Source organism: Notamacropus eugenii, chromosome 3 (genome assembly GCF_028372415.1).
Source record: "Notamacropus eugenii isolate mMacEug1 chromosome 3, mMacEug1.pri_v2, whole genome shotgun sequence".
Classification (NCBI taxonomy): Eukaryota; Metazoa; Chordata; class Mammalia; order Diprotodontia; family Macropodidae; genus Notamacropus; species Notamacropus eugenii.
The window spans coordinates 365865819-365937907 of NC_092874.1; positions in this window are offsets into that span (position 1 = coordinate 365865819).

Below are 72089 nucleotides of genomic sequence, written 5' to 3' on the forward strand. Positions count from 1 at the left end.
AAAAATAATACGAATTAATATAATTAAAAGCACTTGAGAAGAACTCACCACCTCTACAGATGGCATTTTCTACTTTTCGACATCGCTATCAGATAGTTGGTTGTTGTTTTGTTTTTTTTGTTTTTTCTGTTTCACACCCACATCATGCCTGAATTTACTTCTGAAGGTAATCTCCTTGAAGGAAGTGATTGTTTTTGTTTCCATTTTTATTTCTGTCTTTGTATTCTCAGCACATATTTCAGTGTCTAGAACATATTAGGGTCTTAATAAATGGTTGTTGAGTATTGAGGAAAGGAATGAATGAAGAAGAAAAGAAAATTTCTATGTGTCTAAAATCAGTCAAAGTTAACACCCTTGAGAGTAAACTTGGGATTGTAGTTTGTTCTATTAACTAAGCTGAGTCAAGAACGATCTAATTTGTAGCTTTTAGTCATTAAATCAATCAATCTATTAGAAATCTGCTAAAAATACACCGATAGGTAACAAACATGAGTCAAAGGGTGCATATCCTTGGTTTAGTTTTATCTTTCCACTAAGCTTCTTCCAAATATTTTATGTTCTCCCATATTGATACTCTCAGTTATTTATTTCTCTGTCAAATTCCAGTTACTCTCATAATAACATATTTGTCCCAAAGTGCATATGACTCCAGATCTCATATATTTTTATTGCTTTTCTTTGTTTTGGATATATGTACCATAATAACTTCCTTCTTGAAGTTTATTTCCTTCCACATGCCTGCCCAAAAATTTAAGAATTAGTTTTCTTGCAACTGAAAGTGCTGCATGTGCTCTTTATTTTATTATGCACCATTCCATAATATTCCTTTTTAATGCTTCTCATATATACCTCTTTGTCATTTTCATTCTCTCCATCTACTATGTTCCTCCTCCCAGGAGTCTCCAAGTACTTTATCTTCATTCTCTCTGCTGCTTATTTTTTTTTATTCAAGGACATTTATTTCTTGCCTGTTAGAGTCTATTCATCCTCAAGCAATTTCTAATTCTTTACAAATCTCAAATCCATGCTGTCAGTGCCTCAAGCTAAGTTTTCAGGTTTATGTTTCACTATGTCTAAACCTAAATGAAGCACAACCAGGATAATGAACATTGGCCACATTTCAAGGCTCAGTTCTGTAACATAGCATAGGAAATGCACCTCTGTAGGAGGAACAACTATTTCACATGCTGACAGGAGTCAATGGATACCTTTGCTAATACAATCTAAAATGAATGGTGATAGTGTTGTTGGTATGAAAGCATCTCATAAAAAAGATCAGGTTGAACTACTTTCAGATACTGCCTGTTCTCCAGGGAATGATGCTGATTATGAAGGACTCACATAAACCAATTTTAAAGCCTAACTTTAGATAAGCAAACAGACCAAGAATCCTCCAAAGAGGAAAAGAGCAGCAACAGAGCTAGCAATTACATAGCTTGCTATATGTTTGCTGTACTTATATTTCTTTGTTTTAGAAATTATACTTAAGAAACCAAGCACAAAAGACATATACAAACATATTTACGGTATTGATCAAATAGGCAATTTGTACTTTTTCAATTAATATTGTAATATCACTCTCCTTGTGATATCCTTACCAGCATAAACACAATGGCAAAGTTTCTGCATTGTGAACTACATCTACATTCAGCCTATAGGTAATAATATTAGGAATATCACTGGCAAAATTTAATGTCAATGGAGAAATTTTAAAGAAATTTTATCTTCAAGCAAATATCAATCATAGTGCTCTCTGCACAACTATGTTTTAATTAATATTTGTTAATTAAATCAATGGATGATGCCCACTTTTAGAAGCATTATATGATATGTAGCTAGGTTATGATTAATGGAAGATTAAAAATGCAAAATTTGATTTATTGCAAATTATAAAATGATAAATTGATGCATTTCAAATGAACCAAAATGCAATTAATGAGACATGCAAGCTAACTGAGGGTTTAAATATGACACCATCTTGTCAGTTTTTACTTACCTATCTTGCTGAGAATCAGTAGCAGTATTTGAAAAAAAGATCCCTTAACAAAATGGACAAAAAACTTTGGACTAAGGACAAAAAGTATTTAGATCTATAGTGCCATTTCATGAAAGATTGTTTAAAAGATCAAATTTAGTTATGATGTAAAGGTCATCATCAATGGAAATGAGAACGGAATCATTTAAGAAGTCAGAGAAGTGTGGCATTCCAGTAAAACCCAAGAGGATAAATCTCCAGTGGAGACAAGGTTATAAGAAGAGACTTCATTTTCAGTTACCTCCTCTCTTTAGCTAAATTCAGAAGATGTTTAACCCCATTTTCTGATCAGTGTCCTACAACATTCTTGGATGAGCTGATGGCATTTTATTCAGTAGAGCCAAGGACAGACTGGATATAGATTCATGGCTCCATGATGAATATATAATAAGAAAAGAGGAATTAAAAAATAACCAGAACTTAAAACTAAGAAAGAAATTAAATTTAAAGAAAGTGAATACTTTTTAAAGAAAATGTTACATATATATGTAATATGCATATATACATATATATATATATATGACACCTAAAATAACAAAACAAAACTGAATAGAAATCTTAAGCAGCTCAGTCTTCAAAAGACAAAAGCAGGCAATCCATGTAGAAGCTACTAATGTGGAGAAAAATATGGTGTAACTGAATTTGTATCTGAATACTAACATAGCTATATAATTATAAACATCCCTAATAAAATTATTATCAGTAATTCAAAAAGAAAATGTTCTGGTTTTTCTGTTTGACAGATATTTTTCAATCACCAAAAGTGAAACGGGAAAAGGGGAGTGAATGGGAACCATGGATACTTTTCAGTAAATAATACTAAATTTAATATAATTTAATATAAATGTTAAATAAAACTCTAGCAAAATGTTTGTGCATGTGTTCATCCTTCCTTGCCAAAGAAGACCATGCCATCAGAGAAATGGTGACATGACTTGCACTTGACTTTGTTGTGAGTGAGGGAGGGCTGTACAAGGTCACCAGCTTTAATTCTCCTCCACAGTCATCTGAGTCTAGTGACCAGATATATATCAAGATGATTGGAGATGACTCAGGATGCACTGGGACACCTTGGGCCTTTTAGGTCAAGGTCTATGCAGGTACTTAGGGTGAGGTAACCCTCATTCATTGAATAGGCCGTTTAAGAAGTAGCCAGGGCATGGCCCCTTTTAATGAGGTCAAGAAAAAGAAAAACATCAGGCTGGGAGGGAAACAGCAACAGTTACTACTGATAATCACTCTAAAGCCAGGAGGGTCCAGAAAAGCCCTTAGACAAGGGCCCATAGGCGATCCAGCTTCAGTGTGTGGTAGGTTTAAAGTTTTAGGACAGGAAAAGACAGGACAGGGCAGGAAGGGAAGGGAAGGGAAGGGAAGGGAAGGGAAGGGAAGGGAAGGGAAGGGAAGGGAAGGGAAGGGAAGGAAACTAGCCAGTAAAACTCAAGTAAACTGGGCATCTTTTGGCCATCCAAATTTGCCTTTCTTTGGAGAGGAGAAGGAAGGAGAAGGGGGGGCAGATGGGAGAGGAAGAGCTGAGTTACTCAGCTAGCTATGTCCCCATTCAGCCAGCTGTATCTACTCACAGGATTGTGTTTGTCCTTCATTGACACAGAAGACCATGCCATCTCAGAAATGATGACATGACTTGTACTTGTACCAAATATGAAAATACGTATAGGTGTACATAATTATATGATATGATACATATATATGTACTACTATGAAGCATTTAAATAGATAAATAAACACATTTGGGGTATGTATCTATGTAACTAAATAGATATCAATATCTTTATAAAAGAGTGCATATAAACAAAAATCTGTCTATATATAAAACTTCAAGAAGAAGAAATAGGAAAGGTAGAGTTGGTTCAAGGTTCATTTACAATTAAAGAGATAACATCATTGCTCAATAGTTAAGATTCAATTAATAAATTAATTAAACATTTAAAAAGCAAACAAAAAAACCAACTAAGAGTGGTTATATCGATAAAGAAAAAAATTGATGAGATATATCATTTATCTATGCTAAAATTCTCCAAATTTACCATTTTAATATGAAAAATACTTTATTATGGAAAAGAAACATTTTAGTATAACAAAAGGAAATATCTATAGTCAAATGACAGCAATATTTTGTATTGCTATTAGGAATTTCCCCACTTAATACAAGTACTAAGCAATAACTTCTCTTTTCCTACCCAATTATTTGATGAAGAGACATATGGTTTAAAAATTCTACTAATAATTATATTTCAACTTTATTAAAACAAATGCATAAATATTGATTAATTCTATTTTCATATAGTATGATGGTATAAGAAACAAAGAGAAAAAATAAACTAATAAAATAAATCTATAGATAATCAGTCTGCCCATAAAACAACAATAAAAACTAGGAGGATGTAAAAGACAGAAATCTTATCTGAAATAACTGTTAAAGAAAGATATACAGTACCTGGGAATCAATCCACACACTCAAGGTTCTCATTACGGAATTTTTTAAAAATTCAATTTATGTAATTGAAGATCTGGATTACGCAAGGTTATATCATGGAAATGCAATAAAAATGTTGATATTATGTGAATTAATTCATGGATTAAATGCTAGACCTATGAAACTATCTAAAGAATGTTTTTGAACTAAAAGAAGTAATGTCAAAATTCAATTTTAAGAAACAAGTTTTAGAATTTTAAGGCAAGTATTTCTAGCCAGAGGAATTAAGAAAGAATAACATTTCCAAACATTAAATAATATTGCAAAGCCCAAAGAGATTTGGTTTTGTATTTTTTTTTAAATAGAAAAGTATAATAGTAAATTAGTCTAAATAAGCAAAAATTAAAAATAAATTAATTTATTATCCCAGAATTCTACAAAATCAACAATATTAACAGTTTCCATAAGGCCTATAGCTGATGAGAAATGACAAGAGGGTTGGGTTTAGATTAGAATTTTGTAGCATGCATCACAATGAATTCCAAATAGATATACTGGCTAAATTTCAAAAGTCACAACATTAGAAAATTGGAGGTTTCATGACAACTATATGCTAGAGGATTGTTCTTAAACAATTAAGGGATAGAAGGTAAAAAATAAAAGATTATTGTGTACATTTGACTAAAGTGTTTTGTACAAGTAGATGTTTTAGGAAGACATGAACAATTTAAAAATATAGTAATCTATTAAAAAAAACAGTATTAAAGCATGCCACAAATCGCTACTAAGAAAATATTTTCCAGTAAAAACAATTATTAAGTTTTATCCTACACCCTGAAAACTGGCAAAGGTAAAAGAGAGAAACCTTGAAATTTGTGAAGAGCTATGACTAGACAGTCACATTGATACTATCAGCAGAACCATGAATTGAGTGACTCTAATAAAAGATGTACCCCGATAGAAAAAGTCTATATTCCAGGGAACTCAGTGGAATAAAGATCTGATAAATACTTAAAGCCTTTTTGTATAGGTTAAAAAAACAGAAATACACTAGACTCTCATAGATTAGTGAATATTTTAACAAATTATGATAGGTAAATGTAATACTTTTACATTTAACAGATAAAAAAATTAAAATAAATGAAATGTTATCTAATTTTACCATAAGAAATGCCAAATATGAGGAATTCAGTGAAACCTCAGAAGAAGCCATGAACTGGTTTTACTATATAAGTAGAATAAGAAAACAATATAGACATTTATAACACTGTAAAATAAAATAAAATGAAACTAACTTCTCTGAAGTTATAATGACTCATCTTAAATGTAGATACGTTTCAGGCTTCTAAATAATGTTCAGAACATATTGTCTCTATGCAATTGGTCTTGAATACAAGGCTATTAAGCATAAAATGAAATTCATCAATCATTTTCATTGCCATATTTCCCGTTGAACAAACTATCACATAATGAACAGAGATCATATAACATTTGAGAGTTTTGCTAGAGGATAAATGGGCAAAAATAAAAACTTGTTCCTCCAGAATAAACACCTAAAATTATTTCTTTAGGAACACCCATGTATATTTGTCCCATGAACTTCAAAATTACGTTTCAGAGAAGTGACATACATTTAATTTTGTCAAACTTGCTTTTAGAATGTGGCTATTAAATGTAGGTAAGCTTGGAGACTGAATTGAACATATTCAATAACTGCAGTGTAAAATTGTTCTACGTTGTGAAATTTATGAAAAATGTCTTCAGTACGATATAATTTGCGATAATTTTAAACCTGCAGTTTTTATTACAGTGAAAATACACTTTTAAGGACATTTGGTATTTCCATGTTTCTTGTATTTTCATTCAACTTTTTGGGAACTTTTCCTCAATTTGCAGTAGATTTCCATGACATTGAAACCTATTTCCCTCACTTCTTTTGTCTGAGGTGCTTATATAACCATGTGTATATATATATATATATATATATATATATATATATATATATATATATATATATATATATATATATATATATATATAAAAGAATAGTCAACATTACAATTTTATTCCATATATAATTACACTAAATGTATTACAATAAACTCTTATTCAATACTTAAAGCACAAAAGTGCTAATTACTTTCAGGATCAGGTCCAAATTCCACTTTTAGTGCTGGAATGTTTCCTTTGGGGGGAGTACTAACTTCTAAATTGCCTAAAATAGCTTTATATATTGTTTTTTAGCAACAGAGGCTGTATGCCAGTATCTACATTTCAATTTTCCACATTCTAATGCCCAGGAATTTTAAATGCCAAATCCATCCTATCCTCTTCCCATCTTGGAGAACATTTTCCTCTACCAACTGCAGTGGAGTCTTCCAGTAGTAGCTTCTTGACTGACTGTCAGTGGGATATAGTAAATTCCTAAAACACTTCTTATGTAATCTTTCCCATCTTGTGACATAGATGGGAAAACTTGGGCTGTCATTCATTTCTGTTCCTTGTTATACTTCTCATCCTACAATTTATGACATCACAATGAAATTTCTCCTAGACATATACAATCTCTTCATTATGACATGATGTGGAAATTTTCCCCACATATATCTCTCAGTGATGTCAACACCACCCTAACGTCATTGCCTTCTGGAGTGGGTTGGATAATGAAATTATACATCTGAGAATTAGACAATGTTTCTCCTCAAAAATACATAAAGACAAATTTGCTCTAACTTTTGTATGACTTTAAAAATCTTTTGCCTTTTGGATTTTGTAAATTTGATCTTATTTGGGGGTTATGGATTCATTGATCCATTTGTTTCTTTGAGACTAGTTCTCTCCATGTTGGACAATCTGGAAATGCAGAAGCCATTCAAGAGAAAGATTCCACCATAAATTGGTTTCCAATCATTCAATTCTTACTTGAGTTGGTGAACCCCCCCTTTAGAAAACCTCATACTTGCCCCCATCCCTAAGACTTCCCATATTAGTTCTATATAGTGTAGACAACTTATCAATTTCGTCCTACTGCAACTCAGAACTCCTCAAGTCCAACAATCCACAAGCCTCAGCCACCTTTGCCACATGGATTAAAGGAATAAACTATCATACCTGAATCCGTTATTGTTATTATTGTGTGATGTGCAAATTACTCTTCAAGATTATATATTAACGATGACAACAATAATCAAAAACTAGAAAAAATCATGGTCCAAATCAAATAGTAAAAAAAGAATGTACCTTTTATGATAATCACCTCTTTTAGAAGCTTAATTGAATGTTGTGTAGGAAATGTCCCTCACAAAATGGATCATGTGCAGGGTCATGATTCCTGGTTTAGGAAAACCAATGAGAGTTAGAGGGCCCAACTTCATATGTGACATATGTGACATCAATAAAGAACTTTCATCATGAGATGAAGGGTTGCCATATTAACTGCTAAGATAATTGTTAAGATAAGATAATTGTTCCAAACATTCTATAAATTATTTTCTCAGCTCTGATTACTTCACTCTGCATTAATTCATATAGATCTTTCATATTTCCTTGAATTCATAACTTTTGCCATTTTTATAACACAATAATATTAAATCACTTTTATGTACCACAATTTGTTTAGCTATTACACCTTCTATAGGCACCTACTCTTTTTACAAAATTTTTGTTCTTGTTTTTTGCTATAAATAGCTTGATCTATATGGGAACTTTCTTCTTATTGATGGATTCCTTGAAGTATGGTTGAAAAATATAGAAGAAAACTTGAAATGACTATCGGAAAAACAACTGACTTGAGAAATATATCAAGGAGAGATAATTTAAGAGTCATTAGACTAAAGGGCAGTGTCAGAATGACAGATTTAGAGACAACCACCAAGCAGAATTTTCTCAATAATTCCCTCTCTCCAAGAAACTTTAAAATAATACCTAAAAATCAAATTTTGCAGTGACAGAGCCAATCAAAGGGAGAAGTGAGACATTTTTCTAGCCTAAAAAAACTTAAGAGGTTGACAGAAGTTTATGACATAGGCTGGAGGGCTATTACAACATTTGCTACAGAAGTAGTAGCAATAAGTTCAGAACTTCTCAATCTAGAGATGGTAAGGGAGTCAGACAACTGTTCAAACAACTGGTCAGAAAGAGATTACAGCGGAAACTTTGCTGCCACTGGGTGTGGCTGGCACAGACTGACAATTGTATTTCCCATAAGCAGACATGGTTTGGAGTTCCATGATTGGAGAGGAGTACTACCACTTATAGCTTACAGGGGAACTTTTCAGTTAAAGACAGTGACCACACCTCTCCATGAATCATACATTCTTGGAAACACTGAAAACTTTCAGATCCCCAGAAGTAACTCTGAAAACAGCAGTACAAAAAAGCCTAAAGTTTGGGACAGTGCCTTTCCCCCCACCCCAAAATGAGCAGAACCCAAATTTATATAAAGTTCAAATTCAAGAACCAGACTGGGAAAATGAGTAAAAAGTATCTGACCATGAAAAACTACTACTGTGGCAGGGAAGACAAAGATATAACCTCAGAAAAAAGAACAATGTGAAGTTAGTTTTAAAAAGCCTCTTAAAAATGTTAATCAAGCCCAAATCTAACAAGGATTCCTAGGTGAGTTAAATAAAAAGATGAATGGTAGAGGAAAAATTGAGAAGACTTTAAAGATTCCAGATGAAAGAACAGAACAGAGTAGAAAAATTGACATTCAAATAAAAGAAAATCATGGAAAGGTAAACATGATTTAGAAATCATAAGGGATTAAGATTGTATTATTTTCACTTTTCTGTATGGGAAGATGATACTTTGACCATTAAGAATTTTAACATCATTAGGGCTGTTAGAGGGAATTTAATTAGAGGAAGGAGATGAGTTTGAGTCCAACATGTTGTATTGTGTATTATCTTCTTCAAAAGAAGAAAAGAAAGTTGAGAAACAGGGATGTACTAGGAGAGGGGCAAAGGGAAAGGAAGAATGGGGAAAATTAATTCACATAAATCAAGAACACAAAGAAGAATGTATACAATTAAGGAACTACAATGGGGAAAGGAAGCAGGCAACATTTGAATCTCATTCTCATCTGAAGTAGTTCAAGGAGGGAAAAATATACATGCACGCAGTTGGTTACAGAAATTTATCCTTACTCAACAGGAAGGCAGAAGGTAAAAGGTCTTTTAAAAAAAAAGGAGGAGAAGGGAAAGTAGATAGTGGTAAGAATAAAACAGACTCTTGAGGAGAAAACAGTATAAAATAGAAGATAATAGCAAAATGGAATAGAAATAAGAATCCAATACTGTGTTTTTATAAGAAACACACTTGAAACAGAAATTTTCTCAAAGAATTAAAATAAAGAACAGAAGCACAATCTATTATAATTTAAGTGTGGTAAGAAAGCAGTTGTGACAATCATGATATCAGACAAAGCAAAAGAGGTCTAATTAAAAGAGATCAATAGGAAAACTGTAGTTTATGAAAAAAAGTTATCCTAAACAGTGAATTAATATCAGTACAAACCATATATGCACTAGCTAGCATAAGATCCAAGTTTTTGAAGGAAAAGTTAAATGAAGTACAAGGAGACGCAAAACTATAATAGTGTGGGGCATTAATTTTCTCCCTCTCAAACCTAGATAAATCTAACCATAAAATAAATAGGAAAGAAGTTCAGGAGATGAATAGAATTTTAGAAAGGTTAGATATGATTGGCCTCCAGGGAATATTGACTACCATTAAAAAGGGCTATATTTTTTTTTTTCTCAGCTCAATAGGGCACCATCACAAAAACTGACCATGTATTAGAAAAGAAAAACCTCACAAATAAATGCAAGAAAGCAGAAATACTAAATACATTTTTTTTGACCTAACACAATAAAATTGTATTCAATACAGGGTTTTAGAAGCATAAATTAAAAATTAATTAGAAATTAAATGATCTAATGCTTGAGAACGAGTAGGTCAAAGAACAAACTATAGAATCAATCATTTCATTAAAGGTAATGACAAAGCATCACACCACAGTTTGTGGGATCCAGCCAACACCGTACTTGAAGGGGAATTTTACATCTCTAAAAGCTTATATAAAAAAAGAAAGAAAGAGCAAAACACTAAATTGGACATGCCATTAAGAAAAACTAAAATAAAATATAAAATACCCAATAAAACTCCAAAATAGAAATCCCAATAATCAAAGGGCAGATTAATGAAAAGTAAAATTGAAAGTAAATTGAAATTAATTTGAAAGTAAATTGAAAGTAAAAAAATTGAAAGTAAAAAAAAATTAATTTAATAAAACTAGGAGATTCTTTTATTTTAAAAAATAATCTAATGGTTGATTTGATTTTGAAAAGAAACTAAATTCCTAGTACTAAAATGTATGAATTCATAAATAATAATAATTAGATCAAAGCAATTATTAGGAGTTATTTTACCTAACTATATGTCAATAAAACTGATCATCAAAATGAAGTGGATGTTTTCAAAAATAAAGATTACACAGATAATCAGAAAAGGAAATAGAATATTTGGGTAACCTTATCATAGAAAATAGAAATTGAAAATGCCATAAATGAGCTCCTTAATGAAAAAAAAAAGGAGAGGAATATACGAACTTACAAGTGATTTTGGCCAAATATTCAAAGAACAACTCATTCTAATAGTAGGTAGACTTTTAAAAACAAAGGAATAAAGTAAGAGTCCTACTAAATTTATTATATCACACAATCTGTCAACTTTGTGGAACTCTGTCTCACTTAAATCCAATTCACCCACTCATCAAGACATCATTCTGTGATGTCACTGGTCTTCTTTAAAATGAAAGACAAAATCTGTTAGTTCTATAACCTAGAGATAAAAGGAAAAGAACTCATAAGTCAATAAACAATGTGCAGCAGCTCTTTTTGTGGTTGCAAGGAACTGAAAATTTAGTAGATGCATATCAATTGGGAAATGGCTGAACATGTTAGACTATATAAATATATTGGAATACTATTGTAATTTAATAAATGATGAAGTTAATGGTTTCAGTAAAACCTCAGAAGACTTGTACGAAATTAATACAAAGTGAATTGAGGAGGACCAGGGAAGAGTTTTCAAAGTGAGAAGAATAAAAAAGATAATCAACTGTGAAAGACTTGATAACTCTGATTAACACAATGATCCACCATAATGGCTCAGATCCACTAAAAAGCATATTAAAGGGGTGGAGTCAAGATTGAGGAATAAAGGCAGGGATTCCCCTGAGCTCTTCCCCAAACCTCTCCAAATACAAAAATGACTAAACAAATCCTAGAGCAACAGGACCAACAAAAAGTGGAGTGAAACAAACTGCCAGGCCAAGACAACTTGAAAAGATGTCAGAAAAGGTCTGTTGAACAAGAGTAAGAGAGAAGCACAGTCCAGAGCTGGCCATGCCTGAACAAACCAGGGCCAAACAAACCTGGTGCAGGCCTTGGGAATAACTGAATCACTGGACACGCAACAGAGCCCAACCCTGCCTTGGCCACACAACACCTAAAGGAGAAGACCCGAGCAGGCTTCAAGGACAGAATCTCCAGCAGCAGCGCATATCCCTCAACCCACAGGCACCAAAGGTCAGTGAGAGGATCTTTTCGCCTGGCAGAGAGGAGAGCAGGGTATACCCATAACTCGGGTCTCCTCAGGAGGCAGCAGTAGAGGCAGCAGTGGATGGGGCTCCCAAAGGAGGCAGTAGCCCGCATCCATTGTTGAAGATCTCACAGCAAATGCTCTGAGGGAACTAAGCCCCGTGTGGCAGCCCTGTCCCCATCTGAGCAGCTGATCTTAATCTCACACTGAATAGCGACCCTGCCCCTGCATAAAACCCCTGAGGCTTGGGAGCAGCTCATCTGAATCTCAGTCCCCAATGCTGGCTTGGCAGAACAGGAAGCGAGGTGGGTGTGGAGAGGAAACTCAGAAGTCAAGTAACTGACTGGGAAAATGCCCAAAAAAGGGAAAAAGTGAGAAATGGAATGGGGCAGGCTATAACTCATAAAAGAGATAAGAAAAATCTTATCCAATGAAAGAGAAAAGGGAGAAGGGGAGAGGGAAAAATGAAGCTATTCTCTCCACATGTGACTGAAGGAGGGATATAAAAATTTATGTCACATCTCAGGAAAGTAGGAGAGGAGGTGACACGTGGGGTGAGGGGAATGTTAGAAGGGAGGGCAAATGGGAGAAGGGAGTCACTAGAAATAAACAATTTTGAGAAAGGACAAGGTCAATCATAGGGAAAAAAATAAGGGGGGATAGAGCAGGACAGAGGGTAATATAATTAGTATTATACAACATGATTATTATGGAAGTCTTTTTGCAAAAGAACACATATTCAGTCTATATTGAATTGCTTCCCTTCTCAGTGGGGCTGAGAAGGGAGAAGGTGAGGTTTAGAAGTTGGAATTCAAAGTATTAGAAATGAATGTTGAGAATTTTTATTGCATATAATCGGGAAATAAGAAAGGGAATGGGGGATAGAAACTTATCTTGCCCTACAAGAAAAATGAGAAGATGGAGATAGGGAAGGGAGGGTACATTGAGGTAAGGAGTAATCAGAATGCAAGGTATTAGGAAACGGGCGGAAGGGAGTGATGGGGAGAAAAATTGGACTTGTTACAAAGTGAGGTAAAAGCAATTGGTATTAAAACAATAGACTGAATTAATTACTGAGAATAGATCAATGACATCTTTAGTTTGGGGAAAAGAATTTCAGTTTAAATTTCCTACAGGAAGGTAACCTGAGATAAAATCTGGCATTGATGGAAAAGTTGAGGTTTTAATGGTAAATTTGATTTTATGATTGCTATTTTATCAGGAAATAGAACATGTATAGAAGGCATGTAAGCCACTTAAGACTTGTCTCAAAAGATGTTCCTCAGCCAAAGTGAAATTATAATCATATTTGAAACCTGGTTATTGGAACTTGCCATTTTTAGATGCAATGGGACTATTAAGTGACTGTTCTTCTGAGTCTAACTCCAGGTATGGGTAGCAAGAAAGGTGATCTGGGCCTCCAATCTATGATGCCAGTAAGCTGGTGAGATGCTGGTATGAACTGCAAAAGGTGATCTCATGGGAAGGGTGGGAGAGCAGCTCTTCAGCCTGCACTGAGGCAGGATTCTCCTGCCTCAATTTCCCCATTGTCACTTGGAACACTTTAAGTCTGAATGCAAGTGGACAATCTAATCCTGCCTGGAATTGATATGAAGTTGGGGAGATATTGCATCCCTGCAATGTCCCTACTCTTGGTGGCAGTTTCCTATAGTCAAAAGGTTTGTAAGCTTAATACCAGACGTATTCAATTATAAATTATTGGTAGGGGAACATCTGAGGTTAAGTCTAAAACTAAGTTATTAGGCATAGGACTTTAGATGAACAAGAATAAGTTAGGGTCCTTTAATTCTTAGTAATACTGTGGAGATAATTAGGTCAAGAGCTTGTGAAGTTAGCAACATAAATATTATTTGTGTCTCAGTTGGTCAATGTTTAAAAAAAATTCTTTTGTGGTCCATATTGTAAATGCTTTAAAAAGAAGTATCACCTGACCAAAAGTTTGAATTGTCTTATCTGTTATAAATTGTGTTAAAAATGAAAAAATAAAAATTTAAAAAAAAAGAAAATTTTGCTCATTATATATATATATTGGTCTTAGGCCATGGAAGAGCTCAAAAATAATTTTGACAATCAAGTAAGAGAAGTAGGGGAGAAAATATTGCAAGCAGCCAGAAACAATTCAAGTATTGTGGAGCCATAATCAAGAAAATACAAAATTTATCAACTTCTACATTAAAGGATTGGAGAACTTATAATACGATATGCTAGAGAACAAAGACGATAGGATTACAACCAAGAATCACCTACCCAGAAAAACTGAGTATAATCCATGAGGAGGAAAAAAAGAATATTCAATGAAATAGAGGAATTCCAGCATTCTTGAGAAAAGACCAGAGCTGAAGAGACCATTTGACTTTCACAAGACTCAAAGAAACATTAGAATTTAAACAGAGAAATCATAAGGAACTTATTAAAGTTAAACTGTCTACATTCCTACATGGGAAGATGATATTTGTAACTCATAAGACCATTTTCATTATTAAGGTAGCTAAAAGGAATATATGTAGACATTGAGTTGAATATGAAGGGATGATAGCTAAAAAATAAAAATAAGGGGTTAGAGAGGAATGTACCAGGAATAAGAGGATGGAAGAGGTAGAATGGGGTAAATTATCTCACATAAAAGAGGCAAGAAAAAATTTTTACATTGAGGGAAGAGAAGGGAGGTGAGCCGGAGTGAGTGAACCTTACTTTTATCAGAATTGACTCAAAGAGGGAACAACTTACAGACACAATTGGGTATAGTAGTATATCCTACCCTACAGGAAAGTAAGAAGGAAGTGGATAATAGATGGGGGGGGGGGTGATAGAAAGGAGGGCAGATTGTGGGAAGGGGTAGTCAGAAGTAAAATGCTTTTGAGAAAGGACAGGGTAAAAGGAAAAAGAGAATAGAATAAACAGGGGGAAAATAGTATGGAGGGAAATACAGTTAGCAATAGTAAACTGGAAAAATGCTAATTTCTTTAGTAGAGGCTTTATTTCTCAAACACATAGAAAACTAAATCAAATTTATAAAAATGAGAAATATTTTCTAATTGATAAATAATCTAAGATACTATTGGTTTTCAGATGAAGTAATCAAAGCTATCTATAGCCATACAAAAAATACTCTAATTCCCTATGGATTAGAGAAATGAAAATTAATACAATTCTGAGGCACTACCCATATCAATTATATTGGCTAATAGAGAAGCAAAATTAAATGACAAATCTTGGAGCGGATGTAGGGAAAATGAGACATTGCTGAATTGTAGATGGAGTTGTGAACTGATTCAACCACTCTGTAGAGCAATTTGGAACTATGAACAAAGTCCTATAAAACCATGCATACTCTTAGAGCTAGCAAACCACTACTAGGTCTGTCTCCCAAAAGAAATTGTCAAAAAAAAAAAAAAGAAAAGGACCTGTAATGACAAAAAATATATATATTTAAAGCAAAGAATTAGAAATTGAGGGAATGTCCACCACATGGGAAATAACTGAACAAATTGTCATAAATACGATTATGGTGGAATACTAGTGTACTACAGGAAATGATGAGCAGGATACTCTCAGAAAAACCTGGAAAGACTCAAATGAGATGATGCAAAGTGAAATGTACTGTGTACAAATTAACATCAACATTTTAGGATTATCAGTTGTGAATGACAACTATTCTCAGAAATAAAATGATCCAAGATAACTTTTTGAAGGACTTAATGATGAAAAAAATGCTCTCCATCACCAGACAAAGAAATGAAGGTGTCTGAATATAGACTGAAGCAGACAGTTTTTACTCTATTTTTCTTGAGGTTCTTTTTGTTGAGTCTATGTTTTCTTTCACAACAAGATTATTATGGCTATGTTTTCCATGATTACACATGCATGACTAGATATGGATTTAGACGTATATATGTGTCTATATCTATATAAAATTTCTTGCATTCTCAGTGGGGGTGCTGGGGAGGAAGGAAGGGAGAGGATTTGGACCTCAAAGTTTTGAAAAACATAAATATTAAAAATTGTATTTACATGTTACCGGGGAAAACAAAATACTAAATAAATAAAAAGTCCAAAAAAAGTATATTCAAAACAGTGATTTGACTAGGGTGGCATAGCTACTAAGTGTGTGAGACTGGATTTAGATTCATGTCTTTTTGGTCCCAGGCACAATGATCTACATGTTTTGTCTCCTAGCTGCACCAAGCCTTAAAAGAAACCCTGAAGAAGAGAACTATAACAACTCCAGATATTTTAGCCATTTCATCTTAACAGTAAAACCAAGCAAATGAAAAGTGACTATTGTTCATATTATGGTATTCAGTTAAATGAACAGCCCACAGAATTTGTCTACCAAAATGGACAAGAAACTGGACTCAAAATGAAGGAGGCTGAGAAAAATTGCCCATAAGAAATTGCAAAGATCATTTACTGACCTCAATACTTTACCTGAAATGAAGGCTAATTATTTTAGTACCAGTATTTGATCAGTACTAAATATCTGCATTTCTTGAAAACTACAGCCCCCAAAGAATAAAAATTGAGTATCATTCAGAGGCAACTGAGTAGGACGAGCAGCAACTTTGAGTATATTTACTTTGATGTTAATACGTTTTACCTTGTTTACTATTTCTGTCTCCTACTGATGAAGCTGTAATTACTATAGATTAGACGTTTTTCTTAAGAGATTAGTTGAAAGAATTTTGATAAAAAAACAGGGACTCTGTCATTTCAAAGATTGCTATGAGTCAGATCTGATTCTGGCAAGTCCAATGGTTCAAGCAATAGACCATTTAACATGCATCAAAATGATTTACTCAAGAACAGCATGGAAAGGATATTCACCCATGATAGAGCATTCATTCAGTTGAGTACAGTGAGCTGCCTTTGCATTTGCTATGATAGCACTTTCTGGCAGTGCATATTAAGACTGATGTGCCTTTAACTGCTCCTTTACAGTGCCATTGTCTTAGGTAACCACAACTGATTAAGCCTCAAGGATGGTTTCATGGTATTTAAGGAGAAATTTAACAGTCCACATGGAAAAGATCTTTGAATCTATTTTTCCTACCACATCAGTTACATAATCTGTATATATCAAGATAAAATTGATACTGATTAATTGTAAAGTATTTCTGTTAATTTCTGAAGTTAATGTCAAATAACTAAATTAATGTTATTTCTTCTAGAAACATAGTTCTATATGTAAAACACAAATGCTTCTTAAACTAGGCTTCTAAACTAATTACAATTAAACTAGTGTTTTACTCCCTTATTTCATCCTAAGGTAGAAATACATTTTTAAAAACTGATAAATTGATTTTGAAACATCCAAAACAGAACTTATCCCTTCCCCATAAAACTTAACTTTTCAAGACTTTCAAGAATTCACTATTTCTGTCAAACATAACATCCCAACTCTTCACTTTTCTCAAGAGTGTAACCTCAATGATATGTCTGATTCCTTGCTCTCCCTCACCCCTCCTAATTTCTCAGTTGCTTAATATTGCAGGTTATATTTATTTCCTGATTGTCTCTTACATTTGATGCTCTCTTTCTTCTCATAGAATTTCTAACCAACTCTCACTTAGATTATTAAAACAGCCTAAAATTGGTTTCCTTGTCTCCACTTCAATTTTTTTTCCTCTGCATGGCATTTTCATTCATGGCATGATTTTTCTTGAGTAGAGATGGAAACACAACATTCTCCCACTCAGTAAACTTCAGTGATTTCCTGTTGCTAAAATAGACAAAATATAACTCATCTCCTCTCTTCAGTTTTTTAAAATTATTTTGTTTTCAGTTTTCTACAATCATTTCCATATATCTTAGATTTTTCAACTGCCTCCTCCTCCTTTCCCCACACTTCCCAATCTCTCCCTGAGATGGCATGCAATCTTATATAGGTTCTACACATACATTGTTATTAAATACATTTTCACTTTAGTCATGTTGCATACAAGAATTAAAATGAATGGGAGAAACCTTAAAACAAACAAAACATAACACAACACAAGGGAAAATAGTCTGCTTCATTCTGCAATCCAGTTCATTCGTTATTTTTCTGGATGTGGAAGGCATTTTGCCTTCAGTTCATTGGGAATTTTTTATATCTTTGCATTGCTATGAAGGACTAAGTCTACCAGAAAAATTCCTCACACCCTGTGGTGGTTGTTGTGTACCAAATTCTTCTGGTTCTGCTTCTTTTACTCAGCATCAGTTCATAAAAGGACTTCCAGGCCTCTCTGAAGTCTTACTGTTCATCATTTCTTATAGCATAATAGTGTTCCATTACATTCATATAAAACAACATGTTCAGCCATTGCACAATTAATGGGCATCCCCAAGATTTCCAGTTCTTGGCCACTACAAAGAGAGCTGCTATGAATATTTTTATACATATGGGACCTGTTCCCATTTTTATGATCTCTTGGAGATACAGTCCTAGAAGTGATATTGTTTGGTCTTAGGGTACCAACATTTTTGTAGCTCTTTGGGCATATTTCCAAATTACTCTCCAGAATGGTTGTATCAGCTCACAGCTCCACCAACAATGAATTCATGTTCCAATTCTGCCACATCTTCTCCAACATTTATCATCCTTTTGTTTTGTCATGCTAGCCAATCTGATAGGTGTGATATGGTACCTCAGAGTTGTTCTGATTTGCATCTCTCTAAATCAATACTGATTTAGAGCATTTTTTCATATGACTATAGATAGCTTTGATTTGTTCCTCTGAAAACTGCCTGTTCATATCCTTTACCTGTTTATCAATTGAGGAATGGCTTGTATTCTTGTATATCTGATTCAGTTCTCTACATAATTTAGAAATGAGGCCCTTATCACAGACACTAGTTGGAAAAATTCTTTCCCAATTTTCTGCTTCCCTCCTAATCTTGGTTGCATTAGGTTTGTTTGTGCAAAACCTTTTCAATTTAATGTAATCAAAATTATTCCATTTTGCATTTCATAATATTCTCTATCTCTTGTTTGGTCAAAAAATTTTCCATTCTCCATAAATCTGACAGATACACCATTCCTTACTCCCCTAATTTGTTTATAGTGTCAGTCTTTATACCTAGATTATATATCTATTTGCACTTTATTCTTGTGTGCAATGTCAGACATTGATGTATGCCCAGTTTCTGCCACATTTTTATCCAGCAATTTTTGTCAGACAGTCAGTTCTTATCCCAGAAGTTGGGGTTCTTGGGTTTATCAAACAGTAGATTGCTATATTCGTTGACTACTGTGACTTGAGTACCTGTCCTGTTACACTGGTCTTTCCCTCTGTTTCTTAGTCAGTACCAAGTGGTTTTGATGATTGCTGCCTTATAATACAGTTTGAGATCTGGTACAGCTAGGCCACCTTCCCTAGCATTTCTTTTCATTAACTGTCTTGATATTCTGGACGTTTTGTTTTTCCAAATGGATTTTGATATTATTTTTTTCTAGCTCTAGAAAATAATTATCTGATAGTTTGGTTGGTATGGCACTGAATAAGTAAATAAATTTAGGTAGAAATGTCATTTTTATTATATTTGCTCAGTCAACCCAAGAGCAACTGCTGTTTTTTTCACCTACTTAGATCTGACTTTTTTTATGCGAAAAATATTTTGTAATTGTGTTCATATAGTCCCTGGGTTTGTTTCAGCAGATAAAGTCCCAGATATTTTATAGTGTCTACCCTAGCTTTAAATCAGATTTCTCTTTTTTTACTCCCCTTTTTCCTTACTGCTTCTTCCCTCCCTTTTAGCCTCCCCTTCCTTCGGTTTCCCTTTTCCCCTCTTACTGCCTATAGAACTAGTTAGCTTTCTATACATAACTGAGTTTGTTGCTCGCTTTTTGAAACAAATCAGATGAGAGTATATCTCAAACAATGATCATCTCCCTCCCCTGTTTCCCTCTACAGTAATATATTTTTGTGCCTCTTTCTGTGATATAGTTTTTTCTGCCTCCTCCTTTTCACATCTCCCATTACAATTCCTTTGCACTCTTAAATTGAATTTTTCTCATCACATTATTTACTTTACATCCACTCCCTCTATGTATATCTCTTTTATATATCATAATAAATATGCAATTCTCAAGATCAACAAATGTTATCTTCCTTCATAGAGATGTAAGCGTATTAAATAACAAGATTTTCCCTATTTATCTATTTATGCCTCTCTTGAGATTTGTGTTTGAAGATCAAATTTTCTATTGAGCTCTGACCTTTTCATCAGGAGGTCTGGAAATCTCTTAGTTCACTGAATATACATCTCCTTGCCTCAAATATTACGCTCAATTTTGGTGGGTAATTGATCCTTGCTTGTAGTCTCAGTGCTTTTGCCTTATGGAACATCATATTCCAAGCCCTCTGATCTTTTAACATAGAAGCTGCAAGGTCCTGTGCGATTGTAACTGTAGCTTTTCAATATTTTAATTGTTTCTTTCTGGCTGCCTGCAGTATTTTTTCCTACGCTTGATAGTTCTGGAATTTGGTAACAGTATTCCTTAGTGTTTTCAGTTTGGAATCCTTTTCAGGAGGTGAACAGTGGATTATTTAGATGACTATTTTACCCTCTCAATCTATGACTTCTGGGCAGTTTTCCTTGATGATTTCTTGGAAGATATTGCCCAAGCTCTTGTTTTCATCATGGCTTTCTGGTAGACCAATAATTCTTAGATTTTTCTTTCCTGAATCTATTTTCCATGTCAGTTGTTTTTCCATACAGACATTTTACATTTTATTCTATCTTTTAATACTTTAGATTCTGTTTGACTGATTCTTGATGTCTCATAGAGTCATTAGCTTCTACTTGCCCAATTCTAATTTTTATCAAATTGTTTTCTTCAGTTGACTTTTGCATCTCTTTTTCCATCTGTCAAATTGTTCCTTGTAAGGCATAATTTTGTCCAGTTAGTTTTTGTACTTCCTTTTTCATTTGTACAATTTTCTCAGTTAGGTTTTGTACTTCTTTTCACATTTCTGCAATTTTTCCAGTTAGGTTTTGTGCTTCCTTTTCCTTTAGTCCAATTTTCCTTTTAAATTCTTCCATGATTTCTTTTTTCCATATTTTTAAAATCATTGACCAGTTTTTCTTCTTCACTAATTTGGCTTTTAAAATCTTTCTTGACCTGTTCCAGGAATGCTCTTTGGGCTTCAGACCAGTTCATATTCCCTTCTGAAATTTCAGATGAGAGTACAGTTTCACTGCTGACCTTTTTGGTTTTTGTGTTTTGGTCCTTCTCTCCATAGAAAGATTCTATGGTCTTACCTTTTATGATTTGCTTCTTGCTCATGATGATCACCCTTTTTCTGAGATTTGTGTTTGAAGATCAAATTTTCTAGTGAAGATCAAATATTTCTATTTCTATTGCTATTTGTGTCTGCTTCAGGGGCACAGTGGGCTCTGTCACATCATTCTTGTGCTTAGAACTTGAGGCTTTGTGTATAGTGGCCTATGGTTCTTTCAGCTACAAGCTAGAAGACTGTAACTTACATGGTGCTGAGCTGGCTGATGTGTCAATGCAGAGGCCAGGTGAAATCTTTCTCAGTTTCCCCAAAGTTACTGTGGAGTTGGCTGCCTTAAGTGTCAGGGAGGCATGGTCTGGCCACAGGAGGCTCCTCTTCTGAGCACAGGCAGGTTCAGTGGTTGGTAAACTAGTGTTTTTACTAATGCCTTCCCTATTCTTCTGGCTCTTCTAAGGCATGCCTGGGGTCCTGGTGTTGATGATTATGTGCTCCACCCCCCTGGGGCTCAGGTTCTCCTCCAAGTTTGCTGAAGTGGGGCTGTCTGGGACAGCTCCAGTCCTGAACTTATCCCCTTCAGCCACAGCAGGAGTGACCCCTTCCTTAGCTCTTTTCCTTGTCTCACAGGTTAAGAGGCTGTTTATTTGTTCAGTTGACCCCACTGCTCCAGGATTTTTCCTGGGGAAATATTCTCCAAGTTTTTCAAGGTCAACAGGGGAGTGTTAGAGCATTTACAAATGAGTCCCACCATCTTGGCTCCCACAAGTTCAAGTAGGTGACTTGCAGACATTTAATCTGAGGGCTGATAGTCTCAAGAGAGACTGCTACAGTTGCCTGAGGTTCTGTGGTTCTCTCTTGCTCAATTCCACTGGACTCCCATCCTGGGCTGATATGTTTGAAATACTGTTGATGGTTCAGATCGTGGGGCTTCCTGCTTGACTTTGCTATGGCAGGGTCTGTACTGGTACATCCTGTGTGCTGTGCGCTGTGTACTCCTCTAGTCCTGTGCAATGGATCCTTCCTGTCAACCTTCCAGTCTATCCTAGGTTGGAAATCTGCTACATTTTCTCTTATTGGATTATGCCACTGTAAAATTTGTTCAGATTCTCTTTGTAGAAGTATCTGAAGGAGTTTGTCTTAGAGCTTAGGTGAGTAGTCGCTCTTAAACCATCTTGACTCTGCCCCTCCTCTGTTCATGTTTTAAAGCCCTTCACAACCTGCCCCTTCTTTTATTCCTGCCTGATATATGTTACTCCCCTTTCCATACTCTGCAATGGAGCCAAACTGACCTTCTCTCTGTTTCTCAGACTTCACACTGCTTCTGATATCTACGTGCTTTTGTTCTACCTATCACCCCTCCCAGGTATTGACCTTCTACCCATCTCTACTTCATAAAATCTGTCGGCCTTCAAGACATAGTTCAGGCTCCACTGGCTAAATTTCCTCTGATTCTGCCCATTCTCTTCTTAACCATCTTATAATTAAATTATTTATATTTTTCTATATATTTATCCTGTGTATTTTTATATATACGTGCTTGTTTTTCCATTCCCTTCTTTCTTCCCAATGTAAGTTCCTGTGAATAAGGATTGTTTCATTCTATCTGTAACTAGGGCCTAGGATAGTGTCTGGTAACAAAGTCACTGCTTAATAATTGCTTAGATGCTCAGTTGATTTCTCCATGATCAAAGTAGTTTACTCGTACACATGCAGCAATGTTGAATGGTGAAGTGTGGATGTGTATAATTTGGATCTCCAAAAAGAATATTAAGTGAAAAGAATAATTCTGCTCTTTTCAACCAACCACTTTTGGAATGATAGTACTTCCCAGTACTTCCAAATAGGAGGGATCAAGAGAGTTCTTGGCAGTTTCAAATTCACTGCTAAACTCAAGCTTATATCTATTTATGTGAAGAGTTGCTTAGCCTGTAACATCAATATAAATCAACTAACATTTCTACTGAGTGACTCTAAAGCCCACTTAAGAATCTTTCTTAGTGGGGATAAAGAGCCAGCAATTGCATATCCTAAGAATACTAGTTTGTCTTCCCTATTTTACCCTTTAATACTTAGTCCAATAGTACTCCAGAAAGATCAGAAGATTAGAGATATGTAGGAATAATTATATTAAGACACATCTCTTTTATTTAGTCTAATACTCTTTTGTCATGCCCCCAATGTCCCCAAAGGGCAGGTTTTAAGATGCTATACTTGATCTCTTTGATAGTAATTGAAGATTAATTTAGTCTGTCATGTGGTATGGTAGATAAAACATGGGACTTAGTCAGAAAGACATGAATCCAAATCCTGCCTCATATGTTTATTACTTGCATTACCTTGGACAAGTCACTTACACTCTCTGTGCCTCAGTTTCTCTTCTATAAATGTAGATGATAATAGTACTTATCTCACAGGGTTGCTGTCAGGATCAAATAAGTCAACATATGAGAAGCTCTTTCCAAATCTTAAGGCATTAAGTAAATACCATCTCTAATTGCTATCATTATAAATTTATCTCAAACGTTTGTAACTATACAGTTAATAAATTTATATTTATTAATGTCTGAAAGCTTTTAAAGTCTATCTTCCTATACTACTTCTTGAGAGCAGTGTGGGATATTGTAGAGAGTGATGAATGTGGAGTCTGGAAGAGCTGTATTCGAACCCATCACAGAATAGTTGGATAACCCTCAGAATATCATTTAACAATTATGCCATTAGAGTCTTTTAGGCTGAAGCAGCATAAATAATAATGAACTGGTATCTTTAGAGAACCACTCAGGGTAACTTCCAGTGCTCTTTTTTGGATCATTCACCTAATAATTTCACTGGAAATTCACAGATATTTGTAAATCTTCTTCTTTATCTCTATAGTGTCAATTTGCTACCTAGGATACGGAAGGGAACTAGACATTGTGTTTAATTACTAGAGAAATCTACTGGAGAGTGCCAGCTTCTCTGAAATTTACAGAGAATTTCCCAGAGCATTGAGAGGTTAAATTATTTGACCAGAATCACACAGCCACTACTGTCTGAAGTGGGAAGTAAACATTGTGTTTTCTAGGTTCAGAGGTCAGCTCTCAATCCATTCTGCCTTGTGCTTCTTAAGACTGTGCTATTTTATTCACTTTCTTGAACAGTGCCTTCACTAAAAGGCCTCATTGATTGACCATGTCCACATGCTGCTCAATAGACCATGGCTACTTATCACAAAATCTTCTGGCATTCAAAGTTTTTAATAAACTAGCCTTCCCCCACAACACACACATTTACTCTCTTCTTACACTTTACACCCTTCCATATATTCGTCAGTTCAGTGATATTGGCCTCCTTACTATTCCACGAAGAAGACACTACATCTCTCAGCTCTGGGCATTGTCTCTGGCTGTCCTCCATACCTGGAATACTCTCCTTCCTCATTTCTGTCTTCTGGATTCTTTCAAGATCCAACTAAAATCCCATATTCTATGGGAAAGGAAGTCTTTCCCAACACTTCTTAAGTGTTTCTCTCTACAAATTATTTTTATTTGTCCTTTATGGAGCTTGTTTACAGATATAGAGATAGATAAATAGGTAGCTAGATAGACAGACAGATAGATAGATTCTATAGATATAGATAGATGCATATGCATATTGATTTTGTTGTTGTTCTCCCTCATAAGATTGTGAGCTCCTTTAGGAAATGGACTCTCTTTTTTTCTCTGCGTTTCCAGGACTTACCATAGGTTTGGGTACATAGTAGGTACTAATGTATGCCTATTGAGTGACTGAATGACTGTGTACAAATACCAGAACCACAGGAACAAGAATCAGTCATCTGCTTCGTGAGGAATAGTTTTCTCTCTTTCTCCTCAGGATTAGAGAAGTACAATCTGTACTTTGAAGAACAGAGAAGTACAGTCTGTGATTTTGAAGTTTATTTCTGTTTTCTGACATACCCTTTTTAAGTAAATTCAAATCAAATTGCAACATACTCTGTGAATTCTAACAGATAATTAGATATCTTTCACTTTTTTTGTAAACAAAAACTTACAGTTCATTCGAATGGTTACTCTGCTACTTTCTCCTCTGAAAAGTACAATCAAGAAGCTTGGAAGCTTTAATAATTCCAAAAGGTCATTGTTTAATTTTTAATTAGATGAATTTTAGATTTAGCCAAGGGATAAAATATCCAAAATGAGTAAAGCTGTTTAAAGATAAGTGTTCTAACTGCCTAAAATTGTGGGGAAAGACATGGCTTTCCATTTCTCTAAGAAACAAAATTAAGTAGTTATGTTTCAGAATATAGATGATGACAAAAATCAAATTGACTATCTATGATTCACAGCCATTTTTTCAAATAGACTAAATCAGGATTTCCTTATATTAAACTTGCACACAAGAAAGACATCAGACATTTCTTAAGAAGGTGTTATCTCTTTAATTATACAATATTTTTTAAAATTATTCTGAATGAATATCTAATTTATAGTAAAGTAGAGACTACTTGTTTTATTTGGGGATTTTATTTCCTAAAATTTTACTTGCTTTTATTATTTTTGAATCTTACCTGGTACTGTCATTTGCCTCCACTGATATGTTTTTCTACCATTGGAGCTCTGGAGATACAGTTTGTTTTTATTATTTTATCTTTACCACACCTTTCCCAACTAGTTTCAAAAATATAAAATGCTACTACTGACTAGGCACTTCAGCACAAGTCTGAGTTTTTTTTGTGGGGTTGGTTGTCATGGCACCATCACCTGCTCATGTCTGAATTTTAGCCACCAAAGAGAACTTGCTCCCAATCAGTTTGGAGTCCTCATGTTTCGTAACTGCAATTTAGAGTCCATCAATGTATTTGATTGTATAGACATTGTGCAAAATCATTTGTCTCAAATCCTTTTCTTTCTAACAGTGACCATAACTGTATATTTCATTTGAATTTTTTTTGAAATATGTAAAATGAGTAAAGTTTTAGTAAGGGCAATTGTAAGAAATGTACTAGTGCACAGGAAAGAAAACAATTAGAATTACATAACATATCTATTTATGAAATAGCTGTGGGTTGATCTTATGAAAATGTTTAATCCTGTCTTTGAAAATAATTAAGTGTATATCCTTGGGGCAAATATTTCTCTTTTCTGAACCTTGATTTCCTTACCTATGAAATGAGGGAATTGAACTAAACATTTTTTAAGGATTTTTAAACTGTAAGATTTTACTATATGATTTGATCAATCATAGGTTTTTGTCGTTGTTCTTGATCTTGTTACTGTACTATTAGGACACTAGCAAGGAGGAGGTGATGCAGGTTCAGTAGAGAGACAGGCTAGATATAGAGTTTGGTGTGTTATCTGCATAAATAAAATGTTCGAACTTTACATATTCTCTGTAGGGGTCAGTTTGTACATCTATAAACTAAGGGAGATAGACTAGATTCTAAAGTCATTTTGTTTTAAGGCAATGTTACTCTCATCCAATGAGACATGGAAGCTGAACAGATCACTAAATGGAGTGACAGTAGAGAGATCTTTTCCTTGGTCTCTCCTCTTTAGTGAAAATTACCTTGACACCAATCACCTGGTTATATTAGTGGAATTCTGTCTGCTTTAATTTTCAGTTGATTACTTATTCAGCACCTAAATTCAGAAGTACCCAACATCCATAACAATCAAATTGTCTACTTTTTGGCATGTAGAAACAATGACAGCTATTCCCTTAGCAGCAAACAGTCTGCTTCACCATCTGTTTATAAATAAATATAACTAAAATATACCTCAGACTTTGTACTATAAATAAAAAAAGATGTAAAGTCATTTAAAGTACTGAAGAAATTTCAGGAAATATGTAATTAAACTTAATGAAAAGTTGTTTTTTTCCTCTCTCTGACCCATTGAGGAAAAAAAAAAGACAAATGAAGTTCCTGTTATAAATATGTAAGGTCAAACAAAAGTAATATATTCCAAATATATTATTCCTGATATATTCCAAAAAAGTATCGATCTGTACTCTGAGTTCATCCCCTGCGTCAGGAGATGAATAATGTGTCTCATCATGAATCCTCTGGAATTTTGGCTGATTATTATAGTGAACAGAATTCCTAAGGCTTTCATATATTTTGTTTTTATTTTTATAATATCACATCTATAGTATAAGTTGTTCTTTTAGTTTTCACTTTATGCCAGTTCACATAAGTTTTCTCAGATTTCTCTTCTTCATTTCTTACAGTAGAATAACATTCCATCACATGTAGAAACATTATTTATTCAGTCATTCCCCAAATAATAGACATTTATGCAGTGTCCAATTCTTTGCCACTTTAAAAAGAGTACCTATAAATATTTTAATACACATGGGTCTTTTTACTCTTTCTTTACTCTCTTTTTGCTTTATGGAACCAAAGGTAGCATTGGTGGGTCAAAGGATATACCCAGTTTAGTAACTCCTGAATTGTAATTATAATTTGCTCTTCAGAATACCTAGATCCATTCATTTCTTAACCAAGAAGGCACTAGTGTGCCTGTTTTCCCACAACCCCTGTAGCACTCATCAATTTCCTTTTTTTGTCCATCTTTGCAATTTAATGTTTTTGAAAGCAGTATCTCATAGAATTTTTTAATTTGTATTTCTCTATTAGTGATTAAGAGTATATTTTTTTTATTTTTCTATTTATGGCTTAGAATTTTTATTCTGAAAACTTTCTATTTATATATTTTGGCTAATTACATTTTTACCATTTCTGAAATAGCTTTTATAATTTTTAAATCATTTCACAATATTTCTTAGAAATGAAATATTTATCAGAGAAAATTTCTATAAAGATTCCTTCCTTCACTAACCTACATCTCTGCTGATTTTCAATGCAATGCTTTTGTTTATCCAAAAGCTTTTAAAATTTTTTGATGGAAAAAAAATTGCCAGTATTACCTTCTGTGATCCTATCTAGTGTTGTTTCGTAATCCTTTCCACTATTCATAGATCTGTCAGGTAATTTCAGAACAGAGCTACCATGTCCATTTGCTTTTGTAAATAAGAAGTTTAATTCTTCTAATATATGCCATTGATTAGATTCCCTGTTTCTTAACCCACACCAAATTGTTTGTGTGATTACTGCTTTATAGTATCCTTTGAAATCTGCTATAGCTAGGCCTCATTCCCTCTCATTTTCCTCCAAACCCCATTATTCCCTTAATTTTCTTGAACTTTTGATGCTCCAGAATATTTTTTCGTAATTTTTTCTAGCTCTATAAAGTAATTCTTCTGCAGTATGATTTCTATGTAATGAATGTTATTTTATGTAGCACTGTCATTTTATATAATAGTTCTGTCTACACATGAGAAATAAATATTTCTCCAATTATTTAAATCTGTATTTGTATAAATACTATTTTGTAGTTGTCATATAGGAAGGAAATATGCATTTATTAAGTGCTTACTATGTTCCAGGCACTACATTAAGTACTGAGGACACAAATGCAAGTAAAAAGAATGTCTCAAGAAGTTTCCATTCCCATGTTGGAAGGCAACGCTCAATATGTAGCTAAAAAGCAGGGTAAGGGGGAGGAAGAAGCATGGTATTGAACTTCAAAAAGTCAGCATCATGCTTTCCTCAATGCCTAGATTTATTATTTCAATTTTTTTAATTGTTACGGCTAATATGTCTAGCTATATCAAATGCTATTGGTAATAATGGACATATTTTCTTTTTTTTTTCTATTTCTCATTGAGTTAACCTAAGCATTTTATCTTTTTTATAAATATTCATATATTCCATTTAGACGGTCAGTTTATTAGCATATAATTGGACAAAAATAATGTCAAATAATTTATTGTTGGTGATTGTGAATTCATTTTTGAAATATTTTCATACTTGAATTTTGATTTTCACTCTTTCAGATATCAAATTACCTAATGATTTGTCTATTTTAAAAAAACTTTAAATCATATTTATTAATTCTTCATTTTGCTGCCAGTTTTGTTAATCTCTTTTATTTTCAGAATTTCTGTTTTTGGAGGTGGGTAGTGGATTCTTAATTTCTTATTTTTTTATAAGGTTTATTTTCTATTTGTCTGACAAATTAGTTGATCTACTCTTTCTCTTCTTTTCTGATAAAATTTTTAGATATATCAATTCTCCCCTAAGAACTGCTTTTTCTGCCTCCTAATTCTTTTGCAATTTTGCATCATTTTTGTGATTTTCTTTAAAAAAATTACTATTTCTATAATTTTTCTTTGACCCACCCATTCTTAAAAGCTTTTAATTGCTTAGTCTCCAGTTAATTTTAAACTTTCCCCCCATTATCCTTTGTTAATTTTTATTGTAGTCTGTAAAAGCTGTGTCTTATATTTCTGCTTTTCTGTATTTATTTATTTTATTTAATAGGCTGTTATACCCTAAGAAATATCTAGTTTTTGTAGGGATATGAAACACAACTGAGAATATATATGTCCTTTCTATGTTTCATTCAATAATCTTCAGAAGTCCATCATAGTTTTCATTGGTCACCTCTATTGAGGTCTTTGTCTTTTTAAGAGTTTTTTTACATTTAAATTTATCTAGAGCTGAAAAGGAAGCATTGTAGTCTTCCACTCATACTGTTTTATTGTACATTTAGGTAATATATATGGGGAGGGGGTGTATACATATGTGGGTATACATATGGGTGTGTATATATATGTATATATATATATATATATACATATATATCTGTGTGGGGGGGTATATATAATATATATACATAGGTAATGTATATTTAGGTAATACAGCACTTTGTGTGTACATCTTTAGGGTCAGTAATTCCTAGTCTGAAACTTTCAGCCAAAAATCACTTTCCTATTTATTGCTTTTAAGTAAGTCTGCTTTTACTATTACTTTCTTTGAGATCATGATTGTTCCTCCTGATTTTATAAAAATTTTACTGCTGCCTTTTGTTTCAATTGTGTCAATCTTCACATTTTAAGTGATTTTTTTTTTTTGTAAAGAGCACATTTTTGGATTCTGCTTTCTCATGTATTTTGCAATCTGCTTCCATTTCATGATTGAGTTCATTCTATTCATAGTTATTAATGCTGGTGGCATATTTTCCTACTCCAACCTATTATTTTACTATTTTTCTTCTGTTTCCTGTTTCCTCTTGAGAAAGAAGTAAAAAGTGAAAGAAATGATAAGTGAAAGAAGCATGTGCTCAGCAAGAGTGGTCTAAATTTGGTGTAATTTTCTTCTGTTCCCCTGCCTCTCTTCTCTTATCCTCAACTAAAATCTATTCACAGATTGCCAGCTTTTCATTTTCTTTTTTTTTAAACCATTCTTTGGGATCTACCCTCCTGAGTTAATTGCCTCCCTCCTATCCCCAGGACTAATATCTCTCTTAATGTATTTTCCCTCTTATTCCATTCTTGCCCTTATCTCCTTTCTGGGATATTTCCCTGTTAAATGAAATTCATTTCTCTACTCAATGAGTGCAGGTTTGTATGTGTGCATGCATTTGTGTACATTTCCCTATTTTTGCAGTTCACATGCTTCCCACCCAGTCTTCCCTGTCTGTATAGCCTTCAACTGTACAACACAATTATATGAGTTAATGTCTCTTTTACTTCTTCTCCCCTTCTTCTCTTTCTCTTTTCCTCTTCCTTCACATTCTTCTAAGATGATCAAAAATAATGAAAACACTCTCAGACCCTCTATCATATTAGTCTCCCTCTGTGACTTCTGATGGTACTAAGAATTGGAGGGGGCACATTAATCATCTCCTCCTATTAGAATGCAAACATTTTATCATTGTCAGATCCCTTATGATTACTTGTTCCTCTTTACCTTTCGTTTTTACATTTTCTTTTATCTTGTTCCACATTCAGAAGATTTTTAATGTAACACTGGTCTCTTCATCAGCATTGCTTGAACTGAATAGTGAGTGATAGGGATACCAGTTGGCATCTATTCTTGTATCATGAATAAGGTCAGGCCCACTCAGAAGGGCCTGTAACTTCTTTGTGCTCTGGTGTAGAGCATTAGGCTTGATCCTTATTCAGTACCGGCCCTGAAATATTCCATGAAGCCATTCCTTGCTAGATCATATCACAAGTGTCTGCATACTTCTCTTTCTGTTTTCCTATGATAACCTGGACTACATGACACATGATTTAAAAAAAAAAATTCAGTGGGACTTGATCTAGTATGTTTTCTAGATCTTTGTGGAGGACAGCACAACTATATTTTTCTTGCTACTCCACTTTCTTAGCTCCCTCTCTCTGTGCTGAAAGTTTGACAAGCTTCTAAGGATAGTCAGAACTTGTGTTCTCCTGAAATTGCCATTACATATTCAGGATCACTCCATATCGTGATAGGAGTTACTCTTTTGTAGAGATACTGTAATTTACAAAATGTGAAATTCATTCTCTGAGATTGTTTTTCATGGCTTCATATAAATCCTCTACAGGAGGTCCACTAAGCATTTTGGGAGCATCCATCTAGAGTTCTTGATCTTGTCATCTGATCTCACACACACCACAAGTCCATCTCCTTCTCAGATCATATATCTCACTAATTTCATGCTTCATACTACTTCTTTACAGGTTATGATTGGGAATAGGTTGTAGTCTGCTCATGTCTATCATGTACTTGTCCACTGTTCTTTGGTTGACCTTTCATTTCAATCCTTTTGAAGCCATCGTATCCATGACTTCCAACAATACAGGATTATTCAACGAATATTTATATGAAAAAGATCTTGTTTTAAGAAGAGGCTTGGTCTCAGCTGATTATATGAAAATTTCTCGAGGAAATACAGCAGATTTCCCTCTTCTTATTCAGTTTTGGGACCAGCTTATTGTTCATTCTCACTGTGTATCCAAAATTTAAACTCTGTAGATTGTCCATCCAACTGCATATCATAGACTACATAGTGATTTAGGGGAACTTGATGAAAACTTGAGATGCAAATGAGCAATGATTCACAAATGATATTCTACAGAGAAAAAATAATGTACTTAAAGATATAGAGAATAAAATGTCTCCCTGTATGTTGGTTGTGGCCTTAAAAAACTTGAAATAATACACCAAAATGCATTTTAAAATACATAAATGGAGACAAATTGGAAATTTAAAAAAATAGACTTATCAATTATGCTTCTACCACACCTCAGTATTTTAGGGACATATGATTTAATTATTCTGAATAGTGCCTCTCCTAAAGCATATAGCAGTCCTTTGTGACAAGCAATCTTTAAGAGTTACTGGAGCCATAAAATAATCAATCTCTGACCAAACTTGTGAAAAACCTCTCCAGCCTTAGCTGAGATGATCCCTGAATAAAAATAGACAGTTCTTCACCAGGCTTGTACTGAAAACTTCTTGAATAACTCCTTTACAGTGCCTACCACAATTGAATGTGGTTAGTAAATATGTGTTGATTAACTGATTGAAAGGCTTTTTTCCAGCAAAGCATATTTCTAAACCCTAAAAGATCCTTCAAATATTAAACAGGGATAACCTGACCTTCTGATTATTCACATTAAATTTGGCATAAGACAAGGAAATACATGTTTGACAAAGGTGTTTGCCACCATGATAAAGGAAGTTGGACTCAGAGTAAAAAATTAGTTGCTCATGGGTAGGCCGGGCTAATATAATAAAAATGACAATTCTACCCAAATTAATATACCTATTTAGTGCCATACCAATTAAACTATCAGACAATTACTTTCTAGAGCTGGACAAAATAATATCAAAATTCATTTGGAAAAACAAAAGGTCCAGAATATCAAAGGGACTAATGAAAAGAAATGCTTGGGAAGATGGCCTAGCGCTACCAGACCTCAAACTGTACTATAAAGCAGCAATTATCAAAACCACTTGGTATTGGCTAAGAAACAGAGAGGTAGACAAGTGGAATAGACTTGGCACTCAAGATGCAGTAGGCAAGGAATATAGCAACCTTCTGTCTGATAAACCCAAGGACCCCAGCTTCTGGGATAAGAACTCATTGTTTGACAAAAATTGCTGGGAAAACTGGATAACAGTGTGGCGGAAATTAGGCATAGACCCATACCTGACACCGTACACAAGAGTAAAGTCCAAATGGGTACATGATTTAGGTATAAAGATTGATACCATGAATAAACTGGAGAAGCAAGGAATAGTGTATTTATCAGATCTATGGAGAAGGGAAGAATTCTTTACTAAAGGAGAGATAGAATGCATTATGAAATGCAAAATGGATAACTTTGATTACATTAAACTGAGAAGTTTTTGCACAACCAAACCCAATGCAACCAAAATCCGGAGGGATGTAGTAAATTGGGAAAGAATTTTTACAGCTAAGCTCGGGGATAAAGGCCTCATTTCTAGAATATATAGAGAACTGATCCAAATGTACAATCATACAAGTCATTCCCCAATTGATAAATGGTCAAAGGATATGAACAGGCAATTTTCAGAGGAAGAAATTAAAGCTATCTATAATCATATGAAAAAATGCTCTAAATCACTATTGGTTAGAGAGATGCAAATCAAAACAACTCTGAGGTACCACATCACACCTATAAGATTGGCAAACATGACAGAACAAGAAAATGATAAATGCTGGAGAGGATGTGGGAAAGTTGGAACACTAATTCATTGTTGGTGGAGCTGCGAGCGCATCCAACCATTCTGGAGAGCAATTTGGAACTATGCCCAAAGGGCTACAAAAATGTGCATACCCTTTGACGCAGCAATATCGCTACTAGGACTATATCCCCAAGATATCATAAAAATGGGAAAGGGTCCCACATGTACAAAAATATTTGTAGCAGCACTCTATGTAGTTGCCAAAAACTGGAAGTCAAGGGGATGTCCATCAATTGGGGAATGGCTGAATAAATTATGGTATATGAATGTAATGGAGTACTATTGTGCCATAAGAAATGATGAACAAGAAGACTTCAGAGAGGCCTGGAAGGACTTATATGACCTGATGCTGAGTGAAAGGAGCAGAACCAGGAGAACTTTATGCACAGCAACAACCACAGTGTGTGAGAGTTTTTTCTGGTAGACTTAGATTTTTGTAATAACACAAGAACTTCTTACCAAAAAAAAAAAATCCCAATGGAGGATCTCAAGGCAAAATGCCTGCCACACTCAGAGAGAGAAATATGGAAGTCACTCACATATTGTAGCAGATCATGTTTGTGTATGTGTATGTGTTTGTGTATCATGTTCTGATTTCTTATACGATTTCTTTCATTTATCTTAGTCTGACTACATAGCATGACTATAGTGAAAATATACTCAATAGGAAAGTATATGTAGAATCTATACAGAATTGTATGCAGTCGTGGGGAGGGAGGGGGGTAGTGGGGGTAGGTGAGGGGGATAAAATCACAATTGTATGGCAGTGATTGTTAAACATTACAAAATAAAAAAAAATAAATAAAAATAAATAAAAAAAGAAAGCAGGATACCTAGGGATGTTGTTTTAAGTACATTAGTAGGTCTAGTCACATTGGACCTTGTAAATGAGGTCCATAATCACTCAAAAGAGGTTAGTCTAACTATTCACTCAAATATTTAAGTAAATAGAGAGTATCTGAAAATCTAGCAATTTTGTCCAAAGGAGAATTGAGATGAATCTAACATGAACTATTCATGATGAAGCTATGTTGTCTTTCATTGAGTAATATTTCCTTTTGTAAATGCACAAATGGCCATCCCTTAATTTCATTCTAAAATTCTGCTAGGTAGTAAAGTCAAGGTTATTGGTTTGATCAATGGAGAATGAGGGACTGCAAATCTGGAGAAGGTTAAACACTGTCCTGGCATTAAAAAAAGGAAAGGATGTGTAACTTATACTCTGTGAAATCTTGATTTCAACTCTGGACAAAATTGTAGAATCAATTACGTTGTAGGCCATTCCTAACTTAGACCACTCTTGCAGTACTTTGGCCTCCAGTTTGGAGTTAAATGAGACACTCATAGACCATCTGACAATTAACAAAAAGATCTTTACTTAATAATAACATTTAAAAAATGTTCATCAAGTATACAGCACTGATTCAGGTGGTCATACATTTCTTTCCTTTGTATTTGCTATAGTTTGACCATATTTAATCACATGTTAGTTAAGCCTGAAAAGTCCATAACTCCTCCTATGCTGTCTTTTGGATTTAAATTATGAAGAAGTCAGTATTCTAAGCCTTGACTCTTCAGGTCAATTAGGCTCAAAGATTGTTTCATCATCTTTCAAAACAAAAGAAAAAACAAAACACAAATATACCTGGCTTGTGTGAGTAGACTTTGTGACTGAAACAAGTTACTTCAAGTTTTAAAGGGCTACAATTTGGAAGAGGAGTAATATTTGCTTTCCTTAACACTAGAAAACAGAGAGAGAGAGAGGGTGATGTTGCAGAAAGGCAGTTATAGAATTGATATAAGGGAAAGCTTCTTAAAAATTATACCTGTGAATGAAATTAGCTACCTGAGGAGTCAACGAATTTCCCTTCATTAAAAGTCATGAAGCAAGAATGGATGATCATTTGTCTAGCATTCTTTTCAGGAAATCATTGGGGCACAATTTGAATTAGATAGCAACTGAGGTCCATTCCAACTCTAAGGTTCTGTAATTACTGAATGGTAACACTCACAACTCTTCCGTCATATGGATTTCATGATAACAGCAGTCTTTTGTGACAGTTTTCATTTGTCTTACCATTCTTACTGTTTGTTGAATGTTTTATATTTAAATTGTCAGGAAGAGGTTTTCAGTGAACTCTACTCATCTCCATCATAAAGGTGAGGCCCATAATTTTAAAAAAAAACTGTTTGGTCTATTGAGAAAAAGAAGATTCTACATAAATTTCATGTATTTTATTGATATTAATATTTGTACTATTAAGAAGATAGCATTTATCATTTTTTTTGAAATCTTGTTTTATTGAGATGAAATCATAGTATAAAATTGTAATTCAAAGGTCATTTGTTTGCAGATAGGCTTTGAAATCTCAAGGCTGAAGACTATTATTGCATTGCTTTTAGCAGTACGTATTTTATTTTCACTTGCCAAGACTGCAAGGCGATGTCACGTCACATGCTCCTCACTAATGAGAGTGGCCACCACTTCTCCTTGGGAGTTTGTACTTAACATCATAGCTATACCTTCTCAGGCATTATATCCACCAAGTCATAATTATAAAATTCGGTGAAAATCCAGTTCTTGGAGATATGTATATTATGACAGTTAAGAAACTTAAAAGTGGCCCTGAGCAAAGCTTTAATTGTTTTCTTCACTCTGAAGTCTGTATAATTGTACACGATGACCTAGCCTTTATACAGATGTATTGTAGTGCCCTCAGACTTCCAAAAGACATTCCTTTTCACTAAGTGGCTGTCTAAAGCCCATTATATCTAATCCCTAACATCTGTCTCCTTTTGAGAGAGACAATATAATTTGGATTATCTTTATCATATCAATCAGTCAGTCAGTCAGTATGCATATATTAACTGTCCACTATGTGCTAGGAAATGTACCAAGCACTGAGTTTGTAAAGAAAGAAAAAAGATAGTTCCTGCTCTTAAAAATCTCACAATCTAATGCAGGAGAAAACATGCAAATAGCTTTGTACAAAATATACTTAAAATAGATTAGAATATGATCAATATTGGGAAAGGACTACACTTACAGAAGATAACAAAAGATTTCTAATAGAACATAGGCTTTTGATTGGGAGTGAAATGAAGCCAGGTGGCAGAAATATGGAGGGAGAAAATTCTGGGCATGAGGAACAGACAACAGAAATGCCTGGGGCAAGGAGATGGAGCATTTTCTTGGAGGAACAGCAAAGAGGCAAGTGTCACTAGATCACAGACTATACAGGGAAAAACCAAATATAAAAAGACTGGAAAGGCAGGAGGCATGCAGGTTATTAAGGGCTTTGACTGTCAAACAGAAAATTTAGTATTTGTTCCTGGAGGCGAAAGGGAACAACTGGAGTTTATTGAATGGTGAGGAGGGTAAGGATGCCATGGTGAGGTCTGAGTTTTAAGAAGATTAATGTGATACCTGAGTACAATTTGGAGGGACATGAGGCATAGAGACCAAATAAATGGCTATTGAAACAGTCTAAGCATGGAGTGATGAGAGTATGGCAACAATGTTAGAGGAAAGAAGTAGGCAAATATAAGAAACTGCAAGAAAGTAAAGCCAATAAGACATGGCAACAGATTGATTATGGGGATAAGAAGGAGTGGAAAATGGAGTGTGACAACTAGGATATGAGTCCAGAGGACTGGTAGGATAATGTATTCTCCAGAGAAATAGGAAAATGCGTAAGACTTCAGAGAGAAAGTTTAAAAAGTCATTGTGGTAAGATAGGAAACCAATTGAAGAGATATAAAAGGACTGTTTTGACACAGTAAGGACTCAGTTGAGGTCATTCAACATAAAGTTTTGTAGTGGATCCAAGCAGCATGATTTTGTGATTGTCTCCATCTTCTTTCAGTAGCACATGAGTAAGAGCCATTGGTAATGGATGTTTGAGAGATCCAAGAATGAGTCATCCCATCAGTGACAGGCTAAGGGGGGGGGGAAGGGACTCATGAGAAGAGGTTATTGTAAAGCTTACCTGACTCATTAAGGATTCATCATGGGGAAGAAAAGGCAGTAGGGTTATAGCAGTTGTGACAATGCGGGGAAGAAATGAAGGATGGAGGGATTGCAGGTTACCCTTAAGACAAAGAACAGGAACTGGGGTTTAAAGACAAAGAGAGAGGAAAAATGATAATAGATTGTGGTCAGAAAAGGAAATTTCAAAGTTCATGAATATGAGAATGACATGGGTGATAAAAAGACAAAAGATAGCATCATTTGTGTTTAACACAACGGTCATGGGTAAGGGTAGAGGAATAGGGCATGTAAAATGATTAAGTTGAGGAACTTGGTGATTACTGTGTTTAAGGGAGAATCAAAATGAATACTGCAGTTTGTAGTCTGAAGGCAGATATGGGGAGGAGAAAAATCTGTGAGACATGTAATAGAATCATTGGGGAAATAAAGAGAGTGTTCTGAAGATCAGTAGACAACAATGATGAGAATTTTTATTAGGTGGTAGATACAGATTGAACAAATCTCAAAGAAAGAAAGGTTACAGAATAATGGTGATATGGAAAAAGTCTAAAAGTGTCAGAGGGAGCAAGGAATATTCCATATACTTGGAACAGATCTAAGCAACCTCTAAGTTTTCTGAATTCAACAGTTTGTATTCTTCTGACAACTCATTCATTTTCGATTACCTCCTACTAAGGTCAAAGATATAGATCATAGTATCAGTGAGATTCATGAAGAAAAAAGGACTTTGGATATAATTTATCCTTACATTACCAAAAGCAGCTGGCAGGATGAAGACTTGTAGCTGTTTCTTCTATGACAAAAGAGAAAAAGGTAGTTAGCAGCCCAATATGTGGCATGGAGGAAACAAAAATGATACCAGGTTTGCAGAACATTCACTTTCTATTCAGCTTTCTTACCAACAATTCTCAACAATTTGATTCTAGATTTTATTTGATTTCTTGGCATGTTTCAACACTTACAGCTTTATTTCCCTCATGACATTTTGATTCTATCAAGAGAAATAGTTCTGTGCAAACATGTATCAATCCTAATCAGATCTAGTTTCTTCCCAAAAACACATTTTATGTCAAAATTGATGGTCTGCTACATAATTATAAAGGTCATATTCCTTTAAACTACAAAGAAGTTGTGGAATTCAGAAACAGGTTCAGGAGGGAAAATGATTTTAAATATTCTCAAATAGCTTATTTAAATTATTTTTAAATGTCACAGTTACTGCTTTTTTCTGATTTTTCAATGTAAATGATTTTCCTTGGACAACATTCTTTTCATTGATTTTTCAAAAGGTTTATGCAAATAGAGATTTGCCAATCTTCTTTTATGTTCAGGGAAAAGTTTGTCTGGTTTTAAAACTCTTCAATTGTGCTTTGATTTTCTTTTTATCTGAACTATTAAAGATCCATTAGAATTTGAGAGGAGAAGGGAATTTTAACTACTTAAAATTTAATTCAACACTTTATAGTGACTAGCTTTAATTTGGCTCTGTTATATAAGAAATTATAATTGATAATTTGAGACCTGATTTTTATTTCATGTGTAGGAAGAAAGAAAAAAGAGAAAGAAAAAAAGAAGGTAGGAAGGAAAAATGGAGAGAAGGAAGGAGGGAGGAAAGAAAAAGAGGAAGGGAAGGAGAAAGAAAGGGAGGGAAAAAGAAAGAAAAGCAGAATAATTATAATAAAGAAAGAAAAGTAGAATAATAAATAAGCTTGACCTCAAAGAAAAGATGTAAGAATTTACTTTCCTCCTTTCTTTGCAGAAATAGGGTGTTGAAGAGTTTAATGAAAGAATGAGTGAATGATGAATGAATAATGAAAAAAACATTTATTATATTCCACTCAGCTATCAAACTCCTAAAGCACAAATCTGACTCTCTCTCTCTCTCTCTCTCTCTCTCTCTCTCTCTCTCTCTCTCTCTCACACACACACACACACACACACACACACACACACACACACACACACATGCAAACACCATTCAATACATTACATTGACTTCTTATTGTCTCAAGGATCAACTATAACATTCTCTACTTAGCTTACATAGTCCCCCTCATGGGTTCTTTCAAGTTTTGGCTAAAACCTCATCCCACATTTTTCAACAAGTCTTTTACCCAGCCCTTCTAACTGCTAATACATTTCCTCTAAGATTTTCTCAAATAACATAGATAGAGGGATACATATACGTTGATATATATGTGTATATATATACATATATATATACGCAAATAACATATACACAAGTAAATATGCATACATTTTCATGAGTATATTAATATATACTGTACATACATGCATGTATATATATGCATGTTTACACATAATCCCTGCCCTCAATGAACTTATATCCTTATAGGAATATAATTAGTGGGAGAATGGTGTTCAGGGAGTAACACTTTGGGTTAAAATTTCAAAAATTGTGACTAAGGCCAAAGGCAGTAGATTGAAATCCAAGAACAAGGTAGAATTGATTTGACTACTGTTCCCAGTTCTGGAATTTGAGTAGATACAGCGTGGTGCAGGGATGAAAGGGCATAGTAATGAAGCACAAGATTGTTGAAGAGAAAATTGGCAGAGAGGTAAGAGTAAGTGGAAGCATAAATGGAGCTTTCCTAAAAACAGTCCTTTATAATCTTTATACCTGCTAATGTCTTCCTCTTTCAGATTCTCTGTCTCTTTTATATATACCTAGTTATTTCCTTTTGTTTTCTCTATTAGAATATATGCTCCTTGAGGGCAGGAACTATGATTGTTGTTGTTATTTTTCCTTTCTTTGTATCTCCAGCACTTAACACAATGCCTGCCACATAGGACTAAATAAATGTTTTGGACTGACTGTCAAGACAGGATGACAGAAGTTCTTCCCAGGCATGTTCTCCGGTGTGAAGGGGAAGATGGTTGACTAAGAGGCTGTGGAAAAGACTACTTTTCCTGAACTACTTTTCTTTTTTCATTTATTTATTTTTTTAATAAGGCATATCTCTATGGATGAAGGAATGGGAAAAGAGCTATATGAAGATATGTAAATATGCATATTTTAAAATGTATTTTACAAAACTGGTGTTTTAGTTATTAACTTCGTGAATTATGAAATAGAAGAAGACAACATTTGAGTTCATAGAATTATCAGACCTCTTAGATGAAAAATATTTTGGCTTTGAAATGGAAAAAAAATTAAGCATTCATACAAAGTAATGATCATCACTGTCACTACCATCACTGCTTTTCTTTGAAAAAAATCAGCTATCAATGGATTATATTTTCATTCTTTTTCTTACACAATGCAGTGTGTGCTACTTTTTTTCCCCTCAAGTACTGTTTCTGTTCTTCCTATTCTATAAATATTAACAAATTTCATTGTGTGTTTAGACTCTGGTGCAACAGAAGGGCAGACATTGTCTCTTCTACCCATTTATACAGTATGAGGCCAGAGATTTCTGCAATTCAACTCTCTCTACTCAGATTTTACTCATGGTTCTGCTTTGTTTATTCATTCATTCATTTTTGTCTTTCTATACTTCTGACTTATTTCTGATATGTAAATAATGACGTTTTATGGAGAAATTGTAGTTTTCTTTCCTATGGGTTTGCCATAAGCATTTTTAAATATGCTTGCTCAAATAAGTCCATTTTAAATTTACCATGCCTGCTCCCAAAACTCAGAAACAAAATGAATACTGACTCAATACAAAGTAACGATCAAACACACCCTGATATCATTCTGGGTTGCTTATTCTGTGAAATAATTCTATTTCCCTTCATTGTCACTTATTAAAAGGTCATGTTAAATACAAAGACTTAAAGGCTTCTTCATTAATTTACTTATAAAATAGAGTTATTTCTGTGGCATCAGAATCACACTCAGCATGATGTCATACAGCACATAATAGGCACCAGTACGTTTTTTTTAATCTGGTACCACAGCAGTATTGTATTGAGAAATAGAAGAAAGTAGAGTGAATGAGAGCCAGAAAAACTGAGTTCAGGTTCTAATTTGCCACTTACATGCTATGTGACCTTGATCAAGTCACTTCTTCTTGGGTTTCAGTTTCCACAAATGTAAATGAGGAATAAATAGCCTTCTACTTGGTTTCCCTGCCTCAGGTTTAACCATCTCTTCAATCCATCCTTGACACAACTGGAAAAGGTTTGTTACTACGGCACATAGCCTATCATGTCACAACCTCCCTATTGCGTCTAGTATCAAAGGAGCAGAGAGTTAGAGCTGGAAGGAACCTTAGAAGCTGTCTAATTCACAAAATACAAACTTCCCTGCTTGTTATTCAACATCTTTCTAATCTGGCTTCACCCTGCTCTTCCACGTTGATTACATTACTCATCTTGGTCTACATGTCCTAAAAGTTCTGACCACACTGACACGTTTGCTATTCCATGTTTGTTTGTTTGTTTCCTATGGCTTTGTATAGCACATTATTGAAATGCATTGTTTTCTCTTCTCCACTTATTGGAATCCCTAGCATACTTTGCCCATCTTAAATGTTACATCTTTACTAAGGTGTTTCCTTACCCAGAGCCCCAATCTTAAAACAGTGGTTCTTAAACATTTTTGTATAATGGACTGTTTTGGTATTGTAATAAAGTCCATATTCTCTTCAAAATAATGTTTTAAAATGTATAAAATAAAGTAAGATTGCAAAGGAAATTAATTATATTGAAAAAAGTTATCAAGGTTTTTTGTTGTTGTTGTTGTTATCCTCCCCTAAAGGTAAAAATCTCCCCTTCCCCAGTGAATTTTTCTTGAATTTACATTATATAAATTGCGTATTTACTAATGTGTGTAAATCCCCTTGATAAAAATGTAAAATCCTTGAGGGCAAGGACCATTTTGTTTCAGCCATGATATCCCCAGTGCCTTGCAGAATGTTTAGCACAGAGTAGGCACTTAATACATGTTTGATGATTGATTGATGAGCACTAGATGATCATCAACTAGATTCTGATTCTTTGATGGCCACTGAGAAAAAAATCCTATCTACTGGAACAGCATGTATTTTGTTCCTGAAATTAAATTGGTAAGTGAATTGAGGACTAATATGTGTCTCAACAAGTTCAAGTAATTATCTCTCTCTCTTAAGCATATTATAAAACATTACCAATTACTTTCAGTAGAGAACAGGCTTAAGTCAGTTCAGTGAGGTGAATATACAGGACATCTAGGTTTCAGTTCATTGCGCATTTGATGTTATATAGTTAACTATCACGAAGCAAAATATATTTTTCTGTTTGATATTCAACACATCATAAACTTGCTCTCTCGTGTCTCTCTTCTCCTTTCTACCTTTCCATGTACTCTATGATACAGTGAAAATGGCACCCTTGATGTTCCTCACAGAAGACCTTCCATCTCCTGATTAAGGGCATTTTCTCTGGCCGTCTCTCAGGTTGGCACAGTTTCTGGTACATAGCAAGTGCATATTAAATCCTTATTCATTCACTCATTTATTCATTCATTCCCCCAACATAATTAGAGTCAAGTCTTGGCAAATATCTTTCTAGGGAAAAAAAGTGCTTGCATATACTCAATAAAAACTCATTGGCCCTAAGTCCCTGTCTAATTTTTCCTCTCTTGTGTGAGACCACCAGAAAGAGGAGGTGGGAAGTCATGGTGAAAACATATTCCAATGCCCATTAAATCCTTCCCCCAATGTGGATGGAACTGGAGACCATGACACTTCCTGTGAACCCAAAGGTTTGAGGGAGCTCTCAGGCAGTCTGGTACCAGGGTACTGACACTCCACAGGCTCCTCCAGGGGCCATTCCACCATGCCATGGTCCTTCTATCATTTCACAGACGGGATTTCAGAGTGACTTTTCCCAGAGTATGTTACCCATCAAACACAATTTCTACTCACAGATATTTGATTTTTTTCCCAGAGTAAACCTTCTTTTGAACTGCTTTAAACTTAGACTTCAACCACTTCCTGAAATTATTTGCCACACAATGAAGAGGCTCACCATAGGTATCTTAAGGAAAAAAAATGAAGGTCTCCTTCCTATGGAAAGGGGACACTGTAATGGAAAAAAAAAACCCTCTGAGGTTGGGTCAGAAGATGAGTTTGAACCAAACTGTCCTCGTTAGGATCTATAAAATCTTGGACAAATCATTTAACTTGAATTCAAATCTGACCTCAGACATTGACTCGCTGTATAACCTTGGACAAATCAATTAACCTCTGTATGCCTCAGTTTCCTTAACTATAAAATGATAATAATAATAGCACCTACCACCTAGGACTGTTGTGAGAATACAGTGAACTAATATTTGTAAAGCACTTAGGACAATTCCTGCCACATAATATATGCTTAATAAATACTTCTTTCATTCCTTCCTATGAAGTGCCTCCCTTTTTTCTTCCATTTAGAAATCTTAACTTTGTTTTAATACTTCTCATTATCTCATGGAATCATCTTTTATTTGGTTCATTTTAATTTTCAAGAAGATTATTGTTTGGGTAAGGTTTCGTACTTCTTATGTCAAGCTATTAATTCCTTTTCCAATTTTTTGTTCCTTAAATCTCCTTGTTTTCCAAAATTTTTATTCTAGTACTGATTTCATTTATGTAAATATTTTAACTGAAAAAAAATCTAGTTTCATCTTTTCCACTAATTCTAGAGAACTTGTATCAACACGGTAGCTGAACATCTTTGCCACTATGATAGCTTTTTGTGGCAGCATTCTCTTTCTTATCATTCTATCTATCTATTTTCCTGACTTAAGCCTTTAATTTCAGAAATTTGGGGACCCAGTTCTGCACATGTCAGCTAGGGTTGTTAAGTGTCTCAGTGGATAGAATGTCAGGCCTGGAATCAGGAGGACCTGAGTTCAAATCTGTTCTCAAAGAGTTATGAATTGTGTGACCCTGTGCAAGTCACTTACCCCACTTTGCCCCAGTAATCATTTGTAAAAATTAATCAGGAGAACAAAATAGCAAACTGGTATATTTGCCAAGGAAACCCCAAATGGGGCCATGAAGAGCTGTATACTACTAAAAAATGACTGATCAACAACAACAATCTGCACATCTAGATGGGATGTCAGGGCTGTGCCACCTTCTGCTTTCTTGAAATATTGAGTGCTATGTATTCCAGGACCTCAGAAACAGTTCAGCATTCAGAGCTCTCAAAGTTACGTATAGTAAAGTTTCTGTGTTCCTGATCTCAACAGTGCAATTTCCTGGCCTGGATTTGGTCATAAGCAACATACTTTTAGGCTTGGCCCTGGTTGAAATTCCATTATACTGCTGCTGGATTCAACCACAGTTTGTAGTCTGGAAAGCTCTGCAGATCTGAAGTAAGAGAAATGCAGGCTCCTCAGTAGTCTAAAATCCCTACCTGTTTATTCTACTGTAGGTTTCAGACAGAACTGTAGGCTTGACTTCAGATTGTGCTCCACTCCTGGTCTCAGAACCACACAGTAGCTGCTAGGTCCTCAACTTGTTCCTTGCTTGGTAGACATTTTAGTGTCTGTGACTACCCTTCACTTTGGAATTCCACCCAAGGCACAGGATGCCTCCTCATTTACACCTGGATCTGTGACTCACAACTGAGTAGCAAACAAGAGAGATGCCAGTTGACATCTATTCCTGTATCCTACACAAGTTTAAGCCCCCTCATTGCTAGATTGGAGAACCTTTTTGCCCAGGTGCAAGTTCTCCATGTACTCGTATGCTCTGTGTGGCTGTTCCTGACTACATCTAACCCTAGTATCTATGGATTTCTGTCTCCTGTTGCTGATTCGTACTCAAAAAAATGCTCACCATGGTATTTTTTCTTGTATTTCCAGATGAGAACTCAATTTAATGCATTATCTAAATCTGAATGCATTTTGGGGTAGAACTTGACTGTTTTTCTTCCTACTTCTCCATCCAAAAAGTCTGCTGTCTCTTAATGTAGCCTTCATTAAACTCAAATGTGTTTGCCAGAGATAACTCTTAAATCCATAACTTGTTCTCTCATGTTATCAAACTTCATGTTCCCTTAAGCTGCTTCTGTCCTAACCTTCAACACCTATCTCTGTATCTCTGTCTGCATGGAAAGCATAGTCTTCAGCTATACCTTGAGTTATCTTAGTCTAGTTGCTAGATGTGATGTATATGTATATGACTAATTCTACTGCTAGATGCCATGACAGATGAGGGATAGGAAGAGAGAAAATTTCTTCTTCCCACCCTTATTCCACTCCCACTCCCATTAAAGAGTGAGTTTCTTCCCTTACTACTGGCTCCTTCAACTACTGCCTGTCTCTAAGGTTTAGTCTATAAAGTCCCCAAAGACATGGTCAATTTTTAGCTCAGTTAATCAGGCTTCTCACAGGTAACTCATTCAAAAAGAGGTATTCAAGCTCTGTAAAGGGATGATTGAGAATTAACGTCTTGTTTTCATGTTAACACCAAAAAAACCAGAGACTACTAAGACTACATCAACTAACTAGAGAGAGAGGAATCAACTTCCCCCCAATCCTCTACCCATGAAAGTCATAAAATATTTCAAATGTCTGTGTTCCCCATCTCCTTTTAATGGTCACTCAACACGAATGATACCAACTTCTGCAACTGATTTCCTGTACTTTGGAGATGCTCATTACATTTCTTAAGCAATTTTTTTCAATCATAAACTGAAAACTGAATAATAGAAGCATAAAACTATGTACATACATTTTGCTAGATGAAACTAGGAGGAAAATTTGAATTTCATATTCCCCTGCAATTCTCTGTAGCTATTAGGTTTATTGTCTTTTTTTCCTAAGATGGCAAAGACACAAAGATCTCTTTTTCCTCATAAAAAATTAATGGGAGAAAGGAAAGAAATAATTTTCCACTGCCAAAGAAATGGAGACTAACTGAATTATTGAAGAACTGCATGGTTCTAGTGTCTTTGAATAAAATAGCTCTACCTGAAACTGGAAACTCACATGGCTCCATGTTACAAACATATGTGCCAAAGTCCATTAGTACAAAAACTGCTTCCTGGGAGCAAAGTTAGCACTTCTGATAGTAGATTATTTTTTTCGGTCCTCCAAGGTGCCATTTAGGGTCTTGAAATAATCATTTCTTAAATAGTGCTGTACTGAGCTGAAAAAGTTGATGAATCTTCCCAAAGTGACTTATTTCCATATTACACACAGTGGAGATTTCACTCATTATACACAATATAACACTTCAAGGAGTTATAAATTAATAGAAATTAGATGCTCTGTTCCCTTGTAGTGTTTGCCCTATGAAAAGTAATCATCAAGGTAGTAATTTAAACAGTTGATTTTTGTGACAGCAGTAGTCATAATACTTTAAATTTTGTTCCATATGCTTAAAACAGCCTCACATTAATCTCTACCAAAGGTGTCATTTTGGGTCAGATTGAAATTCTTTATTTTAATGTTAGTCTTCTATTGAACTTAGGGATCACATGAACATTGATCTTTTTTATTGTTTATCCTATCAAGAAAACAGATGACAAACTGCTGAATTACAAAAGCCTCTTGAAGGACGCAGTCCAGATCTTGCCTGGAAAATTAAAAAACAGCTACCACTTCATAAAATGGCAATTTACCACCTGTATTATGGAGACAGTTGCATTTTCTTATTGGCATGTAAATGCTGTCTTGAATGATGATGTGCATTTGAATATTAGAAATGGATGAATGATAATTGAGCCCTGACTACAATATGACATAAAGGGAAAATGCAAATGATACAAAGAGATACAAAGAGAATAGCTGTTCATTAGAAGACTTGCTGATTAACTGAAAGTATATGGGGAAATTGCTTGGTGTGACAGTCATGAATTCTAAAGAATGTCTTTATCTTAATGTTTGCTCAGAGAATTTTAAGTTGTAATATTTTGGTCAGATAAGTCTTGTGATCGATAACCTCAGACAATGAGCATACTCTGACTTCTGTTCTCTATCAAAGTACCCGAGCATATCACTTCTACTTTGCCACATTTTTAAAAGTGGTGGTAGGGATGGGGGTAGATAGCATCGGTATAAGCAAGAAAAAAAGAAATGTTTAGGTTAAAATGGCATTTCAAACTAACAAACAGAGATAATTGTAATTAATTGTAGATGCAGGCAGGTGGCACGATGGATGGAGCACTAGACTTGAAGTCAGGAAGACTTACGTTCAGATCTGATTGTAGACAATTACCAGCTGTGTGACCCTGGGCAAGTGTTTTGCTTCAGTTTCCTCATTTGTGAACAGAGATCACCATAGCACCTACTTATTTCTCAGGGTTGTTGTGAAGATCAAATGAAATATTTGTAAAGTGCTTTGCACAATGACCAACACATAGTATACACTGTATAAACACTAGCTATGATGTAGGTACTGATTTTCTGTGATATGTTCAAAACTGTATTGGGATACTATAAAGATATTAAAGCATAAACTCTTTCCTCAATATGCTGGGCAGGAACAAAACTAAACAATAAATTTTCCAAACGGTCATATTGGTGAATACTACAATGTTTAGAGAAAGGATCTCATTTGATTTAAAAGGAGCTGAGTTCAAATATTTATTTTTCTACATATTATCTGTGATCTTGATCAGATCATTATAGTTGATCAATCTGGGTCTCAAATTTTATATGCGAAAAATAAAGAATTCTGCCTCTAGCTTTCCATTCAGTTCTATATCTATAATGGAATGAGTCCATGATTGAAATGACCGAAGAAAGCTTCATGTTAGAAGTGAGTTTCAACTTTGGCTCTGAAGGAAGAAAAGGATTAGTACAAGTACAGAAGAGAGGAGAGGGGATACATATCATGAAAGCAATAACATGAGCAAAAGCACAGAAATGGACAAGAGGTTTTATGAAGAATATAAAAATGCAAGTGTTCTCGTCTGCTCATAAGAGACTTATGGATGAATATATATGTAAATGTGTTTAAACACACACACACATTAAGGCACAATAAGCAAGCTATTCTGACAAGAGAAATGAATGTATTTTGGAAAGAGAGAGTAAATCAAATGGAATAGGTAAGTTGGAGCTAGATTATGAAGAGAGGCTGCAGCTCTTCCAAGTCCATGTAACACAATGATATAAATAACCTATGTGATCCAAGTAAGTTTTATAAAGTAGGTTTACTTAGCTTGCAAGAATATATTTCCTAAACACAGATTAAGAATACATGTCAGTAGTGTTGATAAACATGACACCTTCATTTCTTTTATTCTCATGGGACAGATAGATTTAATGGTCTTTGTAACCTGGAGAAATGTGAGAAATCTGCCAGATGGGGGGAGGGGGTGCTTCCAATGTTCTGTGTTTTCAAGTACCACACCACTAGTGAAAAGCTTTAGATTATTCTTAAAGAAACCTTTCTATTCTAAATGACCATGAGACAGAAAACTGACTAGGAGCATTCCCTATTTTCCATGCACCTGGATTTCTTGCAAGGCTGTACAGTAGCATCATCTAATATTGAAATTGTATCTCTAAGAATTTTAGATAAGAGGGGTTTAAATAGGTGAAAATCCCTACAATTACTCAAAAAGATGACCAGAAACTTGTAGGAACTTAGAAGGAATATGTTTCAATGGAAGTACAAGCAAAAATGAGCTCGAGCCAAAGGGGCCTGAAATTAGGAGGCTCTAAGCCATAGCTAGTGAAGCAGCAGAGGGGACCATGAACAGAAAAGTCAGTCCATTTTATGTGACTGCATGGGGATAGAAAACCCAGGGCATTCAACCAGGGCTAAGGTCAGTAATCCTATCAGTCATAGCAGGAGATGAGGTCAATCAGGAAACTTTTATGAATTCTTTGAAAACAACATTATCTCCAGCATCTAATAGGGCTGTCAGGGCTATTATCATAAAATAGTCAAAATCTCATTATGGGTTATACAAAGAAAAGGCAAGAGAAAATGCAGGAAGAGTAAACTATAACTAGACTTGGAAATGAGAGCAAAAGCCAGGAGTTGAGACAAAAAGTAGAGTAAATGCAGTCATGACATCAAGAATTTTAAAATCAGGGGACGGGCCAAGATAGCAGACTAAAAAGACACACATATGCTAGCTCCGAAACCCACAGCCCATAAAATACCTGTAAAGAAGAACTCCCAACAAATTCGGGAGCAGCAGAAGCCACAGAAGAATGAAGTGGAGGAGATTTCTGCCCCAGAGAGCCCTGAAAACAGACACCAAAGGTCCATCACACACCGGATCCAGAGCCGAGCCAAGCCCTGCCTTGGCCATGCTGCACAGAGAGGAGCAGATCTGAGCAGGCTTCAGGGACAGAATCTCCAGCAGCCCCGCAGGTCCCTCCACCCACAGGTACCTAAGGTCTGTGAGACGGTCTCTTTGGCTGGTTGAGAGGCCCCCTTGGGAGACAGCAGCAGAGGCAGTAGCAGACAGGGGCTCCCAAAGCAGGCAGGAGCCAGGATCCATTGTTGAAGGTCTCTGCATAAACCCCATGAGGGAACTGAGCTTGTGAGGCAGACCTGCCCCTACCTGAGCAGCTGAACTTAATCTCACACTGACTAGCAGCACCACTCCTGCCCTGAGGCTGGGAAGCAGCATTTGAATCTCAGACCCCAAGTGCTGGCTGGGCAGATCTGGAGGTGAGATGGAGATGGACAGGACACTCAGAAGTCAAGTCACTTGCTGAGAAAATGCCCAGAAAAAGGAAAAAAAATAAGACCACAGAAGGCTACTTTCTTTGTGATTACGTAACTCCTCCCATCCTTTCAGATGAGGAACAACAAGGCTTACCATCAAGGAAAGACACAGAAGTCAAGGCTCCTGTATCCCAAACATCCAGAATAAATATTCAATGGGCTCAGGCCATGGAAGAGCTCAAAAAGGATTTTGAAAATCAAGTTAGAGAGGTGGAGGAAAAAACTGGGAAGAAAAATGAGATGAAAGAAAAGCATAAAAAGCAGGTCAACACCTTGCTAAAGGAGACCCCAAAAAACGCTGAAGAAAATAACACCTTGAAAAATAGGCTAACTCAATTGGCAAAAGAGGTTCAAAAAGCCAATGAGGAGAAGAATGCTTTCAAAAGCAGAATTAGCCAAATGGAAAAGGAGATTGAAAAGCTCACTGAAAAAAATAGTTCTTTCAAAATTAGAATGCAGCAGATGGAGGTTAATGACTTTATGAGAAACCAAGAAATCACAAAACAAAACCAAAAGAATGAAAAAATGGAAGATCATGTGAAATATCTCACTGGAAAAACAACTGACCTGGAAAACAGATCCAGGAGAGACAATTTAAAAATTATGAGACTGCCTGAAAGCCATAATCAAAAAAGGAGCCTAGACATCATCTTTCATGAAATTATCAAGGAAAACTGCCCTGAGATTCTAGAACCAGAGGGCAAAATCAGTATCCAAGGAATCCACCGATCACCACCTGAAAGAGATCCAAAAAGAGAAACTCCTAGGAACATTGTGGCCAAATTCCAGAGTTCCCTGGTCAAGGAGAAAATATTGCAAGCAGCTAGAAAGAAACAATTCAAGTGCTGTGGAAATACAGTCAGGATAACACAAGATCTAGCAGCTTCTACATTAAGGGATGGAAGGGCATGGAATATGATATTCCAGAAGTCAAAGGAACTAGGACTAAAACCAAGAATCACCTACCCAGCAAAACTGAGTATAATACTTCAGGGGGAAAAATGGTCTTTCAATGAAATCAAGGACTTTCAAGCATTCTTGATGAAAAGACCAGAGTTGAAAAGAAAACTTGACTTTCAAACACAAGAGTGAAGAGAAGCATGAAAAGGTAAACAGCAAAGAGAAGTCATAAGGGACTTTACTAAAGTTGAACTGTTTACATTCCTAAATGGAAAGACAATATTTGTAACTCTTGAAACTTTTCAGTATCTGGGTAGTTGGTGGGATTATATACATACACGCATGCGCATGCGCACACACACACAGAGACAGAGAGCACAGAGTGCATGGAATAGGATGGGATCATATCTTTCAAAAAATGAAATTAGTGGTGAGAGAGAAATATATTGAGAGGAGAAATGGAGAAATGGAATGGGGCAAATTATCTCTCATAAAAGAGGCAGGCAAAAGACTTTTTAGTGGAGGAAAAAAGAGGGGAGGTGAGAGAAAAACATGAAGTTTACTCTCATCACACTTGACTCAAGGAAGCAACAAAATACACACTCATTTTGGTATGAAAACCTATCTTACAATACAGGAAAGTGGGGGAGAAGGGGATAAGCAGGGGGGGGGATGATGGAAGGGAGGGTAATGGGAGGAGGGAGCAATCTGAAGTCAACACTCTTGGGGAGGGATAGGATCCAAAGAGAGAATAGAAGCAATGCGGGGCAGAATAGGATGGAGGGAAATATAGTTAGTCTTACACAACACGACTATCATGGAAGTCATTTGCAAAAGTACACAGATATCGCCTATATTGAATTGCTTGCCTTCCAAAGGGAATGGGTGGGGAGGGAGGGATGAAAAGAATTTGGAACTCAAAGTTATAGGATCGAGTACTGTTCTTGCTACTAGGAAATAAGAAGTACAGGTAATGGGGTACAGAAAGTTATCTAGCCCTACAGGACAAAAGAGAAGATGGGGACAAGGGAAGGGAGGGATGATAGAAGAGAGGGCAGATTGGTGATAGGGGCAATCAGAATGCTCGGTGTTTTGGGGTGGGGGGAAGGGACAAATGGGGAGAAAATTTGGAACCCAAAATTTTGTGAAAATGAATGTTAAAAGTTAAATAAATAAATTATAACAAAAGAGAATTTTAAAATCAATAGCATCCAGACTACAGTGAGGACAGAAACAAACAGATTTTCCCATTCCTTCTAACAAGTGGAACTTGGCCCTGGCACAACATCCTAACCAGGAACTCAGCCTGGAAATATGAGTAAAAAGAAGAAAGATCTGATTCCAATTAAGAAACACTATAGTTTAAAAGAAATTCAAGAGGTAAGTCAAGAAGAGAATAAGCTCATGACAAAATGGTCAAAAGGATTCTGAGACACTAATAGAAAAAAGAAAAAATGAAGCAAGTTATTGCAAAAATTAAAATTAATTCTAAAATTAGAAATGAAGTTAAATTTCTGGAGAAAAATAGGAGGATAAATAGCTTAGAAAAGAATGTAGAAAACATCACCTAACTGAGACCCCTTGGAGCCAAAAATGTGCAAAGATTCTAAAGGTAAAAAGAAAGACAAAAGTTTTGGAAACAAGACTTAATAATTAGATTTTTAAGGTACCAACTATAAAATATTTTGATGTAAATTTACATTAAATTTGAATGGGGAACAGACATGGACAGGATGAGAAACATTAAAAGAGATGGAAGAGATAGGGAAAGAGTAGTCACAAGCAAGAGGGGAAAGAAATAGATAGGATGGATCATAAAGTGGGAGCTGAAAGGAGAGAAATTGTATAAAGCAATAATCAAAGTCCGGACTGGTTGATAGGAGGAGGAATAGAAGAGATAGAACAGATCATTGTCATCATAAATTAGCAGTACTGATCATTTCCTTCAACTTCTTTCTCAACTAATAATCATAACTAAGAATTTGAAATTAATGTATCTGTCCATCAAATGGAGAGCTGTAGTAGAATTAACTAGAAAGAATTCAGCAATATGTTATTTAACAAAAAACATATGAAATAAAAATATTTTTCATCGAGTTGAAATGAGGAGCTAGAGTAGAATATGCTTTGCACTGATGATACAAAACAATAAAAATATAGTGAGAAAGTATTAAGCTTAAGGCACCATATACACACACACACACACACACACACACACACACACACACACACGCACACACACAAGGAATGTCAGAAAATCTAAGTACTTGAAGGAAACTTAAGTGAATTACAGGGATTAATAGACAATAAAACTGTAACACTTGGGTTCTTCAATGTGCTCTTTTCAGGTATAAACAGATTCAGCAGAAAGATAAACAAGAAAGTCAGTGATCTGAATAGAATATTAAAGAAGGTAGATATTTTGGCATTTCCACAGGGTAATAAAAGAGGGTATCCATTTTTCTCTACTTTAATGAAACAATTATACAAATTGATCATGAGGACATATTAATCTCATAAACAAATGTAGAAAAACAACATTATTCAAACAATTCTTATTAACCACAACACAATACAATAATATAATCAATAATAGTTATTTGGAGGAATTAGTCAAACTTAAATGGAGAACAAAATATATAATCCTAAAGAATATGTGGGTTCCAGAACAAATTATGGAAATGTTTTGGAATATTTCTATTATTATGGAAATAATATTAAATCTTTTCAAATAAAAGGACAATCATAATACAACATTTCAAATCTTTTCAAGGAAGGTCACAGCATATTAAATCATAAGTTATACTATAAAACAATAATTATCAAAACAATTTGTTACTTGCTTTACAAAAGGGAAAACTTTCAAATATGTGTTCAAAGACACATATTATGTACCTATCACCAAGAAGTAAGCATAGTATCATAATGTTGGGTAAAACACTGCAGTATATTACTATAGTAAGCACTCATTTTTCCACAAAAAACAACAAAGATTGCATAGATGGGAAAGCATACTGGTAGACATTAGTTTTAGACCAATATCTCCTGCCTATATAGGTATATTGACACGTTCCTCCAAAAATTCCTTTTTAAGCTACGTGTTTAAAAAATGAGAGTAGTTTAGTCTGAAGTTAATGGCCTAATCTGGATAAGAATTTTTATATTTTGATTTAGGTGTTAAATCTCCAACTGAAGTCCAGCACCAAAATATTATTTTATAGTTCCTGTCAAATGTCTTAACTAGTTTCTGAAAGGACAGTCATGATCAGTTAAGGAACTGTTTTTTCACTAAAATACATTATGGCATGATAAGACTTAAAGGAATAATTTATGAATTTATCCAATTAAGAGGAGCATTTCTTGAATTCACGTTTTACTAGTTTAAAAAGAGAAAACAAAGAAGCACTAAATAAAGCAAGATTTAATAGTTTTAGGAGAATGATTCTGCAGGATGGGTCAAAACTAAAATTACAGTTGTTCAGTTGATAAATCAAGCACAGTTATTAACACTGTGTATTCTTCTTTCATCTTGACTGTGGAATTTTGTCTTTGTTTTTGCAAATAGCAAAAGATTAGACTCTGAGATATTCAAAGACAGGATGAATTTTAGCTGATTTTATATTGCTTTCTCTAAGCAGAGATGCTTTGGATTAAAACTAAAGTAGTAATTTTCCTCTGACATGTTTGTGCCCAGAACAAAGAATGCCATTTTTCCTACTGTGGAAAAGTACTAAAATAAGCTTCAAAGAGAAACATCACATAGATTCACAATACCATAATTATAAACTAAAGTAGATTTTTAAAATATGAGTTTAAAAAGAAATTATATTTTTAGATAAAAATTTGAAATAACAATGGGAACTGTTCTTGACAAAACAAGATATTGAGATGATCATAAAAGATGAAATACAATTTTATTCATACAAAATTATAAAGAATTGAACAACTAAAATCAAAACCATTAAAATGAGAAAGAAAATAGCTAATTAAGAAGACTCTTTGTCAAAAAAAGTTATCTGATAAAGGTTTCATAGTAATAAAATATAGTGATAGATACAAATACATAAGAACAATTGTTATTCTCCTAACAAATATATGGTCAAGATTTATAAACAAGTAGTTTTTTTTAAAAAAAAAAGGGCAGGCTAGTGAGAAGTATACAAAATGCATGATATCTCTAATAACAAATGAAATATAAATAAAAACACCTCTGTTATGTCACCTCAAAAGAGTAAAACTCATGAATCTGAAAAAGTTCTATTAGGGAACAGACTTACAAATGTATTGCTGGTGAAAGTGTGAATAGGTCTAACAATTCTGGAGAGCACTTTGGAACTATTCCCCATGTGTCACTAAACCATATACTTTTTTTTTTTTTTAACAACTATAATACCTCTAGGTACATAATCCCAAAGAAGTTAAGGGGACATAGAAATGACTTATATTTACAAAAGCATTTATAGGAGTACTTTTGGTTGTAGCAAGGAACTAGAAATTAAAGGGATGCTCAAAAATTAGAGAATAGTTAGACAAGTTTATGTATATAAATACATAGGAATATCATCATTCTGTCAGAATTGACAAATGGAACAATTTCAGAGAAAATTGAGAAAAAGTTTTATGCATTGATAAAGAGTGAAATGAGATGAGCTAGGAGAATAATACCTATAATAACTACAATAATACAAAAGAAAACAATTTTGAAAGAATTGAAATCTCTCCTCAATGCAGTCATCACTCCAGAAGACTGATATTGAAATATGCTTCCCCCCATTTGAGAGAAATTACTAGAGGTGAAGAATGAGACATATATTGGCAGACATGAACTAACGATTTCATTTGTTTTGTTGACTGTACTTATTTGGTGTTTATTTGGGTGAAGGTTGGGTAAAAGAAGAAAAAAAAGAATATCAATTTTTTTTTAAGTACTGAAAAACATACCTGGAAGAGAGAAGGAAGAAATTTAGAAAGCAAAAAAAGATACACAAAAGCTATCTAGTTTTGTTACTATCATCATAAACATGTTAGGTTTTTATTAAAAACCTTTATAGATGTCCTGTGGAGAGACAGAACCAAGATGGCAGAAAAGAAAGATGCACATACTGTAGCTTTTCCCCCACAGCCCATAAGATACCAGTAAAGAATGACTCTCAACAAATTCTAGAGCAACAGAAGCCACAGAACGACATAGAAGAGATTTCCAGCCAGGGGTGACCTGGAAGGCTGACAGGAATGGTCTGTCACACCAGATGGGGAGCAAAGCAAAGCTCAGCCTGGGCTGCACAGCACTGGGAGGAGCAGGGCTGGAGCAGACCTCGAGGGCAGAATCCACAGCAGCAGAGGCAGTTCTCAGATCCCTCAAACCACAAATGCCAAAGGTCAGTAAGAATGTTTTTGCACCTCAGTGACAAGGGAACAGGGCCCTCTCCTGGCCCCAGCCCTAGGTGGTAGCAGCAGCAGCAGTAGCAGTAGAAGCAGCAGCAGCAGGCAGTGGCTGTGGTGGTCACAGTAGGCATATGCCAGTGTTCATTGTTAGAACACTTAGTTTAAAGCCCCTGGAGGAATTGAGCAGCTGATCAGAAGCTAAGCCCTGAGAGGTGATCAGGGAGTAAACTCCTCTCCCTTTATTATGCCACCTTGGAAGAACTCTGAATTTATAGGATGCCAGAGTATACCCTACTCTTGACAAAAAGACCCAAAAGTCAACTAACATGTTGGGAAAATGCCAAAAAAAAGGGGGGGGGGAAATAAGACTATACAACGTTACTTTCTTGGTGAACAGGTATTTTCTCCCACCCCTTCAGATTAGGAAGAAAAATGCTTACCAACAAGGAAAGACATAAAAGTTAGGGCTTCTGCTTCCCAAACAACCAAAATAAATATGCAATAGACTGAGGCCATGGAAGAGCTCAAAAAAGATTTTGAAAATCAAGTAAGAGAGGTGGAGGAAAAATTGGGAAGAGAAATGAAAGCAATGCAAGAATATCACGAAAAGTGAGTCAACAGTTTGTTAAAGGAGACCCCCCCTCAAAATTTGCTAACTCAATTGGAAAAAGAGGTCCAAAAAGCAAATGAAGAGAATAATATTATAAAAAGCAGAACTACCCAAATGGAAAAGGAGGTTCAAAAGCCCACTGAAGAAAATAGTTTTTTAAAAATTGGAATAGAAGAGACGGAGACTAATAACTTTATGAGAAACCAAGAAGTTATAAAACAAAACCAAAAGTATGAAAAAATGGAAGCTAATGTGAAATATCTCACTGGGAAAACAACTGACTTGAAATATATATCCAGGAGGGACAGTTTCAAAATTATGGGACTACCTGAAAGCCATGATCAAAATAAAGAGCCTAGACATCTTCTTTCATGAAATTATCAAGAAAAACTGCCCTGATACTCTAGAACCACAGGGCAAAAAAAATACTGAAAGAATCCACCAATCACCTCCTGAAAGAGATCCAAAAAGAGAAACTCCCAGGAATATTATAGTTAAATTCAAGAGTCCCCAGGTTAAGGAGAAAATATTTCAAGCAGCTAGAAAGAAACAATTAAAGTATTGTGGAAATACAATCAGGATAACACGAGATCTAGCATCTTCTATTTTAAGGGATAAAAGGGCTTGGAATGTGATATTCCAGAAGTCAAAGGAACTAGGATTAAAACCAAGAATCACTTACCCAGCAAAACTGAGTATAATACTTTAGGGGAAAAAAATGATCATTCAAAGAAATAGAGGACTTTCAAACATCCCCCTTTTTTATTTTTAACACAGTTTATAAAAGATAAAGCAACTCAAACTTTTGGTCAGGTGATACTTCTTTTTAAAGCATTTACAATATGGACCACAAAAGAATTTTTTTTTAAAACATTAACCAACTGAGACACAAATAATATTTATGTTGCTAACTTCACAATCTCTTGACCTAATTGTCTCCACAGTATTACTAAGAATTAAAGGACCTTAACTTATTGTTGTTGGTCCAAAGTCCTATGCCTAATAGCTTAATTTTAGACAACTTTGGATGTTCCCCTACCCATAATCTATAATTGAATAGATCTGGTATTAAGCTTACAAACCTTTTGACTATAGGAAATTGCCACCAATGGTAAGGACATTGCAGGGATACGATATCTCCCCAACTTCATGTCAGTTCCAGACAGGATTAGATTATCCACTTGCATTCAGTCGGGCTTAAAGTCTGCCAGGTGTCAGTGGGGAAATTGAGTGAGGAGAATCCCACCTCAGGCCATGCTGAACAGCTGCTCTCCCACCCTTCCCTTGAGATTACCTATGCAGTTCATACCAGCATCTCATCAGCTTACTGGCATCAAGTATTGGAGTCTCAGATCGCCTTTCTTGCTACCCATACCTGGAGTTAGACTCAGAAGAACAGTCACTTAATAGTCCCATAGCATCTAAAAACGGCAAGTTCCAATAACCAGGTTTCAAATATGATTATAGTTTCACTTTGGCTAAGGAACATCTTTTGAGGCCAGTCTTAAGTGGCTTACAAGCCTTTCTATATGTGTTCTAGCTCCTGATTAAATGGTAACCATAAAATCAAATTTACCATTAAAACCTCAACTTTTCCATCAATGCCGAATTTTATCCGAGGTTACCTTCCTCTAGGAAATTTAGACTGAAATTCTTTTCCCCAAACTAAAGATGCCATTGATTTATTCTCAGTAATTAATTCAGTCAATTGTTTTAAAACTAATTGCTTTTACCTCACTTTGTAACAAGTCCAATTTTTCTCCCCATCACTCCCCTCCCCCCACTTCCTAAAACCTTACATTTTGATTACTCCTTCCCTAAATGTACCCTCCCCTCCATCTCATCCCACCCCACTACTATCCCCATCTTCTCTCTTTTCTTACAGAGCAAGATGAATTTCCATACCCCTATCCCTGTAGTACTTATTTCCCTATTATATGCAACAAAAATTCTCAACATTCGTTTCTAATACTTTGAATTCCAACTTCTCTCCCTCTCCTCCCACCCTCCTCAGCCCCTCTGAGAAGACAATTCAATACAGACGAAATATGTGTTGTTTTGCAAAAGACTTCCATAGTAATCATGTTGTGTAATACTAATTATATTGCCCTCTGACCTACTCTATCACCCTTTATTTTTCCCCCTACAATTGCTCTCATCCCTTCTTGACAATGTTTATTCCTAGTGACTCCCTTCCCCCATTTGCCCTCCCTTCTAACATTCCCCTTGCTCCACTTGTTGCCTCGTCTCCTACTTTCCTGTGGTGTGTATAAATTTTCATATCAAATTTAGTGAGTATGTTATTCCCTCCTTCACCCATACATGGGGAGAATAGCTTTACTTTTCCCTCTTTCCCCTTCTCCCTTATTTCCTCCATTGAATAAGACTTTTCTTATCTCTTTTATGAGTTATAGGCTGCCCAATTCCATTGCTCCCTTTATTTTCCCAGAATTTTCCTTCACCCCTTAATTTTTATTTTATTTTATTGTGTGTGTGTGAATATCATCTCTTCTGATATCACACGCTGTACCCTCTATCTATGTGTATGTGTGTGTGTGTGTGTGTGTGTGTGTGTGTGTGTGTGTGTATGTACAATCTCTCCAACTACCCAAATACTGAGGAAAGATTCAAGAGTTAAAATATTTTCTTTCCATGTAGTAATGTAAATAGTTCAGCTTTAGAGAGTCTTCTATGATTTTTCTTTTCTGTTAACCTTTTCATGCTTTTCTTGATTCTTGTCTTGGGAAGTCAAATTTTTAAATACAGATCTGGTCTTTTCCTCAACATGAAATCTTGAAATTCGTCTAGATCACTGAATGACCATTTTTTCCCTTGAAATATTATATTCAGATTTGCTGGGTAGGTGATTCTTGGCTTCAATCCCAGTTTCTTTGACTTTTGAAATATCCCACTCCAAGCCCTTCAATCTCTTAATATTGAAGCTGCCAGATCCTGTGTTATCCTGATTGTATTTCCACAGTACTCAAATTGTTTCTTTCTAGCTGCTTGTGGTATTTTCTCCTTTACATGATAACTCTGAAATTTAGCCACTTTATTCCTAGGAGCATCTCTTTCAGCAGGTGATTGGTAGGTTCTTGCAATATTTATTGTGCCATCTGGTTGTAGAATGTCAGGACAGTTATCCTTGATAAATTCATGGAAGATAATGTCTAGGCTCTTTTTTTGATCATGGCTTTCAGGTAGTCCAATAATTTTTAAATTATTTCTCCTGGATCTATTTTCCAGGTCAGTTGTTTTTCCAGTGATTTATTTCACATTAGCTTCCATTTTTTCAAATTTTTGGTTTTGTTTACTAACTTCTTGATTTAATTCATAGTCATTCGTTTCCCTGAACTCAGTTTTCTCTTTCAACGAATTATTTTCTTCAGTGAGTTTTGGACCTTCTCCTCCATTTGGCTAATTCTGCTTTTTAAAACCTCCTTCTCCTTGTTGGCTTTTTGGCTGTTATTTTCCTCAGCATTATTTTGGTTCTCCTTTAGTAAGCTGTTAACATGTTTTTTTAAGCTCTTCTATTGCCTGAGCCCATTTTAAGTTTCCTTTGGAGGCAGAGGCCTTGACTTCCTCTGACAGTATGCCTTGTTCTTCCTCATCCAAAAGGATGGGGGAGAGACACCTGTTCCCCAAGAAAGTAACCTTCTATGGTCTTACATTTTTTTCCCTTTTTTGGGCATTTTCCCAACCAGTTACTTGACTTCCGAGTTTCCTCTCCACACCCACCTGGCCTCCAGTTCTGCCCAGTCAAAGCTTGGGGGCTGAGATTCAAATGAGATGCTCCCAAGCCTTAGGGGTTTTCGACGGGGGTGTGGCTGCTATTCAGTGTGAGATTAAGTTCTGCTGCTCAGGTGGGGGCAGGGCCACAACACTTCCCTCAGAGGGTTTACGAGGAGACCCTCAACAATGGATGCAGGCCACTGCCTGCTTTGGGAACCCTTGTCTACTGCTGCCTCTGCTGCTGCCTCCTGAGGGGGCCTGAGTTATGGGGACACCCCGCTTCCTTCTCAAGCAGCCGAAAAGATCTTCCCACTGATCTTTGGTGCCTGTGGGTTGAGAGATCTGTGCTGCTGCTGGAGATTCTGTCCCTGAAGCCTGCTCGCATCTGCTTCTCTCAGTGCCATGTGGTCAAGGTAGGGCTGGGCTCTGCTGTGGGTCCAGTGCACACCAGAGTTTTCCCGCTTATTTTTCAGGACTCTCTGGAACAGAAATCTCCTCCACTTCATTGTTCCATGGCTTCTGGTTCTCTAGAATTTGTTGAGAGTTCTTCTTTACAGGTATTTTATGGGCTGTGGAGTAAGAGCTAAGCATGTGTGTATCTTTCTACTCCACCATCTTGGTCTTTCAAACATTCTTGATGAAAAGACCAGAACTGAAAAGAAAATTTGATTTTCAAACACAACAATCAAGAGAAGCATGAAAACATAAACAGGAAAGAGAAATCACAAAGCACTTACTAAATTTGAACTGTTTACCATCCTACATGGAAAGATAATAGTGGTAACTCTTGAAACTTTTCTCAGTATCATACACACATACATACACACACATATATGTATCATACACACAGTATCATACAGTATCATACATGCACACACACACATATATATACATACAGAGACAGAGAGGCAGAGAGGAGGGTGAGTTGAATAGGAAGGGATTATATCTAAAAAAAATAAAATTAAGGAATGAGAGAGGAATATATTGGGAGGAGAAGGAGAAATGAAATGGGGCAAATTATCTCTCATAGAAGAGGCAAGAAAAAGTTTTTCAATGGAGCAGAAAAGGGGAGAGGTGAAAGGGAAGAAATGAAGCTTACTCTCATCACATTTGGCTCAAGGAAGGAATAACATGCACACTCAATTTGGTATGAAAATCTATCTCACACTAGAGACAAATAGAGGAGAAGGGGATAAGCAGGGTCGGGGATCATGGAAAGGAGGGCAAATGGGAGAAGGGAGCAATGAGAAGTAAACACTCTTGGGGAGGGACAATGTCAAAAGAGAGAATAGAAGAAATGGGGGACGGGATAGGATGGAGGGAAATATAGTTAGTCTTACACAACATGGCAGTCATTTGCAAAACTACACATATATAGCCTATATTGAATTACTTGTCTTCTCAGTGGGGATAGTTGGGGAGAGAGAACGGAAAAGAAGTTAGAACTCAAAGTTTTAGAAACAAATGTTGAGAACTGTTTTTACGTACAACTGGGAAAGAAGAAATACAGTTAATGGGGTATAGAAATTTATCTTGCCCTACAGGACAAGAGAGAAAATGGGGATAAGGAAAGGGATGCATGTTAGAAAGGAGGGCAGACTGGTGGAAGGGGTAATCAAAACGCAAGGTGTTTTGGGGTGGAGGAGGGGAGGGGCGGGGAGAAAATTTGGAACTTAAAATTTTATGGAAATGAATGTTAAAATCTTTTAAAAAAAGAAGACATTATGTACTATGGAGGAAGCATTTGATATGCTTTTATATGTCCCAAAGAATGAGAAGAAATACAACATCAGCTAAAAGGTTCAGAGAAACCCATGTAGATTGGATGGAATAAAATTTCTTCTTAGAAAAAAATAAAAACCTTTATAATAAAAGTTTTATGTTTTCATAAATCACCTTTTCTTTTCTTTGATGTGAAAATACTGACTTGGTTAGTTAATAATAAAAAAGTTTGCCATAAACAATTTCTACCTGTGTCTTAGGATATCTTCCCAAACTTGTTTCATGTCAAACCTGGCAGTAGATGACCACATTCTACTCGTTGACTGACTTCATGGGTCATCATTCTTAGTTATCTTTAGTAATTCAGAATCCTACTTCTGCTCTAGGTCAGAACACTATGTTTTGTGATATTCTTTGTGGCTAGTATTCTAAACAGTGTCTTAGTTAGCAAATTACAAAGCTTTTTGGTAAACTACTACTTCTAGTAGCAAGCCTTGACTAATACATTTGCCAAAATCTCTAACTGGTCCTATTTTCCAAGACACCAATTTTTGTAAGCTGTTATTATCACCACTAGCTTACAGAAGGCTCCTTCCATATTTGTGATATTGTATTTAATATTAGGGGTTTCACTATCTATTTGGATACAGCACTCATTACCATTATAGTACATACTTCACCCTGTTTCACTTTGTGTTTGTATTTCATGATTATATCGACAAGACTAGTTGAGAGAAGATTTCATACTTGACTAAATAGATGATGGAAAGAATCACACAAAATAAAATAATTTTACTACATATTTTTAAAATATTTACACAAATTGACAGTAAAAGTAGAAGGGAAACAGATAACTGCTAAAAAAAATCTTCCCACTGTTTCCCCAGGAAAAATTCCCTATCTAAAGAACTGAATCTTTTTTAAGAGCATTTCCCTATAGATAAATGGTCAAACACAGTTTTCAAAGAAATAAATCTGAGCTACCAGAGACTATACAAAAATATTTCAAATCACCAATAATTAAAGCCTTTAAGAACTCTGATCAATATGATAAACCAGAACTCTAAAAGAATGAAGACAGAACATGAAACTTATTTCCTGGCAGAGAGATGAAAAACTTAAAATGCAGAAAGTGGTATAGATTTTTGGATATAGTTAATGTTGGAATTTATATTAGAAGACTACGCAGCTATATATTGAAGTTTTATTTTCTTTTCCTTCTTTTTGTTTTATTTTCTTCAGTTGGGGGAATAGTGGAAAGGATGGGCAATTTTAAAGGATATTTACATTGATATACCCCATTATTAAATATAATTGTTGCTCAGTGGTGTTGCTCTAAATTTGTGGCAACTAGTTTGCACAGTTGATAAAATGCTGAACTTATAGTCGAAGGCCTGAGTTTAAATTTAACTTCAACCAGAGGAAGTCAATTAATTTCTGTCTGCCCAGTTTCTTCCTCTGTAAAATGAGGACAATAATAGTACCTGCCTCCAATGGTAGTTTTGAGTATAAAATTAGACAGTATTTCTAATGAATTTTTCAAAATTTCTGTTATATAATACTAGCTATTGTTGTTAGTAGTAAAAACAATGATAACTAAAACTCAAGCATCCCAAAGAGGGATGGTGAAAATACATTGCACATCACCTTGATACTAAAGAAAAGCAATTCAGTGCATTGCCTTAAAGAGTGGGATTGATATTTATATTACTGTTTTTAGAAATGCATGAGGAGAAATTTTTTTTAATTAATGTATTAAATGGACAGGATTTAAAATGTATGTCATTTGTATTTTTAAATCATTGTATTTCAAAGACATTCTCTGTAGTAAAACAAAAATTTAGTTTTTAGAAAATCCATGGTACCTAACTGATTATTTTGATGCAAGGAGTCCCTGAGTCATTGCATAATTGAAAGGAGTTCTAAGAATATTCCCTCCATCTGAGGGAGTCACCCCGATTAGAGAGGAAACTGTGACACTACTGTTAAGACATTAGAGACCAATGGAAAAGGATAACAAGGTATATAAAAGCAAATTTCAGAAATGGGCCAGCAAAATCTGCTGGCCCCTGAGGATAATTGCAGGAAGAGTGATAAGATACTCACAGGAGAGAATACTTCCAGAAAAGCATTCATTACAGCCTCAATAAAAGACATATACAGTGCTAAGGATTCATACTAGAGAAATGGAGTTGGGAGATATATTCAGTGTATATCGCCAAGTGCCTGAGGACTGTGCAAGAATTAATAGTTGGCTGATATGCCTTTCAGGGGAGTCTAATATGAGTTCTCTTTTTTACTGACAAAAAATTATTCAATTTCTGAGCTTTGTGAATCATTTACTAATAAAGGGAGTTAGAATCAGATATAGAGGTCCCAGATTATTTGGGTGCATATAACAAACCAGAGAAATGAGAAATGTCCCAAACTGCACCAGATCTTCTTGTATGTGTGAAAGTCTCTGATATGAAGTTCATACGACGAAACAGATACATTAACTACAAAAAGTAAGTTTAAATTTACCAGTTTCCTATTTTTATGGAGATTCCAAATACCTGAGATCTGAACTGTTTACACCATTTCTGGAATGCTAATGACAAGTATTAATCTGCTACAATTAACTGTAAATGCTTATGGTATGATTGTGTGCAGGCCTCCATGCCCCTGTAAACATATTTATTTTGTAGCTTTGTACTTTAAACTGATTCAAAATATGAGATCTGACTGTGAAGCAACTGGAACAATCCTTCTGTGTGCCTGGAAAATGAAGCAAGATTAAAAGTGGGGATGAAGAAAGGAAATAAAGGCAAGTAGGAAGAAGAAACAAAATGTCAATAAAGTTGTATTAAATGCCTACTGTATGCAAAGCCAGGCAATAAAAGTAGATTAAAAAGCCAGAAAAGAATCTCTTTTCTCATGGAACCCATAATCTAATAGAAAATTAAAGAGAAAAGAGAGAGGTCCATATCATAGACAACAGTAGCTAAACAATTTAAAAATAATTTGGGATCTCAAATTCGCATTTTGGAAAATTGGTTATCATGGAAGAAAAAGTCCCAAAGACAAGTATCCATCTATATAAAAGCACTTTAATGTACCTTGGATCTGATTAAATTAATCATTTTTGGTCTTGTTTCCTAACTAATTGTTGGTGTTAAAATTCTTCCTAGAAGTACAAATATATATACAAATATACCAAGACAGATAGATAATAGGGGTTGCTCTAAATATAAATATATAGACTAAGAAATGTATTTTATTTATTATTTATTTTCTACATGTAGACGAAAAAATGTAAACCTAGAGGAATAAACTAAAACGACTGAGCTCTTTAAACTTTTTGTGTTAATTGCATGCTGTATCCTTTTCCCTGTTTTAAGAGGCTTGCAAATTAGAAATACTTTCTCTGTTGTTTGATTGTTTCAGTCCTGTCTTACTCTCTGTGACCCCATTTGTGTTTTTTTTTTCCCTTGGGAAGATGCTGAAATGGTTTGCCATTTCATTCTCCAGATAATTTTACAGGTGAGGAAGTGGAAGCAAATAGGATTAGGTGACTTATCCAGGGTCACAGAGCTAGTAAATGTCTGAAACTGGATTTCAACTCAGGTCTTCCTAACTCCAGGCCTGGCATTCTATCCACTGTGCCACCTAGCTGTCCAAATATATTCTTTACATGGTAAAATAGATTGTAAAAGAAAAAAAGGAATTCAGGCCTTTCTGAATAGTGGTTAATTGTACACTTTGCATTAATTGACTGTTGAGGTTTTATGTTTTTTCTGCTTTACATTACAGTTTCTTAAATTCATTGATTGGTTTAATGAAAATACTCAAACACTTATTTTTGTTGGGCTGTACATATTCATTTACAGTTATTTTTTCCAGACTTCCAGAGCTCTGGTGTCCTGAATTACCCAAGTTAAGAAAAAGATCCACTTGCAGCAAGATAAACTCTTAGCCAAGGTACATTAGGGATATGGGTTTTGTTTTATTTTTTCCTTTCACACACAGGTGATTTGATGTGTAAACAGTGACAAAACAAAAGTTTTCTCATGGGGAGAAAAGTCAAGAGTAATAGAACTCCATGAAAATGCTGGTTTAAGGGGAACAGGAAGATGGTACAGGGATTAAGATAATACCCATATGTTAAGTTTTCCAGCTTCAAACACCCTCATGTATGTAGACATTATGTCTTGGCTAACAACATAATTAATTCTCTGAACTAGTAAAAGTAAATTTTTTTGTTTTATGACACTCAATTAGGAAATATTGCACAAGAAAAGAAATATATCTATTGAGAATCCCTCTGTTCAATGAAGTGTCAATAAAATTAGCAATTGATGTGTTGCTTAATACGTTAGTTGTAATTCTCATTTAATTAAGGTATAATTGAAAATTGTTAATGATTTGAAGAATCAAAGTCTTCAATTGAAGAAGGAGGAAAAGAAACTAAATAATTTTAGCAAAGAATGTATCTATTCAACCAACAAGTGTATATATACATATATAAATATATATACACACATATGTATATGTATACGTATGTATGTATATGTAGCTAGTGAATAATATGTTTCAAAAGTAAATTACCATAATAACTCAAAAGATGAATAGTAGAGGTTTTAATGGCTTTCTTTTTTTTAAATGTTTATTTATTTTTAAATTTCAACACTCATTTCCACAAAATTTTGAGCTCCAATCCTTCTTCCCATCTCTCCCCACACCCCACCACATAACCCTTTGCATTCTGATTACCCCTTCCCTCAATGTGACCTCTGCTCTAACACACCCTACCCTTCCCTTATCTCGATCTTCTCTCTTTTCCTGTAGAGCAAGATAGACCTCCACACTCCATTACCTGTATTTCTTATTTCCCAATTACATGCAATAACAATTCTCAACATTTGCTTCTACTCTGAATTCCACCTTCTCTCCCTTCCTCCCTCCCCACCCATCCCGACTGAGAAGGCAAGCAATTCAATACAGGCTATCTATGTGTCATTTTGTAAAAGATTCCCACAATAGTCATGCTGTGTAAGGCTAACTATATTTCCCTCCATCTTACCCTGTCCCCGATTTATTCTATTCTCTCATTTGACCCCATCCCTTCCCAAAAGTGTTACTTCTAATTATTCCCTTATCCCACTTTCCCTCTCTTCTATCATCCCCCTCACTCCATTTGTCCCTTTCTCCCCTACTTTCCTATACTGTAAGATAGACTTTCATACCAAATTGAGTGAGCATGTTATTCCCTCCTTAAGCCCTTCTGTGAAGAGAGTAAGCTTCACTTTTCCCCTCTCACCTCCTCCCTCTTCTCCTTCATTGAAAAATATTTTTCTTATCTCTTTTATGAGTGATAATTTGCCCCCTTCCATACTAAGAAATACTGAGAAAATACTGAGAAAATTCTCAAGAGTTACAAATATTATCTTTCCATGTAAGAATGCGAAAAGTTCAACTCTAGAAAGTCCTTTATGATTTCTCTTTCCTGTTTGCCTTTTCATGCTTCTCTTGATTCTTGTGCTTGAAAGTCAAATTTTCTCTTCAGCTCTCGTGTTTTCATCAAGAATGCTTGAAAGTCTTCTATATCATTAAATGACCATTTTCCTCCTGAAATAGTATACTCAGTCTTGCTGGGTAGGTGATTCTTGGTTTTAATCCCAGTTCTCCTGACTTCTGGAATATTCTATTCCAAGCCCTTCAATCCCCCAATGAAGAAGCTGCCAGATCATGTGTCATCCTGATTGCACCCTTCCCCAACACTCCAATTGTCTCTTTCTAGCTGCTTGCAACATTCTTTCTTTACCTGGTAACTCTGAAAATTGGCCATAGTATTCCTAGGAATTTCTTCCTTTGGGTCTCTTTCAGGAGGTGATCAGTGGATTCCCTCAATATTCATTTCATCCTCTGGTTCCCAATCAGGACAGCTCTTGAAAGATGATGTTTAGGCTCTTTCCCTGATCATGGCCTTCAGGTAGTCCCACAATTTTTAAATTGGCTCTTCTGGATCTACTCTTTAGGTCAGCCACTTTTCCAGTGAGATACTTCATATTATCATCCGTTCTTTCATTCCTTTGGTTTTGCTCTATAATCTCTTGGTCTCTCACAAAGTCAGTGGCTTTGATTTGCTCCACTTTTGTTTCTAAAGAACTATTTTCTTCAGTTAGCTTTTGAACCTCCTTTTCCATTTGATTAATTCTGCTTTTGCAAGCCTTCTTCTCCTCATTGACTCTCTGGACCTCTTTTTCCAAATGAGTTAGCCTATTTTTGAAGGTGTCATCCTCTTCAGCATCCTCTTGAGTCTCCCCTAGCAAGCTGCTGACTCGCTTTTCAAGCTCTTCAATGGCCTGAGACCATTGCATATTTATCTTGGAGGTACTGGATGCAGAAACCTTGACTTCCTCTGACAGTATGCATTGTTCTTCCTCATCTGAAAGAAAGGAAGGAAATACCTGTTCACCAAGAAAGTAACCTTCTATAGTTTTAATTTTTTTCCACTTTTGGGACATTTTCCCAGCCAGTTACTTGACTTCTGAATCCTTTGTGAAGAAGATGGTCTGAGTACTCCTCTTCACCTCAGCACTGTGGTCAGGGTTGAGATTCAGATCAGCTGCTCAATTCCCCCAGGTGCTTTAGGCAGAGTGTTTCACTTTTAGCCACTGTAGCTGCTGCCACCACTGCTGCTGCTGCCTAGAGCCAGTGCTGGGGGCGAGGCACCCTTCTCCCCTCTCTTCCAGTTGGAAAAGTTCTCTCTCTGGTCTTTGAAGCTTTCTTTGGTGTTTGTGGGTTGAGGGATCTGAGACCTTCTGGTGCTGCTGGTGCCCCAGTGGCCTGTTCCAGTCCTGTTCCTCCTGGTGCTGTGCAATGAGGGCTGGGCTCTGCTCTGCATCCTGAGCAATACACCATCCAGATTACCTTTGGCTGGAAATCTCTTTCACTCTGCCATTCTGTGGCTTCTGCTGTTCTAGAATTTGTTAAGAGTCATTTCTTACAGGTATTTTATGGGTTGTGGGGGAAGAGCTAGAGAATGTGCGTCTTTCTACTTTGCCATCTTGGCTCTGACCCTTAGTGCTATTTCTGAATGACCCCTATATCAGTTCTCTATTGGAGTCTGAGATGTTGCACATATATCTTTTTGTAAAGACTATTTTTTGGTCTTCAGGGTGTAAAAGGTAATACATTAAGGGTGTGAGTATTCTAAAAAGGTGATATTCTCAAACGAAAGATTAAGTTATAGTGAACAGAAGTATTGCACAGCATTGCTGAGTTACACTTGTTGCTGAGATACAATATCTAGTCGTTATTTCAAATTTACCTGGTCACCCACTTGTAATGGAAGAAATGTTCACATCAATTGGAGTACTTTATATTAGAAAATGGACATTGCTGGAGATTACCAGCAAATAATTCATAAAACTTGCATTTGATTAATAATGTTTAGCACTAAGCAGGGAAAAAACTAAATGACCAACAGCAAAGGAAAAATATTTATCTTCACCCCCTAGGACCACTCATTTGTAAAATTCTGCTAGTCTTAACCAGCAAAGTTCTATTTGCAGTCTGTACAGAATCTTGGTAGGCACTGCTTCTACTTCACATGGGTGCATAAAATGCTGTCCACTTTCCCCTAAGTGTTATCCACAGAATATTTATGAAAAATGGGCTATAACATACTTGATAAAGCCACAAGATCGAATCTCAATTGAGTCATTGTAGGAAAATGCTTAACTAAAGATCTGAGGGGACTCATGACTGTTAAGGAATGATAAGAAACATAACTGGTTCTAATACTTACCTTAGGGCTATGTAAGAAGTTAAATCTTCAGAATAACCTTCTACTGGGTTTATCCAAGTCCCTATGTTGCCCAGCAATTAAGAAAATGACCCCAACCTCAGTTAATGAGAATTAAATGTTACTTTCTTCAGTCCCTGGCTTTTTCTGTAAGGGTTGCAATTACCTCTTTTGATCCTCTTTACACTCTCAGCTTTCCTGACACATTCTGATTCCAGCATTCTCCTGAAGGAGCTACTTTTTTTTCTGCCTCTGCTACATCTCCATGTGCTACAAAATCCTGCTGTAATTGCTCTTGCTGGGGCTTCCACTGGTATGCTGTATCTTATGCATAACACTTGCCAAGGACAAGGAAATGTTTCTGTAGGAGCCATTTTCCTCATTTTCCTGGAACTATTTAGTGACCTAGTCTACAAGGTGATGTTATTTCCAGTAACTGTGGGACACAGATATCCCATCTTTTCACTAAAGAATTCAAAATTCTGTCTTTTGTAATTTGCTAAGTTCAGTTCAGAGAGGAGTTAGCATATAAGCTTATCTAATGACTTGATGTAGTCTTCATCCAAGATGCAATTTCCTAAAAGTATCCCCAAAATACTGAATTGAGTCATTGACTTCTTCCTTTCTTTGTCTAAAGACAGGGCCTTGAGGGCCTTTAATGCCCTCATTAATTCTATCTTCATAATATGAATCATCTTTTAGTTTTAAGCTCACAAATATACAAGCATGTACATAGAATTTGCCTTTACTGAATTAAAAATAAAATCCACATCTTGCTGTGTAATGGAAGAAGCCCAGGCATTAGATCCAAACATCTCAAGTATGCCTTCAATGTAACAGAATTTCTAGTTCCTTCTAACTTGATTACTGATACATTCAAGATGTAGCCTTTGTCTAAGATCATCCTAGATGTCCTAGTACCCATATTCTGTGTACTGGTAATAGGACTTCCACTGGGGGTGCCAGGAAATCTGTCAGACTTCTAATGTTTGTTCCCTGGCTCTGAGGCACCATGAATCTGGTTTCTCTCACCACCACTTTCCTCTCCTCACTGTACTCCCTGCATTACCTAATGTCCTTGCATCCTCTTTTGTCATTATCAATACATAGAGCATGGGGCATTATGTTATGTACAAGTATAGCTCTGTTTGCCTGCAGTTATGGTAATTAAATGGAGTTCTTTGAGCTGAAGGAGGAAAAGATTTCTCTAGACAAGGGATAATATCTAACACATTATTCTGATTTTATTAGGAAGATATGACTAATTAATAATTTGTCTACTAGCAAAATAGTTAGCACTCTGGGGTTGGGGATATTCCTTTTTCCTCCTTCACTTTCCAAAACAGTAATGATTCCCAAACCAAACATTATAGATCAAGTCAAAATGTTTTAAACATTGTCAGCCATGCATTAAAAAGCA